At 40.0% G+C, this 72,089-nt stretch overlaps 1 protein-coding gene across 5 annotated transcripts; it reads left to right on the top strand.

The window, feature by feature from the left end:
• The first annotated feature begins 27,700 nt into the window (after window positions 1–27,700).
• On the top strand, window positions 27,701–48,755 carry MRPL50 (mitochondrial ribosomal protein L50). Of its 5 annotated transcripts, none has more exons than XR_006366311.1 (2): window positions 27,701–27,791; window positions 44,951–45,069. XR_006366311.1 is itself a non-coding variant. In XM_044084016.1 (2 exons), exons 1-2 carry the CDS (start codon window positions 27,878–27,880, stop codon window positions 45,525–45,527), a joined length of 690 nt encoding a protein of 229 aa, XP_043939951.1. In that variant the 5' UTR covers window positions 27,718–27,877; the 3' UTR covers window positions 45,528–46,911. The 5 variants fall into 5 exon arrangements, 3 of the variants coding, with proteins under 3 accessions (XP_043939951.1, XP_043939953.1, XP_043939952.1); XM_044084016.1 differs by having other exon boundaries at window positions 27,718–27,990; window positions 44,951–46,911; XM_044084018.1 differs by lacking the exon at window positions 27,701–27,791 and adding an exon at window positions 28,658–28,966 and having other exon boundaries at window positions 44,951–46,911.
• Window positions 48,756–72,089: the final 23,334 nt, after the last annotated feature.

Raw genomic sequence — 72,089 nt, 5'->3', positions numbered from 1 at the left:
CATAGGTTGCCCTGCTAGACAGGGATCCAGGGAAGTAAATATTGTGGGGACAAATATCTAGGGAATTGTTATGGCTAGGCTTGTGTAGGCCCTGGGGCCGATAGCCTAGTACCAACCTATGAACATTGGAAAATGTTTCACTGGCAAAGTCTCTTTATGGGCTTTATTATCAGAAGAATGAGAAGCAGAGTCACCTCCTGTTTGATGTTTCAATTTTTGTTTCACAAACTTTTGCCCTTCTGCCACAGTTTTGTCAGGATCAGCTTCTTCTACTGGTATGATTGCATCTTTATTAATACAGGTCTTGGCTGCTTTCTCATGGCCAAGTTTGGAACATACACATGATTTGCCTTTTCAATTAACAACTCCCACTGTGAAATATCAGTCTAGTTGCTTATTTATATTTCCATAAAAATAATATAGTCTGTTCCTTCCAGTTTTTCTGGTACAGCAGAAAATTTCAGGTTTTCTCTGATTGCTCTGTCTTCTAACTCTACCACTTTTTCAAACATCTCTTCTTGAGCAGTCTCTTACTCACAGTCTTTTCTTTATTTTGACCTGTGATTTTTGCAGTTTTTATCACTTCATCTGAATAACTGTTTAAAGATTCTTCCATTTTTTCCATACTTTTTGTTCTTTGAGTTGATACACAATTTTAATGTTTCATTTATTTTAATCAGCTTTGAGCACATTTGTTTTATTTCTTCCTCTATATTATTGGAAGCCATCTCTTGTACCAAATCTAGAACTTGAACTGCTTTTTAATGAATAGCTACAGGATTCTTCACAGTCAGTATTTTTCCTCACCTTTTGGAGTTTATTTTCTTTCAGGTTCTCTAAATTTCTTCTTTACTGGCATCCAGGAAGTGTACTTGCTAGACAGTAACTGAATTTTACTAAAAATGGCAGAATTACTAACCCTTATCTCTGAATTTAAGCTATTGATCAGTGTGCAATCATCTTGGAAATCCACATTTCAACCAGTTTTAAACTATTTATATTATATTTTATTATAGAAACAAGTATGCATACATAGAACCATCATTGTATTGTTTGCCATTTTACTGATATTTGTGTTTGGGTGAGTGGCATGATGGAGAGTGGGGATACAGAAACACATTTTCTTCTTGTCAGTTCATATATAATCTAGCATTATCTGTTTGAAATGCAAACCTATATGTTTATATTGTCATAGTATTAATGTAAGAAAAGAAGAACACACTGAATCGGCAAAAGACTTTAATAACACTGGTAAGCGCTTTCACAGGCAAATGCTGTCTCATCAGACCATACAATGTAAATACAATGAAAATAACAAAAACAGCATTCACATGCATACATTAATCAATTAACGAACTATTAAATTAGCTACCTAAACAAACCCCTTTGCTTCAGTCTCGGTTTCATGGAGACTTTATCATTCAAACCAAACTGTTTATCTGCTTGTAGGTGAAATATCCAAAATATTGTTACATTGTAGAGCTTTCATCAATTCCCACTCATCCAGAATGCAATTGGTATTACTATTAGAGCATGGGATACCCATGGCTACACCTAGCTTCTGGCAGTAATACTTCTATTGAAAAATAAATATATTATCTAAAATAGTTTCAATAAACCAACATATTAAGGCTATCATTCTATTACTATATTCACTATGTTTTATTTAAAAAATGTTGGTAAACTCCAACCCAAGCTGATTTGGGCTAACGGTGAATAAGGAACAAATATCCATAGTAACAAAAAGCACATTCTCTTTCAAAGGGTTTGCAGAAACATGATTAAATAAGTTCCCTAAAAATTGTTTTGTATCCCTTAATACTGTATGAATCTCATCAAGTACAACCCTAAGATGTTTCTCCATGAATAATGACATGGGTTATGTTAACCACTTCTGCCCAGACATAACAGGTCTGAATGGAGGGTTATTAATGTCCTTATGTACTTTAGATAAACAATGAAAGGTTGGAATTAGTGGTTCATCAACCATAAAAAATTATCACATTATTTAATAAACAAATCATAAAGGGAAGCATGTACTTGTTTAAAAGAAGTTATATCTTACCATAACATCCCATCTGTGTTGTAGATCTTTGTTCATTCATTACAGCTAGGACCTCGGTTCCATCCTCAAAATCGATATGGCCGTTTCTCAGCTCCCACAAGCCAAAAACTCTCAGCTAAGACCTATCCAAAAGACCCCTCTCCTAGTTACTCCAGATCAAGTTTGCCTGCCCTAGATAAAATATGTAGTAATAGAAAAGATAGGAGGCTTTGTCTGAGCAAATACCCTAACCAGGAGTCCAGGCAGGGGGAAGGAGGGCGGGAAATAATGAATGAACAAAGATCTACAACACAGATGGAACTTTATGGTAAGACATAACTTCTTTATCAGATGTTGTAAATCTTTCTTCTTTCATTACAGCTAGGACTGAGTCCCCAGCTACTTGAGTCTTGGGTGGCCCTAAGGAAGGATATTCCTGAGCAACATAGAACTAAAAGATGCTCATCCCCTGGAGGTCAAATCCAATTTGTAATGAAATGTAAAGGTATGAGGTCTTGCCCAAGTGGCTGCTGCACACATATCATCCATAGAGGCTCTGGAATGAAAAGCTACAGAAGTAGCCATAGATCTGGCAGAATGAGCTTTTATTCTGGAATGTAAGGATAGCTTATTCTGTTGGTAGATAAAGGTAATGACGTTTTTAAGTCAAGAGGATAAAGTCACTTTGGGAACAGGTTTACCCAATCTGGGTCCTGCAAAGGCCACAAACAATTGATCTGTTTTTCTGAAAGATTTAGTCCTGCCCAAATAACAATGAAGCTGCCGATGCACATCAAGGGTGTGCAAAAGATACTCCTCTCTATTACAATGCTGAGGGAAGAAAACCAGCTGGTCAATAGATTGGTTAATGGAAAAGCCAGAAATGACCTAGGGCAAGAAAGAAGGGTCAGTACAAAGGGACACCCTATCCATGTGGAAGATCAAGTAAGGACTCTGACACTCAAGGCCTGCAGCTCTGATACTCTTCTCACTGAGGTAAGTGCTGCTAGAAGTATGGTTTTCCATGACAAAAATTTCAAATCACATGAATCAAAGGGTTTGAAGGGAGAACCTGTGAGAGACTGAAGCAACAGAGTCAAGTCCCAAGGTTCTAAGGGAAGCTTGACTGGAGGTTTAACATGTAATACTCCCTTCAAAAAGGTCTTGCATAGCCCGTGTGACATAATTGAAGAATTATCAAGACCATTATGAAAAGTGGCGATAGTTGCTAAATGTACAGTGATCATTGAAGCTGAGGCTCCTGCATGTAAAAGAGTAGTCAAGCATTGTAGAATCTTTTGAATATGCATAGAGAAAGGGTCTAAGTTCTGGTCTTTGTGGCCCAAATAGAGAACCTAGTCCATTTACTAGAATAAACATTTCTAGTGGAAGGTTTGTGTGAGGTCAGAAGAATTTCACGAAGAGAAGATGGGATGTCTGGCAGCCTGGCAATCACTGGAGGTGGAGGAACCAAGCTGTGAGCTTGAGACTGTGCAGGTTCAGATGAATCAGTCCCTGAGGATGAGATAGGTCCTGGGAATGATCCAGAATCCACATGTTGTGAATCAGATGAGGCCATAGAAACGGGAACCAGACTTGACATGGCCAGTAGGGGGCAATGAGGATTACTTTGCTTCTCAACCTTTGAGCTTTCTGGAGAAATTTTGGAATGAGGGGAAATGGGGGAAAGGCACACAGAAGACCCGGGGGCCAACTGTGTGTTAGAGCATCCCTCGATGGTTCCCCCTGAGGGGGGATCAGGGTAAAATAGCTTCTGCATTTGTAGTTTAGAGGGGAAGCAAACAGGTCGCAGCAAGGCTTGCCCCAGCACTGGAAGATCTGATCTGCTGTTACAGGGTTGAGGGACCACTCATGAAGCATCAGGATATTCCTGCTCAGATTGTCCACAGTAAGGTTGGAACTCCCAGGAATGTGCATTGCTATAAGAAAGCAGTTGGAAACTATCACCCAGTGCCAAATCCTCATGGGTTCCTGACACAGGGGGTAAGACCTGGTTCAGCCTTGCTTGTTGATATACCAGACGACTGACATGTTGTCTGAATTGCAATGGCTCCCAAGGGAAGGGATGCATGGAACGCTTGCAACACTAAGAGAACTGCCCTCAGTTCTAGGACATTTATGTGCAAATTGGCCTCCATGGGGGACCAGGTGCCTTGGACAGTCTTTTCCCTGGAAGTGCCCCCCCCCCTAACAGTGAAGCGTTCATGGTCACCGTGGCCATGGGCTGGAGAACAAAAGTCGACACCAAAGATTCGTTTGTGGCTTCATCCACCATAGCATTTCTTCCTTGCAACGGTAAGTAAGGTGTATCATGTGGTTGAGTGGGTGTGTTAGCAATGACCATTGTGTGGAAAAGAGCCACTGCAGAATTCTCATGTGCAGTCTCGCCAGTGGTACTAATGTAATGGCAGCTGTCATGGAGCCCAAGAGTTGCAGTACAAGACATGCTGGTACATAGGTCTGAGGAAGAACGTCTTGGATTTGGTATCTTACTTTCAAAAGCCTGTGAGGGGGAAAGAAGCTTGACAGGATGTTGTGTTGAAGACCGCTCCAATAAATTCCAGTGTCTTCATTGGGGATATTTGAGATTTGTCTTTGTTGATTGTAATTCCCAAGTGGAGAGCGAGAGCTTGTGTAAGAGAGGCTGCAGACTAGAAGATCCCTGGTCGGAGCGGTAAGGAGCTAATCGTCTAGATAGGGAAACACCTGGAATTCTTGTAGTCGAAGATGAGCTACCACAACTGCCATACATTTGGTGAATACTCGGGGGGGCTGTTGAGAGACAGAGTGGCAGTGCCCTGAACTGGTAGTGATTGGCTCCCAGCCGGAAGCGGAGAAACCTCCGGGACCGGTGATCCATATTTATGTGGTAGTACAAGTCCTTGAGGTCTATAGAGCACATCCAGTTATCCCTCCCTAGGAAGAGAGAGCCTCCAAAAAAGGTGTCTTGAGTAAACCTTTTAAGATACGTTTATTATTATGTTCTGCTAGTGTACAATTACTAAAACTAGCACAAATGTCACAGTCAGCTCTAATTTGATCCAAGCCCAAACAGTAGACACAACAGACGTGTATCTGAGTTAGGCATCTTATGTCCACACTTGTCACACTGTTTAAATCCCAACTTAGCTTTGTCTGACATAGTAAGGCAACAAGGCTATCCTATAGAAAAAATAAGGGAGAAAACACCAATGATGTTATATTAAAAATACCACTAGTAGAAAGGAAAGGCTTGTCAAAGACAGGAGAGAGGGACAGTACCAGTAAAGGTAAAAAAAATTAAATTACCAAGGAAAAGGGTACAAAATAGGCTACAGGCGACAGTAAGACTAAACTTGACTAAAAATTAAATAATTTTGAAGAGAAACTGTCGTAAAATTAACAATTTTCTACTTAGCTTTGAGAGAGATGGCTAGCACGTCTGACTAGGAATGTGGCAAATGAGCTCTGGAGTAACTAGGAGGGGGTATTATGGGTAGGTCTCAGCTGAGAGTTTTTGGCTTGCGTGAGCTGAGAAATGGCCATATCGATTCTGAGGACAGAACTGAGCTCCTAGCTGTAATGAAAGAACAAAGATTTACAATAACAGGTTCATATTTTCTACATCACTCAAACATCATATACTTCAGGATCACAGAGCATGGTCAAAACTGTATTACTGTAAAACTCTAAATCCATTATGACCAATGCTCCTCTCTTATCTGCTGGCCTAATAGAAACAGTATTGTCATTACAAAGTATCCTCAAAGCTGACATTTCATTTTTAGTTAAATTATAAAATATATTTATCTTACCACACTCATGAGTGTTAAATAAATCATTCAAGTCTCTCTCACAAACTTTGCAAAACACTTCCAGTGTTTAATTCAAAGTGGGGCTAAAAGTACTTGACTTCTTAAACTTACTCACATGTCCTAAATCAGATGAATCTGAAAACAAAATACGTAGCATGATATTCTGGGCAAGCATCCTTATATCAACAGAAACATTCCCAAGCATAGATTCCACAGCGGGAATAAAAGATAGCCCTCTTTTTAATACAGAAAGTTCATCTTTAGATAAAGGATGATGAGAATATTGATGACTAAAGATTTAGCATCTTCCCCCACATCCATTTCAGTTTTGGCGCTTGTACGTTCTCTTGGTAGTTCATTCTCCTCTTGTGTCCTCTGCTGGTTGAACGACCTCATTCCAATGAAGCTTTATCTGGAATGGATAATGGCAAACTTGGAAAAACCAAACTCTGAGCAGCTGTAGAAGTATTCTTCCTCCAAACTACTGGAATTGTGTTATTCAATACATCATCAGTAGAGTGACAAAAGAGCTACTTCATTCACTAATAGCGACTCCTCGCTATCAGTCAATTTATTATTATTGTTAGCCAGAACAACAAGTGTAGAATCAATTCTGTCCTTAGATTGCACATTGGATGTACCAATACAACTCTTACACCATGAAAAGACACATTTGGCTTGGAAATCTGTGATATCTCATTACAGTTTCATATGTTTTAGTTGTTTGAGAAGTAATTCATATGCTGAAACATTGTTAACAACATCTTCTAATGCTCATGTAACCAATTCCTCTGGAAATATATTAAACAATTTACCTTGTTCCATTATGGAGTCGCTATGTGATATTTCAAATGGTCTAAAAATGTCAATGAGTAGTCACATAGTTTTAAATTTAAAGTGATTGAGAAAGTATATGATGATGATAGATTAGGGGATTTAAGGAACAAAATGGAGTGTAGGAAATTATTTTGAATACTTCACCTACAAGTAGATAAGCAGTTTGGTTTGAATGATAACGTCTTATTGAAACTGAAACTGAAGCAAATAGGGTTTATTTAGGTAGCTAACTGAATAATTTGTTATTTGATTAATTTGTGCATGTGATTGCTGTTTTGCTGCTATTGGATGTTTTGTTATTTTTACTGTATTTATATAGAAATATATTTTAATTATTGTATGGTTTGATGAAGCAGCATTTGCCTGCAAAAGCGCTTACTTATATCATTAAAGTCTTTTGCCAATTCAGCATGTTCTTCCTCTTTTCTTTGATTTTTTTTTATTGGAACATTACAGTAAGTGTCGCCTACTTGGTTTGGTGTTGTATAGTACTAATGTAGTCTACAAGTCAATTTCAATTATCTAAATTGGTACAAAAACATTTGTATGCATATTTAGAATTAAATAGTTTTATATTCATAGTGGTATTATTTTTCATTTGAAATATTTATGTGATTAAATTGTATTTTCCAGGTTAATAAGTGCTGGCTACTCTTTTGCTTACATCTGCAGTGTGGCACCTCTACCATACAGATTTCTACTATGTTGGGCTCAGTGCCAGTGAAGCCATACAGTCTGATAATCCCGTTTACAATGGTAATTAAAATTACTAACCTTAAATGTGAAATCAATTTTGTTCCAAGTGAAAAAGTTTCTACTGTAGTGCCTCTGTTACATACATATAATGCCAATATATTACTACAAGAAACCAATCTGAAAAATGATAAATAATAGGAATTGTATTAAATTCTTGAAAGGATGGAGGTGGTTGACTATTCCAAAAGAAGGATTAAGTGGGTGTGGCTATTTCACTTCATAAATGGTTTGGACAGTCTGAAATAAATGAAAAGAATAGTTGAGAAGGCCATTGGATTATAGATGAGATTATCACAGGTAGATACTTACTGTTATTTATTCATTTTCATTGACCCAAATATAGATAATATAAAATGACCACAATTTCTATGCATTGTGATTTAGAAATATGACATCAACATCAATTCTAAAGGGGACTGTAAGATAACAATAAATTCTGACATTAAATGTATCCCGGCAGAAAAACTGCCAATAGTCTGAGCTGGAAAATGTTTCCACAGAACTTTAACAGAACAAAATTCAGATATTCAGAAAACTTTACATTTAAACATGTCAGATGTTGCATTTACATCCAGGAAAACAGCATAGCAAGCAGATTAGCTGTAGGGTAAATCTCTAAAACACTAGCATCTATGGGAATAGATGTCTTCAGATGTTTAGTGTCATTGTCTGATCATAACAAAGTTACCATGGAACTGATGGACATAATACCTTTAACAGGGAAGCATACATGGAACTTTAGCCTTTTCTGTCAAAAGGACCTTTAGTTGTTAAAATAATTAGCATTGCTGATTATAAACTACTGGAGGACAACTTTATTGGGTAAGACTCAACTTTTCAAACTTTTTAAATGGGAATCTTGAAGACTGGTTCAACAAATATCAACAAATAATACTAAAATAATACAAAAGCAGAACTACAAGATGAGCGCTCCCATTTACAAAGAGAAGGAAATGCATAAAAAAAACTCAAATGATAAGTCAGTGCAACAAAATTTATGGCCAAATTAATTCAGTTTGAAAAGATGCAGAAGCACTAGGAAACAATTAAGGTATTTTATTGGTCACAGGGTATTGCCTTACATAAACTGCTAACCAAGTATCTCACTGAGGGGAATTGAGAAATGACTATCACATCTTTAAAGAATACATGAGATTAGGTAGAAAATAAGCTCTTCAAAGAAGAATATAAAAACATGACTAAATGTTATACACAAGATATTTTGTTACATCCATTCCTTTTCAACCTTAGTATATATTCATAAGGTTAAAGAGAAAGACAAGCTAAAACTTGCATCCGCATCACTAACTCTGAAATTGCTGTGGCTATTGATGTGTTGGCTGGGGGTAAGACACTGTGACTTGATGGGCTTACACCTGATTTTTGTAAACAGTTTAAAGGACTACTGTTGGAACCAATGCTAACATTATATTAAACTTCAGTAGATAAAAGAAGCATATCAAGTTCATCCATGGTTGTTAATATTATTTATTTTCTTTTGCATGAAACACAAACTGAATCCTGGCAAGTTTTATTCAACATACTCAATCCCACTTGAAATAAAAATATTTGCGAAAATAATATCCAGATAAATATTGAGCAGCACCCCTTTGTTAATATCATTAAGACAACAAGGCTTTGTAAAAGGGCACCTAGTGTAAACCTAATGTTAAATGGCTCTAGATGAACATGAAGTACTATGCTACAGCTTCCCCACTCCTTAAGTAGCACTTTTATTACATTTCAGAAAAAGCATTTGATTTGATTCACTGGTGTTTTGTAGTATATGTTGGGAAAATGTGAATTTGCCTTTTCACCTTTGTAAAGTCTTACACACCCACCCTTGGGCACAGGTTGTTTCAGTTAACAGATATATTCAATTATTTCTGAAATTACAATAGGGACTCACCAAAGATCCCTTTATCTCCTCGTTTATTAATTTCGGCTACTCTTTTCTTGATGGTACACAACCATTTGTCACATACTCTTGAGAATCAAGCTTCATTATTGTTTTCTGACATCTGTGTCATTTGGATGAGCAGTTAAGATTAATCTCAGTATTGGTCCTACTACCACTGAACATTTTCAGAGATATCTGGACCAATATATTAATAAGCATAAACCAAAAATATTTCCTCACAACACATGCAAATGTCCACTTAATAGAATTATATAATTAATGTAAAATGCTACAACAATGAAACTAATATTGTCTAAGATGGCTACTGAATGTACCTCCATAAGGATTAAGATACATTTTGGTATTCACAAAATTATTCACTTAAATATTCTTCCTTTGGTAATATCTTTGAAAGACCAAATTTATCACTGAAAAGTACAAAAGTTTCTCTTTTTAATTTAAAGCAAATAGTGAAAATGTCTGTCTTCTCCACAAATGCCTGATATTCATTACCAATATGTGGAAAAGTTCCAAAATGTATTTTCAGATTTAATTTGGTGTCATTGTATCCTATAAAAATGAAATCAAGAAATAAAGAAGGTCTATAACTACTCAAATAGTTCCCTGCATGCAAAGTTTTCTGCTATATATCATTGCATTAGGGCAAGATATCTGGCCAGATGGATATTTTAGTGAACTTCATCTTTTATTTATTTTAGGATGTCAAAAAACAACTTCATTAGACAACAATACATTTTAAGACAAATAGGTTGATGGTGTCCTTTCCATAAACATTGCATAATTAATGGATTTTTCAATGTTACGAAGAATTTGGAACTTAACATAATTTAACTTGCCAACTATGTGGGACAACTGAAATAGGAAGTATTTTGTGCAACTTCTTTACTAATGAGACTAGAACCATAATGCACCTCTATTATTGGAGGTGCTTTAAAATACAGACTAATAAGGTAGACTGTGCAGATTGTAATACCTTCAGTTCAGCTTTTCAATATAAGTATATCACAACTTTGAAATGCAATATATGGTGATTTAAAAATATCCCTAGTTGTCTCAACCAATAACCAACTAGACAGGAATGTAGACACACTGAAGCTTATTTTTCCTCTAAAATGAGTACATATAGATCTAGATTTATGTGCATATACTATTCAATTTGCCTACAGAATACTTGCTTAAATACATGTTAACTATTGTATGCGTGTGTTAAACAAACAACTTTCTGGCCACATTCCCCTACAAGTTTTTTTTGCAGGGTGGATGAAATCAAACAAATGCTGTAAATGTCAGCATAGTATTTTCAAATGGTCTGGTGCTACGACTGTATGCTGAAAGCATGGGATATTATTTTATAAATGCTAATTTCTGATTTCTGTGAATACTATCTTCATGTTCCTTTTTTAACAACTACAAAATCATGGTGGAGTTATGTTTCTGACAATTAGAAAGTACCAGGTTAACAAGGGATCAATAATATCCTATGACAGATATGGATCAATGTGGTTTTGTGGAGGGAAGGCAAACATTTGACAAAAATGAACAATGATGATCCAGAGGGAAGCAGAATGTAAGAAAATAATGTTGTTGTTGTTGTTGGGTCTTGATGCAGAGAAAACATTTGACAGATTAAGCTGGGATTTTATGAGTAGGGCAACAGAAGCATTTGCATTCCCTGACAAAATAATAAGGTTAATCAGGATGATATATGAGGGCTCTAAGGCAAAAATAATAGTAGAACAGTTCCTCTGTTATAAGCTGTGTCTGAACAGAGGAATCCATCAGGGAGTGTCCTCTTTCCAATTTGTTATTTGTGTTATACTTAGAGCCATTAGCAAAGAAAACAAGGGACTCAGAAATTCAATACACGTGCTATGGTAATCAAGTTGGCTTTATTTGCAGATAATATTATTTTGTACCTGATAAAACCAGAAAAGGACAACTTACTGGAACATTCTGATACAGTTTCAAGTTGTTTCGGGATATAAAATAAATGAAGATAAAACAAAGGCTGTAGCTGTAAACTACGTACCCACACATTAATTGGTTCAGCAATAGCCATATTTATGGGAACAAAATAAAATTAAGTATTTAGGAGTATGGGTTAAAACTCATTGTGTTATGGCAGCTAAAGATATGCGAGAAGAGACTAAAGAAACGATAATACAAAAACTGAAAAACTGGAAGCTTTTGTTTGTTTATGGATATGGATAGGAAAATACAAACAAAGAAAATGTTTTTCATCCCTTTAGTTTTATATATAGGTCAGGCACAATTTACCTGAGTTGAAGGGATGTTTTAGAGATGTATAGTTATGGCTCATATACATAACACAGGTAGAAAGCTATAATTCAAAGTGGAAATGGATGATGATGAAGCGGGGGGGGGGGTTCAAGAAATAAGGAGAGATTAGGATTTTGGGTACAGATCCTTAAGGAAAATAATAACAGGCATACAGAATATTATATTCATAAAGTAGCAGAAAGTATTCTAAGCACTAAGTCAACACAAGAATGGAGAAAGGAGATTCTTCCAATAGGGATGACTGCAATCTGGGATACACAGGATAGGCAAGAAGTGGTTGAAATTTACTGGAGAAAACTGGCAGAGAAACCAAGGTACTTAGAGTAAATAACTAGAGAGGGAAAGGTAATAGAATGGGAAATGGTCAGGAAGACATATGGGCTGTAAGCTAAAGACTGGCCTCCTGTCAGGGATTGATATCAGAGTATAGGCAAAGAGAAAGGGATCGGGAAATCCTATGTGAAAGACATGGCCTGGTAGAGTTTTTAGTTGAATCTAAAACAGAAACTGCTGTTAAAAAGGGATAATTAGTAGGACAAACAAAATAGTATGCATGATAACTATTGGAGTCAATCACAGCAGTTTAAAAAAACAATTGGGAAGAGAGACTGGACAAGCAATTCACAAGGAAACAATGGGAGGACATATGCATGCCTCTCAAATATGCAAACAAAAAAACTAACAGATTTAGGAATTTTATTTGGAAATGTTTGCATGTTTGCATAGGTACTTTTATACCCCAAGCAGAATCCAAAGATTTTTCATTGTGTAGATGCCAAATGTTAAAGGTATGATTGGGAAGAAAGAGGTAATGGGGAACATATGTTTTGGGTGTAATGACTTGGCAGACTTTAAGAATTCCCCATACAGTATTTTATCATAATCATTGGGTGAGCAAGTTGGTATAACTAAGGAAATTATTTTTTGAGCTGGGATACAGGATCTGAATTGTCTAAACACAATAAACCCTTATTAAGTTTAATTCTGGTGACTGCCCCAAAAAATTAACAGATAATTGAAGACAAAATTTAAACCAACTGTATTTGTACTAGTGAATGTTGTAAAAGTGATAAAAAAGTGAAAGTGGGATCCAACATTACAAGGATAGGAGCAAATGATATAGAAATACGTGGAAATTGTGGGAACACATGCAGAATAATGTTTTGGAGGAGAAGTGAGGCTTAAGGGAAGGCAGGAATTAAGCAAATAATGTAATGTTGGATCGATAATTGTAAAAAATACATGTGATGTATAATGTTTATAACTGTGAACTTAATATGGCTTTGTTTTCTTTTATATAAATACATGCCTGTCTGTCTTAAGTGATAATTCAATTAAGGTGTTAAAAAATAATATATATTACAGCAACAGAACTAGGTCGATTTCAATTCAAACCATTGGCACCAAAGAATACAATGACTGTTGGTGCATACTTAACTCTGGCTGGCTGTAATTGTATGTACATAAGAATATGCAATATGTAATGCTTCTGACACAGATCATGTTTGTTCAATGGTTCTAGTTTGTTGTTAGTTTTTTTTCTGTGTTATTGGTATTCTGGTTCTTGCTCAAAGTGTGCATTTGGTTAAAAAAGGCACTTTTTGCAGGGGTGCTGCACCTATAATATGGGGACCTAAAAAAAAAAAAAAAAAAATTTTTTACTGTACTTGTGTTTCTACCTACTTTTTTTTAACTTTTGCATCATCTTAAAATTACTCAATTGTATTTATTACTGCTTGGTGTAACTCATTCTAAGCCTTTTGGTTTAAACACTTGGGCTTCGGACCAGTTGTTTTGCACTGAGAGGGTTTGTGGTCTGCACTGTAGTGGCAGAACAGGTAGCTTACATCCTTCTAGGTTGGGAACTGCTGATTGAGGGCTCAGTGTCTGTTATTCTAAAAGTGAATTAATTCTGGTTTAAGCACTTGGGCTTTCAGGCCAGTTATTTTACATTAAGAGGGTTTGTGGTCTGCACTCTTGTGGGAGGAGAGGCTGGACTCTGCCCTTCTGAGCTGGGAATTTCTGGTTAAAGGCTTATAGTGCATGCATATCTGAACTGCTTCTTACTGAAGTTGGTGCACCTTGTTTGCTGTGGCATAGACTGGATTCGGGCCTGCTGGATCTAGCTTTGTTTGTGTAACTTGAGCACTAATCCAGGCATTTCTAAAGTATTTAATTGTATTTATTACTGCTTGGTAGTAACTTGATTAAAGTGTAGCTATCATTCTAAGTATTTTGGATTAAGCACTTGGGCTTCAGACCAGTTGTTTTACATTAGGAAGGTTTGTGGCATGCACTGTGGTGGCAGGACAGGTAGCTTTCATCCTTCTAAGTTGGGAACTGCTGATTGAGAGCCCAGTGTCTATTATTCTTAAAGTGTATTAGTTCTGGTTTAAGCACTTGGGCTTCAGGCCAGTTATTTTACATTAAGAAGGTTCGTGGTCTGCACTCTTGTGGGAGAAGAGGCTGGACTCTGCCCTTCTGAGCTGGAAATTTCTGGTTAAAGGTTTATAGTGCCTGAATATTTGAACTGTATCTTACTGAAATTGATACACCTTGTTTGCTGTAGCATAGACTAGATCCAGGCCTGCTGAATCTAGCTTTGTTTATATGCTTGTTGTTTGTTTGCTTGTTAATTCCCTGGAATGCTAATTCCACCTAATCTGTGACTTCTCAGTGCTTCTGTGGATCACTAGTGATATCTGCATTGCTTACTGTACTTATTTCCTTGTTTCACTTGAAAGAAAGTTACTGTTTGTCGTTTTTGCATTTAAGTTACCTGTAACACATTGCACTTAAGTTACCTGGCACTTGCTCACTAAAGCAATTATATAAGTCAGCACTAAAAATTAAAAGCACTACACCCTCACTCCCCACTGGCCCTTGTTTTCAATTATTAAGGAATTCCCAATATTATTCTAGCATGTCCAAAGGTCAGTTGTCAATCTCCTCTCCGGTCCAGCTGGTGAATCTGGGAATCTTGAGGCAATGTTACAACTGCCTCATGTACACAGACAACCCTCTCCTTCTCCCAACAAATTCCAACCCATGTGAGAGATGCAACCATATAGCCAAACTGGAGGCAAAGCTCTCTCAGCTCAGTACTGGCATAACCAGTCAGGAGGAGAAGGAAACCACACTCACTACAATTCCAGTCTCACAAAGACTTACCACGACAGCAAACCAAACACATAATCACACAAAAACATACTCGGAGGCTCTAAATAAAGATCTACCTAAGCAGCAGAGACCTCCAAAGCAGACACCCAAGCAACCGCTACCCCAAAACAAAACACGTGCAACACATATCTCACAAAGCCAGTGTGCCGAACAGTCACAGCCCTTAAGACTAAACAACACACCTGATACACTTGTAATAGGTGACTCTATCGTCAGGCACACTGACGTCCCGCTCACCAGGCTGAACAAGAAGAGGATCACGGTGAGCAGCCTGTCGGGCGCTAGGATCCGCCACATAACACAAGCACTCAGGTCACTCCAAGGCAAGTACAAATATGACTCAGTCATTGTCCATGCTGGTGTGAATGACCTGAGACATACCTCCCTGGACTACATGAAAAGAGACATAAAGGAGATCTCTGAGCATGTAGCCCAGGCCGGTATGACCCTGACCTTGAGTAGCATCTTACCCTCACCAAGAATGATGCCACAATATGAAGACAAGATGATCAATTTCAACAATTGGCTTAAGTACTGGTGTCATTCAAAGGGGATCCAATGCCTGTCAGCTTGGGATGATATGCTCGACAAGCCACGATGCTTCGCTAGGGATGGCTTGCACCTGTCACCCCTGGGCTTTCAGACATTGGCAAAGGCTCTTGCTACCCCCATAGTGCCTTTTTTTAGGCAAGGCTCAAAATACAAACCCACCTCCATAGGTATCACAAGGGATAAGAAACTAAGAGTAATGCTACTCAACGCCAGAAGTCTAAACCTCAAGATGCACGCACTCGAAACTCTCCTTAGCATGGAGAACATCGATATCTGTGCAGTAACAGAAACCTGGTTCAGGGCTCCCAAGAGCACCCCAGCACTACCAGGTTATACCTCATACCATGCTTTTCGTCCCCAAAACTTGGATCGAACTACAAAAGGAGGGGGAGTATCGATATTCATCAAAGATACCCACACCTCCAGGTTGGTGGCAAAGCACGAAGCATCAGAGACTATCCATGTGCAACTAACAGTGGGTAAAACTGCCTTCCAGTTTATAGCCTGCTACAGACCACCCTCCCAAACCCAAGAGCCCCACTCGGCCTTCCTGAGAACACTGGAAAATATGAAGGTCTCTCCAAACATCATTATATTGGGCGACTTCAACTACCCAAACATAGACTGAGAGCATTACTCTAGCTCCAACACCCTAGCCCAAAGATTCCTAGAATTTATAAACTCAAATGCTATGGAACAACTTGTTACCACTCCCACAAGAGGGGAAAACATACTGGACCTGATCATCACCAACATGGGGACTCTATGCTCCAGACCAGAAGTGCATCCCTCACTGGTAAGATCAGACCATAAACTAATCTCACTGGATATTCACATCCCGACCCCACCCCCTGCCCAGAAAACCAAAGTGAAAAACTTCTTTAAAGCAAATTTCACACTCCTCAAAACTGAGGTGGAATCCTTCAAAGCCCCCAGGCCTGTGGAAAATACAGCCCAGACCGCAGAATCCTTTATAAATGCATTCTATGAACACCTTCAGGAATGCATGGATCATGCGATCCCAAATAAAACCAAGACCCAATCCTCCAAAGGCAAACGTCCTGTCTGGTGGACCCCAGCCATAAACAAACTATGCAATAGAAGGAGGAAGCTACTAAATGATAGAGCAAAATCCCAAAAAGGGAAGGCATCACTGATCAGTATTAGCAAAAAACTATGGGCACTTATAAAATTGTCTAAGGCCAGCTTCGAGAGAAAAATTGCACAGGACACTAAGGATAATCACAAGGCTTTTTTTAGTTATGTTAGGAACCTGGGTGGTAATTCCCAGATATGCTCAGAATTAGTCCAAAATGACAAAAAATACACTGAACCCACAGACATTGCCAACATCCTAGCTGACAGGTTCAGCGCAAACTCCCCCCCCCTCCCCATCAAAAGGGCAAATATCTATCCCAGCAGAGTGCTGCCCCCCTGACATCTCAGATGCTCAGGTAAGAGCCGCCCTCTCCAAAGCAAAAAACAGCATCAATGGGACCAGACGATGCGTCCTACATGAACTCCAAGAAGAGCTAAACCTAAACATAAAACTACTGTTTAATCTCAGCCTTACTACAGGATATGTGCCCAAAGAGTGGCGTACAGCAACAGTGGTCCCTCTCCATAAAGGTGGTGCCTCAACGGATCCTAGAAACTATCGCCCCATAAGCCTGACTAGCTTGGTCTGCAAAGCTATGGAAAGGATCATCATGGACCTCATAAATAAAGATATTGAGGACCTACAGACACTGGATCCTACCCAGTTCGGCTTTGTTAAGGGCAGATCCTGCCTCTTAAACCTGGTTGATTTCTTTGAAACAGTCACCAAGGCCATTGACGAGGGGAAGGTGGTCCACACAGCATACCTGGACCTCGCAAAAGCCTTTGATACAATACCCAGTCGGGCATTATAGATAAGCTCACCAGCATAAATATAAACCCCTATGTCACTAGATGGATTGCAAACTGGCTCAAGGACAGAACCCACATGGTTAGAATTGCTGGAGCCATGTCAGACTCCAAACCAGTTACAAGTGGTGTCCCACAAGGCTCAGTCCTGGGACCTCTCTTGTTTGGTATATATTTCTCGGAGGTACAGGCCAACACGGAAGGACTGTGGTTGACCAAGTTCGCAGATGACTGCAAACTGGGTGCCATAATCGACTCTCCAGCCGACACAAGCATCCTCCAAAAGGGCCTCATAGAAACAGACAACTGGTGTCAGAGCCATGGCCTCAAGCTAAATGCCAAAAAGTGTATAGTCATCCCATTTGGCAAAAACAAAGTGACCACAAATTACCACATAGGTGGTAATCCATTAAGTACAGAAGAAGTAATTAGGGACCTGGGGACCCAAGTTGATAGCAATCTCTCATTTGACAACCACGTGGCCAAAGTGGTTAGAAAAACATTTTATATAGCCCACCTAATCATGAAGGGATTCACATCTAGATCAGTGGAGGTCATCGTGCCTCTTTACTCATCCCTCATCAGGCCCATAATTGAGTACAATGCCCCTTTTGGGATGTACCTTACCAGACACCTGCAGCAACTGGAATGACCCCAAAAGTACCTCACCAAGAGGATCAAAGGGCTCAAACAGATGCCATATGCTGCCCGGTTAAAGAAACTCCAGCTCCACTCAGTGGCATACCACCTGTTCAGAGGCGATCTGTGCCTGACGTATAAAGCCATGTCCAACCTGGAATTAATGGACATGCTGCACCTCAGAAAATCCAAATCCCATCGAGCTACGCGCTCGAGAGACTTGAACCTCAGCACTGAAATAAATAGGACATGCTGGAGGTACAGATTCATAACCCAGAGGCTCCCTTCACTCTGGAATAAAATCCCAGTCCAGGTTAGGCAGAGTCCCTCATTGACTCTATTCAAGAGGAATCTTGATGAGTGGATGGGAGATCGTAGGTTTACCCCGGGTATCACTTCTGTGTCATTGTTAGACAGAGGCACAGTATACTAACCTCAAAAAAGGACATAGCAAAATACATTTAAAATGGGTGGCGAAAGCCAAACACATTCTGGCTAGGCTTATAAATGCCCTAGGGCAGATAGCCTAGTATGAACCTATGAACCTAGCCTCCCCACCACTTTGTATAGTAACATTCTAAATCCAAGTTGCTGAACTGCTAAATGAAGGGCATACTTGTTTTTTATAGAGAATGGGATACCTGAGAAGGCTAGGAGTCATTTAACAGTAGCTAGAGTTGGCTCCCTTGTTTCCTATAGTATTTTGCTAAGTCTGCCCTTGGCATTTTTGGGGCTGCACCCCCACTCTCCCAACTAATACAACCATCGTCCACACTCACATTATTTCTGGGGAAGGGAAGCCAACTGAGGCAAGTTCTAATCTTCACAATCACTGGAAAACCTTGTATCTCTTTCATCTTTGAGGATACATCATAACTTCTCTGCTCAGAATTTCTGGAAAGCTTAATATAACTGGAAGAAGGGTCAAAATGTGGGTCACTATTTTAAATATTCCTCTAATTCCCTTTAAATTTAATGTAACAGTTTTTGAATCAAAATGCATGTCTAAACAATAAGCACTATGAAACTCCAGTGCTTAAAAACTCAATAAAGATTCAGCCAATTGAGTCTTTACTGGATAACACCTTAAACCTCTTGATAAATTCAGGTCAATAAAGTCAAATCCCACTAGTTAAAGAGGCACCACATTTCTGAAATTTTCTGACCTTAGCAGTACAATATAAATGAATTGTTTGCCAATACTTTGGAAACACATGACTTAAAACCCAGCTAATGCCCATAAACATTAATGTATGTGCAAAATATCCCAACAATATCCAAGCTAAGGGTAAAAAGGTTACTTAGGCAAAACATTCAGTAAAAACTGCAAGAAAGACTCAGCCAAGTTGAGTCTTCACTGTGTAACACTTTAAGTCTCCTGTACTGGAGTCCCATGGGATGTATGCAAATGACCTCTTAAGGACAAAATAGTGCTTCAGCTAAAATGTCCTAAACATGGCATGTCTACAACTAGGGGATCTGTCTTTATTGGACTGAATATATCCATAATAACTTAGAATGCAAAAAGTAAAACATTATGGGCATTCAGAAGCCATGTAGCTGCTCACCCTTCCATTGCCAACATGTTGAACACTGCCTCTCATAATGTGGAACAAATTAGCAAAATGTGGAAGATTTACTAACAACTTACTAGCAACTGCCAGCTGTGATATTGAGAAAAGATAAGTGTTTATTCTCATTTTTGTCTGCATTTTGACTTAATATCTCTGTAAGCTGTACAACTGTACTTATTCTTCTTCTTGTGTGTTATAGCTGTATATCTTAGTGTTGACCTCAGCTGTAGTGAAATCCTTTGTATGGAGGCCTTGTTTGTTTTCTTAGTGGCTGTAAGTTTTCAGAACTAGTTTCATCTGGCCAAAGTATTCCTGCATCTGTATTGTTTGGTTTCTGTCCTGTGTTGTAAATCAGATATACCTGTTGCTCAGGCTGCTGCAGAGATTGACCTACTGCCAGCTGTGTTATTGAGAAAAGATGTGTTTATTCTCATTTTCTGTCTGCATTTTGATTTAATATCTGTGTCATCTGTACAACTGTACTTATTCTTATTCTTGTGTGTTATAGCTGTATATCTTAGTGTTGACCTCAGCTGTAGTGAAATCCTTTGTCTGGAGGCCTTGTCTGTTTTCTTTGTGGCAGTATGTTTTCAGAACTAGTTTCATCTGGCCAAAGTATTCCTGCATCTGTATTGTTTGGTTTCTGCCCTGTGTTTTAAATCAGATATACCTGTTGCTCAGGCTGCTGCAGAGAGATTGACCTACTGCCAGCTGTGATATTGAGAAAAGATGTGTTTATTCTCATTTTTTGTCTGCATTTAGACTTAATATCTTTGTAATCTCTACAACTGTACTTATTCTTCTTCTTGTTTGTCCTCACCCACCCTCCCTGTTCTTGTTTTGGTGTTAGTGTTGGTGGCTCTGAAACTGCCCGCCCCTCCTGTAAGTCTGTATTTGAACACTCCTCCTGAGTCCATCTCATTTGCTCACTTAACCAAATACAGTGAGATCATATTCTGAGTCTAGTATTCACTCTACGTAATACAGAGAGAAGATTTGAGAAGGCAAAAGCACTTAGGTTCTTCCTCTCTCTCTCTCCTTTCACTTTACTAACATAAAAAATGCATCTGCTTTTACTGTATTTGTGTTTCCTCCTACTTTATTTTACTTTTGCCTATTCTTAAAAGCACTTAATTTTATTTATTCTGCTGCACTTATTGCTGCTTGGTAGTAGCCTGATTAAATTGTAACTGTTATTCAAGTTTTTTGGTTTAAACACTTGGGCTTCATATCGGTTGTTTTACATTAGGAAGGTTTGTGGTCTGCACTGTTGTGGCAGGACAGGTAGCTTTCATCCTTCTAAGCTGGGAATTGCTGATTGAAAGCTCAGTGTCTGCTATTCTAAAAGTGTATTAGTTCTGGTTTAAGCACTTGGACTTCAGGCCAGTTATTCTATTCTCAGCTGGGAATTTCTGGTCACATGCTTATTCTGCCTGCTTATTGAACTGTTTCTTTCTGAAATTGGTGCACCTTGTTGTTGTAGCATAGGACTAGATTCAGGCCTGCTGAATCTAGCTTTGTTTGTATAACTTGAGCACTGATCCAGGTCATCTTTTTTGGAGGTTTCCCTGCATCCTAGTAGTGGGAGTGTGCAGTTAGAACTTGTCTGATTGAAGACTGCTGGAACAGGGCTCAGTTTTGAGTTTTTTTCTGGTTAATTGGGTTTATTTAAATCAAATTGTTCATTTTCTATTGATTTATATATATATAAAAAATTGCACTTTATTCATCTGATTTTACTATATTTGTGTTTCTTTCTACTTTATTACTAGGGTCATTGACTACAACTCTGAACTGAGATATATAGCAATAAGCATCTTTTTATGTGCATTTAAAGTGTTTTTTTTTTATTGTATCTGCTTTATTTTCTGGAAAAAAAAATATATATATATATATATATATATATATATATATATATATATATATCTGCTTCCTGCCTTTCTAAGCTAGTATAGTCCAGTTTTCAGGTTAGTGCTGAATTCAGGGCTGTGTTACAAATTTCTGTGTTTGCCCATACCTTACTTAGATAGAAGGGAGTTTCTCTGTTCACCTGTGAGAGAGGGGAACTTTGAGCAGCCTGTCTGTCCCTGGAGAAGTAGTTTCAGCCCAGAAAGTAGCAGTTTATTGGCCATTTTGGGCTAATTTCTATCTCTTTCATTTCCCTGCTATAAAAACTGCCTGGTTTTGCATGCTGGGCAGCACCGGTTAGCTAGGGTATAACTATTCCCGGCTCCACAAAGTCTCCGCTTCAATTTTTCTCTTGGAACTAGACAATTTTTCAACTTAAGCACTCAAGCCATTCATTTCTCAGCCCGGCACTTGCTCAAAACTCATAGCAAGCACTTATAAACCCTAGCACTACAGAAGGACAAGGCTCTCTATTCGACCTCACCAGCCATTCAGTAAAACAGTTTACTGTACCTATCCAGGCATGTCCAAAGGGCAGTTTCAGGTGTACTCTCCAGTCCAACTAGTGAATCTGGGCATTTTGAGGCAATTCCACAGTAGTTCAGTGTATCTAACAAGATTTCAGGCATAAAAAGTCAGATTCTCTTGTAGATAAAACTCTTCTTTAATAAAACATCAAAATAATCACAGGATAAGTGCTTTCGCAACAATGCTTCATCAGATCCTACTACAAAAAAACAGGAAAAAGTAATTTGATATTTAAAGAACCTGTATCCAATCACAGGCATACTCATTAATGATGTAATGGTCTAGCTTTAAGTGCTGGTTTTAAAGGTATAGTATAATTAAGACCAGGAATTCTATGTGCCTGCAGAGCTGCTATTCAATTCATCTCCTTATATTCCACTCTGTTGTTCAAATCGCCTCCTCTAAGGTTAGTGTGGATTACTTTTTCCTGTTTTTTGTAGTAGGATCTGATGAACCATTGTTGCGAAAGCGCTTGTCCTGTGATTATTTTGGTGTTTTATTAAAAAAGAGTTTTATCTACAAGAGAATCTGACTTTTTATGCCTGAAACCTTGTTGGATACACTGAACTACTGTGGATTTGTGATTATTTTGGTTGCAGTGATTCCTTTGTTCATTGGACTGGTAATCTTGGTTGCCATTTTGAGGCAATGTTACAACTGCCTCATGTACAGAGACAACCGCCTCCTCCTCCCACCAAACACTAATACATGCAAGAGATGCAATTATACAGCCAAATTGGAGGCTAAGCTCTCTCAATCCAGGACTGGATCAGACAGTCAAGAGGAGAAGGGAAATACTGGCATCACACCATCAGTCTCATATAGACCCATTAAACCAGCACCGGCAAAAAAACACACGTAAATACACAAAAAACATACTTGGAGGCTCTAAATAAATATCTGCAAAAGCAACAGAGCCCTCCAAAGCAAACATCCAAGCAACCTCCACCCCCTCAACACAAACCATGAAACACATACTTCACAAAACCAGTGTGCCACACAATCACAGCCCTCAAGGCAAAATAACATACCCAACATACTAGTAATAGCTGACTCTATAGTCAGGCACATTGACGTCCCACTCACTAGGCTGAATAAGGAGAAGGTTACTGTTAGCTGCCTGTCGGGTGCCAGGATCCGCCACATAACACAAACACCCAGGTCACTCCAGAACAAGTACAAATATGACTCTGTCATTGTCCATGTTGCTGTGAATGACCTGAGCCATACCTCTCTGGACTATATGAAAAGAGCTATGGAAGAGCTCTCTGATCAGGTAGAGTAGGCCGGTATGACCCTGAGTAGCATCCTTCCTCACCAAGAATGATACCACGGTATAAAGAAAAAATTATTAGTTTCAACAACTGGCTAAGTTTCTAGTGTTATTCAAAGGGGATCCCGTGTCTGTCTGCCTGAGATGACATGTCGACAAGCCACGCTGCTTCGCTAGAGATGGCTTGCACCTGTCACCCTTAGGCTTTCAAATACTGGCCAAGGCTCTTGCCACCCCTATAGTGCCTTTTTTACGCTAGGCTCAAAAGACAAACCCACCACCGTAAATAACAGAAGTAACAAAAATCTGAGGGTAATACTACTCAATGCCAGAAGTCTAAACATCAAAATGCACACACTCAAGGCACTCCTCAGTATGGAGAAAACTGATATATGTCCAGTAACAGAAACCTGGTTTAAGGCTCCAGAGAGCACCCCAGCACTACCATACCATACATTTCGGCCGCAGAATCCGGACCAAAATACAAAAGGCAAGGGGGGTAACCATATTCATCAAGGATACCCACACCTCCATGTTAGTGGCACAGCACAATGCTTCAGAGATTATCCACGTGCAACTAACAATGGGCAAAACTGCAATTCAGATTGTAGCTTGCTACAGATCACCCACCATGTCCCAGGACCCCCATTCCACATTTCTGGAAACACTGGGTAACATAAAGGTCCTACCAAACACCCTAATATTGGGTGATTTCAACTACCCAAACATTAACTGGGAGAACTACTCAAGTACTAACTCCCTTGTCTAACATTTCCTAGAATTTATAAACTCAAATGCCCTGGAACAACTGGTGAACACTCCCACCAGAGGTGACAACATATTGTACCTGGTCATCACCAACATGGGCGACCGGTGTTCCACACTGGAGGTCAACCCCTCATTGGTTAGATCTGACCATAAACAAATCAATTTGGATATCCACATTCCACTCCCAACCTGGACAAGGAAACCACCGTGAAAAACTTTTCAAAAGCAAACTTCACATTACTTAAGATGGAGGTGGAAAGTTTCAAAGCCCCCATCGTAAAGGATAATGCCGTCCAAGCTGCAAAATCCTTTACTAATGCATTCTACGGGCACCTACAAGAATGCATGGATCGTGCTATCCCAAGCAAAACCAAGACTCACTCCTGCAAGAAAAGGAAACCAGTCTGGTGGACCCCCGCCATAAACAAGCTATACAATAGAAGGAGGAAACTAGTACAGAAAAGAGTAAAATCCCAAGAAGGGAAGACATCCCTGATCAGTATCAGCAAGAAACTACGATCCCTCATAAAATCGTCCAAGGTGAGCTTTGAAAAAAAACTTGCCAAGGACTCCAAAGATAACCACAAGACATTCTTTAGCTATGTCAAGAATCTAAGTGGCAATGCCCAAACCTGCTCAGAGTTAATACAGAATGGCACAAAATACACTGAACCAACCGATATTGCCAACATCCTGGCAGACAGGTTCAGTGCAAACTTCACCTCCCCTCTCATCCCCAAAAGGGCCCATAACCATACCAGAAGAATGTAGAGCCCCTGAAATCACAGACACTCAGGTTAAAATAGCCCTTTCAAAAAGTCAAAAACACAGCATCAATGGACCGGACGGTGTCCCAGGGTGCATCCTACATGATCTCAAAGATGAACTAACCCCTCACCTAAACACACTGTTCAAACTCAGCCTCTCCACAGGCTACGTACCCATAGAGTGGTGCACAGCAATGGTTATTCTGCTCCACAAAGGTGGAGCCACAACAGACCCCGAGAACTATTGCCCTATAAGCCTGACCAGCTTGGTCTGCAAGGCTATGGAACGCATCATCATGGAACTCATTAACAGAGACATTGGGAACCTCCAAACACTGGAACCTACCCAGTTTGACTTTGTTAAGGGCAGATCATGCCTCCTAAACCTGGTGGACTTCTTTGAGACAGTTTTAGGCTATAGATAAGGGAAAGGTGGTACACACAGCCTATCTATACCTCACAAAGGCCTTCAACACTATTCCCCATTCTGGTATTAAAGACAAGCTCACCAGCCTGAACATAAACCTGTGTCACAAGATGGGTTGCCAATTGGCTCACGGACAGAACCCACATGGTGAGAGTTGCGGAAGCTAGGTCTGACTCTAAACCGGTTACAAGTGGCGCTCCCCAGGGCTCAGCCCTAGGATCCCTCCTGCTCAGCATATATTTCTCAGAAGTACAGACAAGCACAGGAGGACTATGGCTGACCAAGTTCCAGTAGACTGCAAACTAGGGGCTATAATTGACTCATCGGCTGACACAGACATCCTCCAAAAGGGTCTCACTGAGACGGATATCTGGTGTCAAAATCATGGCCTCAAGCTAAATGCCAAAAAGTGCATAGTTATTCCCTTTGGAAATAACAAAGTACCTACAAACTACCACATAGGTGGTAGTCCCCTAAATATGGAAAACGTAATAAGGGATCTAGGGACCCAGGTAGATAGTAATCTCTCCTTTGATAATCACATTGCCAAAGTGGTTAGAAAATCCTTCTGTGTGGCCCACCTAATCACAAAAGGGTTTGCATCCAGATCAAAGAAATAATCAAAATCTACTAGAAGTACACAAACCGACTCATCCCCCAGGCAAAAACCTTCTTACCTTCAGCCTCGCTCACCTCTGGAACTCCCTACCTCCACTCATCCACACCACCTCTAACCACTCTGCCTTCAAAAAGTCTCTTCACCTACATCTAGCATCACAGTGGGAATGCTCTTGCTCCCACCCCACATAACTAACTCTACTTAATTCTCCTTCAATACCATATCCTACTTTCATAGCTATGATATTTGTTCTCTAATCAGTATTAATGTTTACATTTATTCTATTACTAGTAGGTTTCTTCTTAATGTATTAACTGTTATGACTGCTATTCTAAATTTGATTAGTTCTACTTTTATTCTGTTTACATAATATTAATACCTCTCTGTACCAAGATTGTTACTGTTAAATGTTGAAAATACCTTTTGTTATGGAGCTTTTCTCCCCAGGACTCCATTGAAAATGGGTTCTTTATGGCCCAATGGACTATCCTGGTAAACCAACGGCAATAAATAAATAAAAGAGGTCATTGTGCCCCTCTACTCATCACTCATCAGACCCATCTTAGAGTACAATGCCCCATTTGGAATGTACCTTACAAGACACCTGCAACTGTTGGAAAGACCACAGAAGTATCTCACCAAGAGGATCACTGGCCTCAAACAGATGCCCTATGCAGCTCGACTGAAGAAACTCCAGCTGTACTCGGTTGCATACCGCCTGCTCAGAGGTGATCTCTGCCTGACATACAAGGCCATGTCCAACCCAGACTTGATGGACATGTTCCACCTAATGAAAACCTTATCCCCTCAAACCACACGCTCTAGGGATCTAAACCTCACCACAATAAATAGGACGTGCTGGAGGGATAGATTCCTGTCCCAAAGACTTCCCATGCTTTGGAACAAGATTCCAATCTACATTAGGCAGAGCTCCTTGCTAGCACTCTTCAATAGAAACCTTGACGAGTGGATGGGAAACAGAAAGTTTACCCCAGGGATCACTTAGTGGCTTTGCTGGACAGAGGCACAGGGAACTAATCTAAGGGGGCATGCCTTCGGGCAGATAGCCTAGTACCTACCTATGAACTATACCTCTCAACAGATCAGATTGTTTGCAGAACGTCCAGATTTTTGCCCTGTATTTTGTATGTGCTCATCATAAAATGTGGGGTTTTCTGACAAGTCATTAAGGTTTGAAGTCACTAAATGACAGACATTTGAATTTCAGATTTCATATTCTTCAGAAAACGCATATGAATGCCAAACCTGTTAGTTATACCTTCCTAATCTATGACTTTGGGTTTGTTTTCCTCAATTACTTTTGTCTTTGTCCAGAATTCTTGTACTAGGAGCTTGAGAGGTATGAATAGCAACTTCATTTAAGACGTTCTTACGATTTATTAATTACAGTGGATATTAAAAAAAGTTCTTAGCACTTCAGGCGTGGTAAACAAGCCCATTCAATGTGTGACAGCATTGAACGTGGACTTTTCAATTGACATTTGTTGCACATAATGAGATACACTTCACAGGTACCTTTTGCAGTGACAAATGCTTGCTTCAAATTTGTAATATTCATTATGGTGTAATACACTGGCGCACTTCATGTTATTTTATTTACTCTCGCCTTAACAGTATCTGTGCGTATTGACTGAAACGTGTACCACTCAGATCAACAAAGATAATCTCGTTAGACTTTTAAATACAGTACAGACAAGCCATACCAATCAAATCGCAAACCCAACACTGGGGGTCAGCACCGTTTAATCCTTCGTTATACTACCACTATTTTAAGAGGAAAAAATAAAACAAACAGCACTGACTCCAACGTCCAAAATTCTAGACACTTTTCATTACCGTTTCCCTCGGCGAGTGCCGTCATAAGGCTGCGCCTAATCCCACCTCCCTCTCACATGTCACCTTGGGTAGTCCGAGGAAACAATAACGTCTAACGCACATGTAACATATTTAACGGTGAGCGGCGTATGTTCTTTGTAGAACTATTAGTCCCATGATTTATCTTAAACGATTAAGACTCGTACGCAACATTGACGATTTGTATGATGGCGGGTGTATGCATGTATAGTAAAAGGGTGGCAGTATTTCTGTGGAAGACACATGTTCCTCTTTCAGCCTGTTATAGCACGTCAGGGGGCTTTCTTAGTCGTTTCAGGTATGTTTGCAAAAGTGCGCTGATGATGCTGGTTAATTGGTGAATTTATACTGTTTAGTTGTTATAAATTGGTGTCTGCAAGAGAGTGGGAATAATTTGCTTACGTTGAGGGAGTTAATTTTGGTATCTTGATCCTAAGTGAAGGTGAATATTTTTTTTTTATTTGGGAGTGCACTTGGAGGTAATCTACCAGTGTAGTACCTCGCAGGATGCGCAGTAGCAAACCCCGCTCCTTACACAGTCACGCCACATTCGTATTAATTAGCTGTTAGACCGTTATCTGAAAGAAGAAGCAGGAAGCAGTACCCAAGGGGAAATGAAATGCTGTATTTTAAGATCGTGCTTGATTGTAGAAAGAATGGTACTGGTGTTATATTAAATTTGAGGTTTCTGTTTACAACATTTCTTTGGTTTAAAGCAAGAAGCAACTACATTAGCCTTTTCCATCACATGGGTTTAGTTGTACCATCACATGGGTTTAGTTGTATGAACTATTTAGCTTATCCCAAACTTACACGACTTGTGAAAATTTTGTTTTGGTTGAGCCCTCTTTCACATTCTTGCTGGTCAGGGCTGTCTTCTTCCTAACAGGCTGCTGTCACAGTGGGCAAGCTCAGAAGAGGGTAATGGTGTTGCTTTTTATTATCCCCATCAGAAGAATCACAAGGAATGGTCAGTAAGATGAAACTCACATAAGTCTCTTATGCCTATTGACTGAATTCGGAGCTGTAGATACTAGTTATGTTTCAGCGCATCTCTGGCCGTTTGTTAGCACAGCAGGAATCTCAAAGAAGACAGAGTGCATCAGCAGAATCACGTGTCACTTGCCGGTAGGAAAGAGAGCCAACCAGAACAGGGAACAGTGGAAATTAGCAGAACCTTGTCATTGTTAAATTAGCATACCTTGTCAGTCAGATGTGCGATGACCTGCCAATCAATGTGGACACGCCCTAACCTGCACAGAACTGTACATGAGGTACTACACTGATAGATTACTTTTATTTTATTTTTTTTATTTTACATTTGTTAACCGGGCTAGTCTGGCTGGATACATTGTCCATTTTCAGCAGAGGCCCGAGGAGAAAAGCTCCATTAACAGACTAGTAAATTACAATAAAAAGAACAATAATTAAAATCACACTCAACACAGAACCAATCATACATACAAGCAAATAAAGGACAAAGTTGTTATTGGTGTAGTGAAATGCAGAAGTATTATAACAAGAAAAAAACAAAGGAGAGGCAACATTATTTAGTAGTAATTGAATATAATACGACTGACTCGTAAGGGAGAAGAATTGAAATAGGCTGGCAGATAGAGAGTCAAATGAACTGTACACTATTTACAATTTGGGATAGAACAACTTTTGCCAGAGCACTTTTGCCATTACCCTCTTGGACAGGATCTTTGGTGATGAAGGAAAATGTATAAACTGTCTGTTTACTGGTCAGTCTGGTCTCGGCTGTGGACTTTAGCTTTGGTTAGACAGTAAAACTGGAAGACAGAAGTTTGTTCTTTCCGATGGTAGCTGAGCCTCCCAGTCTGTGGGTGTCAGTGGCTGAACAGGTAGCATACCCGCCTTTTATACTAGAAAAACTGAAGGCTATTGGTACTTTTGCCACACCGGGTACTTTGATTAATTTCTCAATACTGACTCTGCACCTCTCAGAGTGTGCAGTTCTTTGGTCCCTTCTGCCTGTGTTGGTGGCTGTAAAAAGATTCCTTGACACTTACTCAGAAAGAGAAGTGGAAGTTCCCCAATGGCCTGAACTAATTTCTTGTAGTCAATACAAATACTCTGGTCTGTCTTGAAAAGATGATAGTAACCTAGTGGGAGTAATCTGGTGAACAAAGAGTAGGTGTAAGTAGATAAATAAGATTGTGTTCTTTATTTCTTGTTAATGTATCGTTTGGGGTGTCTATTGACTTTACTCTGTATTTTAGAAAGGTGGCTTTTAATTGTGTATTGTAGAAACATTCATTGCATTATGTATTTATACTGCTTAACCACCGTATATTAACATGGTTATTTTCTCCTAGGGTGTCTCCTTTAAATGGACTGTATTTAACAGCTTATAGCAAATGTGCATTTGTAAAGCATACGCACCATCAACTCGATTGAGTGATATACATAGACATACAGGGGGATTCCGTAAAGCCTACATGGTCGTTTTTCACTGTGTCCGCATTGCGGCATGATGCACACACAGCTGCGGAAGGTTTTAGATTCAGTAAGCGCCATGTAGAGGTGCACACCCTTACACAAACCAGGCACATAAGCAGCTGAATTGCATGCTGATCAACCAATCCAACATGGTAGAGCTATTCAATAAGCTGTAAAGCATCCATGTAGACTCCAGGCTGGTTTGTCCTGCATGTTCCAAAACTTTTGGAATACAGCCACGGAAAGGAGTCTACACGGACAGAACTATGTCAACTGCTGTGTTTATCAGGTAAGTCTTGAACCTGGATTGTGTTGTGTAATAATAGGAATGAGTGGCATATCTTTGTTTCACACTAATAAATCAGCATTTTGTGCCATAACAATACCTCGCCTTTGCCCCCCCCCACAAAAGAGCAGTCTTGCCTTGTTGCCATAACAGTGATGCAACTATGTCACCCCCCCCCAAAAGAACTTGAAAATTATGCAATTTGCTAACAAACTCTCTTTGAAATGCTAAAGGTTCTGTCAAAGAAAGTGTCCCTGAAACATTTGAACATACTTATCACACAGCATTCCATTATGATATGGCTTGGCAAACATGTCTGACAAATGCATACAGATAAAAGTGTAAAAGCCTATGCTTTATAATATTTCTTAATTACATTCCAGTGTATATGTAGCTGTCCAAATGGAAGCATACATTCTGAAGTGCAGTAATTATCTGTACAGCTAAATCTTGAAGAAATAGCTTTATTTGCAGCCTTTCCAACATAAAAAAGTGTCCCCACAATCAGGTTTGCCTAGCTACATGGTTGCCTTTCTGTGGTGTGTAGGTTCAGGGTTGTTAGCACGGTGAATATGCGAATGAGATGTGATCTCATTATAATTGCTGAATCCCCAAAAGTTGGATCTGTGTAGGAGATGTAAACATAGTGCAGGCACACAAGTGTGACTGACTAGTGTTTGGGAGAAGGAAAACACAGCAGCACTGCAGGCTGCCTTACTTCCATGGAGTGTGTCAGGTTAGATCTACAAAGTGTTAGATGTAAGCTTAGAAATGTAAGTAAGCAGCACACAAGTCACAGGTTGTGTTCCTTAACATCCAACCTGCCCTTCATTTGTTGGCAACTGTATGTGATATTATTTCGACTTAATATCCTCACACTTTTTATGGCCAATGATATGGCGTGGCTTACACACTGCATGTCTCATATTAGTGCTTGGGTAAATGAAGAATGGCCAGCAAATGCACAAATGTAGGACAGAGCTGTATATTTGCAAGCAGTAATCATGACAGGTTGTGTGATCACAAGGTGCGTTACATTCAAAACTAATACATGTACAAGTATCACTTTTATGGTTTGATATCACTGTAGATGCTGTTGCAGTTGGTCGTGTGCATATTGAGTTAAGTTCTTTGCCGAAAAGCTGTTTGTGTGGCAAAGAGGGATAAGGCACCCATCCTGTATTCTGAAAGTGCATTGGAGTTAGAGTTCAAATCCAGGCTTGTGTAGAAACATTTTTTAGTGTGTATGCCATAGATTGCTTTCCCTCATTTCAATGACCTCTCCCTTTTCTTTCTTTTTTTTATGATGTTATTGGCCAGTGTTTGCACGATGCACCACTTAGTGCAAACAAGGGAAATGGAGAAAAATGAATGTTAGGTTTGGTTGTGCTTAACTGTTTTGCACAAAGTGCAGCAGTGTGCGATGCACCTCTTAGCGCAATCTTGTTATGTGGTAGATGTGGCAGGTATTTCTGAAGAAGGTTTCAGATTATGGTACCAAGATGGGTTGTCTAGGAGTCCAAGATTGTTATTGGACTCCTAGTGAAACACCACAGTGCCAGGGTATTGCAGGGGAACTCTTCTGGCTCCCAGTGTAAGGCGGAACTTGGGATAGTTTGGCCCAGGCTGTATCCAGTGCCACTGTTATCCCACACACTGGTGATCAGTGTAGGCTTCACTATAATCTACGGCGGAGGTAGAGGGATACCCTCAACACTTGGATTGAGGAATTTAGGGTTGCAGGCATCCCACATATACTTGTAAAACTTAAAAATTGAATATAGGCAAGACTGCTATTCATAATGGTATTCTATTTTTTTTTTCCACAACTGCCATGGACCGGGAGGTCATTATAAGAACCCGTTCGGCTAGATTGGCGAGGATGAGGGAAGCATGTATGCAGCAAAAGAGAAGTGTTATTGTAGCATTAAAAGTTAAAGATAGCTTTTTTTGGTATGAAAATGCATATTTCAACTGTAAAAGCAAGTATGCATGCATTAGTCTGTAGCACAGAGTACAATATTACACTTTAATAAGAGGTTGTGGGTTCAGATACCACACTTCCAACTGTACATTCCGGTTAATTCAGTTGTGTGTAAATTAAGGGTTTGAAGTAAAAGCACTGTATCAGTGGCACATGTGCCCTACTGTAAAATGTAATCTGTATAATTGGAACACTCATGTATGCAATATATGCACATGCCAAAAAGTATTTGCTGCAATCTGTAGTATAGTGTTTAGAAGCTGGTAGTCTTAAAGTAAAATAAATGTATTAGGAGGTGGTAGTCTTAAGAGTAATAGTTGAGATAGTAGAGTCAATTAATTGTATTAATGCATTGTATGTCACATAGGAAGGTACTAATATTATCTCTCTTTTTTTTTTTTTTGGTCTGTCACCACAACCATATGTCTCTCTTTTTTTTATTATGTGTTGTCAAAAATGTGTCCATGTTATTCATGTGTACCACATCACAAAATGCTCCACAGCACAGGAGGGTAGGCCTTCCCCACAGGATCCAACTGCCCCCCTCCACTGGCTCTGGCAACGTTGCCCAGCACATCTGGTGGCCAACGTAGCAGCACCATCTCTGCTGATTCTGCACTGCCTGCCCCCTCAGGTAGTCCTGCCCCAGTAGCTAGTCCAGTGGTTCCCTCTGGGAGCAGTGCCAAAGGCTGCCAATTTATCACCTGCACTGAATTGCCAGGGGTGGTGTGTATGGTTGTGTACCTCACATTTGGTGCAATCCTACGCTGGCTGGACAGGCTGATGTCCCTCATTTTACATAGTACCAGGAGGAGGAGGAGACGTCTAGCACTCTTGCCAGAGGTGGAGTGAGGTGACAGTGGTGACAGTCCAGTGGGTGAGGACTCTATTCTCACTGTCACCCATCTTGATGACTGTGGGTTCTGGATGTCTCCACCCTCACCTCAAGCATGGTTTCCCTGACCTTTTGTGTCCATATCCTTTCCTGCCTCTTCTTTTGTCTTTTTGTCTGCAATAGTTTCTTCACCTATCCAACTTACCTGACCCAGACATAAATATGTCCCTTCCCCAACAGCCCTCTCTCTCTCTCTCAATGGGCACCTGTCCCACAAAAAAAAAAATCGTCCCATACATAGCTCTCCATTTCACACGTGTCTTGACACACTTCATTTGGTTCAATTTCTGTACAACATGATTGCGTTTGCATTATGTTCATCATTGTCTCTGGAGATGACAGTCCAAATTCAGTTAATATTTTGCACGTGTTCAGTTTATACTGTTAATGAAATGGATAGCTATGCTTCTTCCCTACATTCCTCCTGCATATTCCTGTCCTGCTTTCCCTTTGTTCTTCCCCTAGCTTGCTCCCCATTTCACCACTGTTCTTTCTTTACCATTTTTTTTTCTTTAATGCATTATAGCGTGGTGGTGCACACCGAGCACCAACAAGCAGCAGTGGTAATGCAAAACTAGTTAAAAGTGTTGGATATAGCTGTTTTCGAACCTGGTACCATATCTCCCCAAAAAGGAATGTATCCCTGCATTAACTGTATTAAGATGTGTTGCCACAGATTCAGTAAAGTAGTAGGTATATTTCAGAGATTCAATACTAACTGTCAGACTTTAACCATATGGCTTGCATTTGCACATTACTTAGCAGTGTGCAAACGTGTATTTTGCATGTGTATGCACTTTGTTAACCCTTGTGCAAACCCTCTGCTCGCTGTGCTATGGAAATATATGTATTATGCTGTATTACTGCTGTTTACTGTCCCTTTCCTTTGTATGACATGAAATTACATGTGGAAACATTACAAACTGAGGACCGTTTCTAACTATATGTCATATATTTACAGCAATTCCATATGTTGGCACCTTCCAAGCACTACAACCCTTAGTCACACTACAAATTGTAATATGTGTGTGTTCTGCATGTTACCAGACTGATGTGCATTGCACAACTACAACTATTGACCCACATACCTAAAAAGACTTATATGCAAGGCTAGTGCAGGAATCAGCATGGATCATATTCACAGGGACATAGGTGACCGTCAGCACACTTGACCCCTACCCACTTTGGTTTTGTCAAGGGTAGGTCTTGCTTATTGACCCTTGTGGACTTCTTGGATACTGACCCCAATGACCTGGATGAGTGATAACAAGACATACTATCTAAGTTGAGTTATCCAAGGCCTTTGACATCCCCCATTCTTATCTTATAGTGAAGATCTCCCATCTGGGAGTTAGGCCATATAGTACTAGATGGATAGCCAACTGTCTCAATGACAGAACACATACTGTCAAAGTTGGAGAGTGCACCTCCACCGCTAACCCACTCACCACTGGAATACCACAAGAATCAGTGCTGATCAGTGCTGGGCCCTCAATTGTTTGGAACAGTAGATGGCCTGTGGTTTACCAAGTTTGCAGATGACTGTTAACTGGATTCACTCATATAGAGTCTCCCAGTGATGGTAACATACTACAGTAGGGGCTGACACACATAAGTATGGGTGCCAAACTCACGGATTGAACCTTAAACCTATACAGTGACTCATTGTCCCTGTGACATCCCTCCTGGGCCAGGAATCAGAGAGGCTGAATCCTCACCACTGCCACCGGTGAGAGACGTTCACGTGGAACAAATACAGATGCGCACACAGTATTTCCAGATGCAGCTCTCTGCATCGAGCACAATTTCACTTGAGCCCACAGGGAACGTAGTCCGCGGGCTGGGTTTTTTTCTGTCTCTCCATCTGTAGAGTTGAGTCCTCAACTGAGTGTCAGAGCCAAATTCTCCACCACTCTCTCTCTCTGAAAACAATGCTCTGTGTCTGTGTCCTACTGCCACACACTCTTTGAGATTTGATTTACACTTACACACACACACACACACACACACACACACACACACACACACACACACACACACACACACACACACCTAGGAAAGGCTGACACAGATTTACTCGCTCTGCTACACTTTACTCAGACTATAAGGTAGTTGTTGCCACCAGACACTCCCAAGCCAGCTACTCCGGCTCTTACAAGGGTACCTAGTTGTACTGAGTGAAATTAATACTAATACAAATGTAGTGTTTCACCAATGCAGTAAGGCTTCCAGGAGCAACCACAGCATCACCAAATAAATACAAGTACACTCAAAGTTTAAAATATTCTGTAAAGGACCACACTGAAAAGTTTAAATATATTTAATGTTTTTGTTTGTCTTTCGGCTTTTCCTGGTTAGGTTTCCCAGTTAGGGGTCGCCACAATGGAACTCCGGTCCGCTAGTGATTGGCAGATTTTCATGAGCGCCAAGGTGCCAGCTTGACGTCCAACCTTCAGTGAAGCCACGCCCATTTATGCATGTCTTTCGAACGCCACCCAACCGAGGGGAGGACATGCAGACTCCACACAGACGGCACTCCCTGCACTCCAGCCGAGAATCGAATGGGAGAACCTCTTGCTGTGAGGCATCAATGTTACCGCTGCACCACTGCGGCATTTTAAATATATTTAATAATAATAAACAATAAGAGAACATGAAAATACTAAGTATATTTAATAATAAACAATAAAAAAATGAAAATACTAAATGTCTATAGTAAACACGAGTTTCAGTCACAGGAAATATTAAAATAATAAACAATAAGAGAACATGAAAATACTAAGTATATTTAATAATAAACAATAAAAAAATGAAAATACTAAATGTCTATTTACAGTAAACACGAGTTTCAGGAACACAGATGAATAGATTCACACAGATACAGAAAAACAGTGCTTAACTAATCTCACTATATTTTCCTGACTGATCTAAAGAATTATTGTTCTTTGATTACTTACTGAAGCAAAGCAAGATGAAGTGGGTGAGGGAGATCCTTCTTTGTCAGGTAACAAAAACAAACTGCACTGAGTCTTTTGTCTCATCTAGTATTAAAACATCATTTCAGTGCTGGATTACTGAATGACATCACATACATCTGGTCATCTGACTTCTGGTCCCCTTACCTACCTCCTAAACTGAGCCAGAATCTCATACATATGTGTTACATACACACACAGCATTTCTAAGATGTGTTAGTGTCTGTAAGTCATAAAAACTTTTCAACACTTCCACCCTTTCAGGTTAGCAATTAGTTCACTGCTAAGGACAATACAGCAGGATTCCTAGTCATTGTTTTCACAGACATTTTGTCTCTGGCTGCAATCAGAACTGTAAGATAAAATCTTTATGGCCTAAATTAAGTAATTTACTTTCAGAATATTTTTCTAAAAGTTAGCTGGGGCTGAGCTTTAACCTCTTTTCTTCCAGTATTTTCTTTTTCAATATATATATTTAATTAGTTACAATAGTACAGTTTGACATGCGTGCATATTTCTTTTCTGTCGACCAGAACACACTGTTGGTACATTTTTAACACAAACAGCTTTACAAATGCATTTTCAACACAGGCATCTGTACAAATCAGTTTGATATACAAATTACATATAATTCTTTACAGAACTCCAGCTAACTGTGCTGGTATATGTTGCACATCCACTGCCCTACTTTTTCTGGCATAGCTGGCAGTACCTCACATAATCACAGTCACCTTTGTCCATCAAATATCCCTGCTAATTATGGTATACATAGCACCCCCTAAGCTCAGACACAGTGTTGTGAGACTTGGGAACTCATGTTGATAGCAATCTACACTTTCAGCACTATGTGGCCATAGTGGTGACACTCGCACTGTGCATTATGCACATCATATATATGGACATCACATCCAAGACGAGGGTAGTCATACCTCTGTCGTACTCTATACTTATCACACCAGTAATGGAGTACAATGCTCATATCTGTCTGTACCTCACCAGACAGATGCAGTAATTGGAGAAAATACAGAGTTGTGTCTGGGAGACTCATAGGCCTTCAGACATGACATACATGGAAAGACTGGCGTAGCTGTCACTGTACTGGGTGTCATGCAAGCTGCTGAGAGGTGATCTATGGCTGCCCTGCAGAGCAGTCTCAGACCTTGCCCTTCTGGAAATGATGGACATCTACAGTTCATATAGGGCAAAAATAATTTGCCCCAGGGTTCTCTAGCCAGTGACATAAACAGAACATGCTGGGGAGACAGGTATATCACACAACAATTCACAGTCCTCTGTAATAGCCTCCCAATGCATGTGAAGCAGTGCTCCTCATTGACCCTGTTCAAGCTCAACCTTGAGTACTGGTTGGGTGATTGTAAAGTCACCTCTGTGCTGGCACCTATGTCCCTCAGGGACAGGGACAGTTGGTACTGCTCACAAACTCACTCTGCTAAAAAGGACCATCCAGCTATGCTCAATAAGGGTACTTGTGTTTCTGCACAGCTAGGCTTCTAAACACCCTAGTGTTGTTAGGCTGGTAGCCTCATATGAACCTGTGAAGCTATGTACCTATGCAAGCCTCCCAACCTGTTGTCCCCACATGGCCTGCTGATGTTATCTACTATGTTAATCTGCACCCTTGTGTAAATCAAATTTATGCCATGGTGCTTGTGTAACGTACAGTGTTCTGTTGCCTGTGTAGTTAGGTAGGTGTTCTGTTCTCACTGCAGTCAACTGGTGTGTGTGTGTGTGTGTGTGTGTGTGTGTGTGTGTGTGTGTGTGTGTGTGTGTGTGTGTGTGTGTGTGTGTGTGTGTGTGTGTGTGTGTAAAATCTCATGCTTGACATTACAGAGAGAATTTTACACCAACATGTAGGGATACTGTTTTCTTCTCAGCAGACACCGCCAGTGTCATCAGCTATATCAGATGTTTGGATATGCAGTACTCCCACCAGGGTAGGATTAGAGACTGGCCTGGAGGCCAGGCAGAAGTCATCTCATCCTATGCAATAAAGATTGCAGTGACATGGCTTTTGTAGGCCCTGTATTACCTTTCTGAGGAAGCCCTGTTGGTCTCCAGCTGCTACATGTGTCTGGTGAGGTACATGTAACAGACAGCATTATACTCTATTGGTGTAATGATGAGGTTTGACTACAGTGCTGTCATACAATCCTAAGATCTCAATATGATGGTGTGATTTATGATTTGCACAACATAGGCTTTCAGTAGTAATGTGGACACTTGGAGGTCAAAGTTCAGATTGCTATCTACATGTGTTCCAAGTGCTTGCATCAGTGGATTTTGCATAGCAGGACTTTTGTCAGTGCTGTGAATAACATGGAATTCCACTTTTCAGATGAACAGCATTATAAGTACACAGTTCTGCATTTATTTGTAGATCGTGTGCCTTTCCATCTGGTTGTGTGTGTTAGCTCCTCCTGTACTTTATCACCATTGGTGGACTCTGTGATTTCTGATTCTTGCATTTTGCGTGCAAACTTAATAAGCCAAAGGCCATATACTTTCGCCTGAACTGTCGAGAAATAGAGTTCAAATAGTGAAGGCCAAGTACAGCTCTCTGGGATTTGCCAATGGTGACAGCTCTGCTGGTACAGGTTGATTTATCAACTTTCACATTATGTGTTCTGTTAGTGAGCCAGTTGATTATCCATTAACTGACATAAGGGTGATCCCCAGCTTGGAGGTTTTCTCAATGATACCTGCATGGGAAAATTGTGTCAAAACTGTAGCAAGATCACAGTAGGCAGTTTGTACTGTCTTACCTTCATCCAGGCCTGTCACATGGAATCAGTAGGCTCTGACAACATCACATATCATCTGTGGTGTGACTCAGCAGATACACCGTCCTGATATGGTTGAGTACACAGTTCAACACACCCTCCACACGACTTATGTTCCTATACAAGGGTGTACATCAGCATGCATTCACCTACACTGGGAGATAGCACCTGATGCATGTATAGAGACATCCTGACACTCCTTGACTGTAAGGTAACCAACATGTCATCATTGACCTCTTCTGCATGTGCAGTAGTAATATTGCAGGTGTGTGCAAGAGTCCTCTGTGAGTTAATGCTACATCAAGTCCATTACATCTGATGTCCTCAAAGTGGTCATCAAGGGCATGCATGATGAGAGCAGTGTCATCTTGTGGAACTTGACCAGGTCGGGGCATTTGACACAAATCCACACTGAGGTATTCAGTCAACAGTTGTATGTGGCCATAAACAGGTATGTCACCATATTGTAGACCAGTGAGTGACATACATTCCATTTCACTATGTTGAAATTTGTGATTTGACCTATGTATTGGGTACATTGATGAGGTTGGTATATCTGGGGTGTCTACTAGACCCTTTCCTGTCCATTAGCAAGTGATGGACATCACAAATGACATACACATGCTGTGTCGAAACAGCTGCTTGAAGGACTACAGATTGTGGGACAATCATTGACACCAGCTGTGATATTAGTATAATGCACACAATATGAATACATACCAAAAATGGCTGCTACTGCCATGACAACACCTGTAGTGACAAACATGGAGGGATTTGTTGAATTAGGAAACAAACACCCCACCCAAGTACAATGTGGACATCACACCCTGTAACCAGGTCAGTAGGTATGTTGATCCATGTCCTGTGGTAGATGGCAAATGGTACTTCTACCAGCATATAGTCATAGTGCTGACTACTTCCTTGAATGTAACAGAAATACTGGGTATGTGAGGTCATGTGCATCAGAGGCCTTAATATCTCCATGGTTCCCAGCCTTCCTCACACTAATCATTGTGGTACAGTGCACCCTTCTTCATGTACCTCGCTACACATCTTCCAGTGATGTGTAACTGAAGCATACCACCTTTTTCACAGTGTGCTGTCACACAGCTTATTGGTAACAGCTACATATTCTTTCTGTGGAATGTACATGACTGTCTGATGGTGCGGAACACCATTGAAGTTGTTACACCAGACGCATGTTTGCTACCTGTTCAGCTTATGCACACACTACATACGTTGGTGTTTGACAACATTAATGGCATGTATGTCATTTGTGACAGTGTGGATAGTGCCATATGTATCTGCCATGCACACAAGGCATCCAGCCTATCTTGTCCATATTGTTGCATACAGGTATAGCAGTGTCCCTACTAATACCTCCTGCAGAAATTACAGTGCCAGGAGAGTGTGCATGACTATCCTCAGAGTGTGGATGTATCATAGTAGGTGTTCAAGTGTGTGTTTGTAGGCTCAAGTCTCATCACTCCACATCACATATGTTATGTCAGAGGCATGTGATTAGTGGTGGTGGTATTGTGATATTGTCCATGATTGTGGTTGGTTCTTATTATGTTTTCCATGATCTTTTACCTGTGGCTACCTGGCTGGAGACCTGTGCTGAGAGTACACTCGTATTTGGACATATTAGTTTGCACAGCTACACAATATGCACCCTACCCCAATTTTGTATTAGATCACTGATAGATATCCTCTGCATTATTTATGTAAAGATGCTTATCTCACACAGGCATCCTCCCCATTGTTATGCCACCTTGTGTCACCGTCACAGACAACACATTTTCACAGTCCGTACTGTATGGATATGTGATTTGTGTTGCTGCCACAACCATCTTCCACTGACATGCCCTCCTCTGCCATACATGAGGGAATTTTACTTGTCCTCTTTATCTGTGTTCATTTCTATAATTCATCTGTGTGTCCCTATTCAGTATACACACTTCCCCTTAGTGATCATTTTACTTGGCAGTCCATGTCCTGTTACAGACCGTTAACAGAATGCCAGGAATGGGATGTCTCACTACTCTGCACTGTAGGTACCCTTGTAGTGTGTTTGGACCATATAGTTCATATTCATACCTCTCAACTGTCCAGATATTCCTAGAATGTCCAGATGTTTTCTTTATCAAATATATGGCTTTCTGCCATATCACTGGGATGATCTCTGATCTGATGTGACTCAATATTGCATACATTTGAGTGCATACCTCTCAACTGTTCAGATTTGTGCAAATGTCCAGTTTTTGTCTCATATTTGTAATCTTTTCCTCATAACATGTTTTTCTGGCAAATTGTTGGAATGTCATTGCTAAGTGAAGTCAGAAACTGATGACTGACATTCACGTTTCAAACTTCATGCTCTTCAGATTGTTCACACTAATGCAAAACCTGGAAGTTCAATGTTAAGCATCTGTCCCTATATTTGGGCCTTTGTCCCCCCATTATGTATGCCTTTGTCCCCCTATCTTGCTCAAAGGGACAAACAAGTATGTTTGAGTTTCATTCTACCACATGTCTATGGGACATCTATGGCAAATATGTCCCTATTTCTGGTTAGATGTCCCCGTTTTATGTTGACCTTTGTGGAGATAGCTGTGAATCTGTTAGTACAACTTATCTGTGAAGCCCTGGTGTTCATTGTGGCATTCCATTCAAATCTGCGGACTGTAGGTGCTCTGTTTTACATGGAATTGATATTTGCATTTGCTTACACAGTTTTGTGGCTGGCAGCAGTTGCCAGCCACGAAAACTGGCTTAGGCTTGCCATGTCTCATTAATAGGATTGCGTGCTACCGCCCTCCGCGCACCATCTCGCTAACATGTAAACTCCCGTGTAGGCTCTCTGCGAAACCTGCGCAGAGTTTGAATCCCAGGGATAATGTAAATAGTAATAAGCTTACTTCATACTGACGCAGAATGCAAGGTTGTGTGACACACACGCGCACACATCAAAATATCAATATTTCACTTAAAGATGCAAGTGCCTTAATAGCTATACTTTTATATGTGAACTCCTGATCTTATGTTAAAAGAAAAAAATTGTGTGTGTGTTGCAGTAGATTCAAATGTATTCTGAACCAAAACAATTCAGCTTAATTTGAAAACAATGCATAATCCTATGTCTGATATCTATGTACTATGTTTGGTGACTTTGCCAAATTTGCAAAATATATACAAAATTTATACAGTATATTTGTTTAACCTTCATTGGCAAGGTTACATGGTCTTCCCTTCGTATTGTTTCTAAAATGTTGACCAACAATTTGTTGAACCACTTGACTGACTCACCCTACAGTAGAAACATTACCTGAATGTGTTGTATATCAAGTGCACCCTTCACATGATTTAAGTGTGACATCTGTGTTTGAAACGTGTAATACCCCCAAACTATTTGACCAGATGGAAGTTACTATGTGCGTAGAGGAATGGTTTGTGTACTGCAGTATGGCAGATGAGCCAAATTTCATGATGTTGGCATATTTCTGTGACACACACTAGTACCAGGCAGAATAAGCATACATGTCCATTAAACCTTCAATTTTAGAGTTGCCTTAGGAAATCTTACCATTATGAGGAAACTTTTTGCCATACCTTTCAGGAAATGAGCATACAAGACATATTGTAGTAATATGCAGGTAATTCATACCTACAAAGGAACCAGCAGTCCTAGATGGCTGTACTACCACATACAACAACAGTGGCCTTTGACTGAAATTGCATGGACAAGCTCACTTTGTTTGAGACACACCATTAGAGATGGTTGTAACTGCCATGTATAACAGTAGCAGTTTTTGACTGAAATACAGGGACATACAGGAGGCAGCTGTACCCACTGGGTCTGTGTCATATCATCGAATGGCCACACTGTCGATTGTCATCTCATTTACAATGCAGCTAATCAAATCCCTACACTCCTTGCTCGTTATATATACCAACTCCTAGATCGCACTACATTGGGGAAGAGGGCAAATTTCTTGATCTCTACCTTAATGCGAACTCAGAACAGTTTGATGGTCTGCATTGTCGATGAAATTATACAATGAATATCTAGTCAAACAATTCAGAGAACAGATAATGTCTACCAAAGCCTAATTTGAGGTAATTCTTGCCTTTTAGGACAAAGGCAACCACAGTGTATTCTTTAGCTGTGTCCAGAACCTCAAGGGCAATATGCAGTTGTCTGCAGAGTTCATTGTTAATGGAGCCACCTACACTGAGCCAGAAAAGATAAAGCAAACCTACTGGCAGACACATTCAGCTCTTAAACTTCGTCCCTCCTACCCCCAGCTTAATTACAGACCCGTACGTTTAACATGCAAAGCCATGGAAAGAACTATCATGGAAGTGATCAATAATGACATAAAAAAAAATTCCTGTCACTAGACCCAACACAGTTTGATTTCATCAAAGGCAGTTCATGCCCATTCATCCTGGGAGACTGCTTTATGAAGGTCACCAAAGTGATGAATGAGGCCAGAACAGGTTACACTGTCTACCTTGACCTGACCAAAGCATTTGACTCTACCCCACTTTGGCATTGTTGGCAGACTCTAGGTTATGTATAAACCCTTAATGTCACCCAGTGGATTGCCAGCTGGCTCACAGACAGGACTCAGGAAGCTAGAATTGTGGGGTCTACCTCTACAAAGAGGCCAGTTGTAAGTGGAGACCCTCAGGAATCGGTCCTGGGACCACTCCTTTTGGGAATTTATTTCTATGAAGTCAAAGCCAGTGTCTGAGGCATCTGGCTGACTAAATTTGCAGACAAGTGCAAATTAGGAGTAGTCATAGAATCCCCCACTAACACTAATGTTCTCCAGGAAGGGATGATACAGACAAATTACTGGTATCGGAGCCATGGACTAAATATAAATGCCAAGAAATGCTTAATAGTATCCTTCAGGAAGTCCGCCACTCCTGGTTATTGACAACACACCTGTAAGAGTTTTCCTAGTAGGCAGGGACTTGGTGACATACGCAGACAGTAATCTAGCCTTCAGCCATCATGAGTTTATGGTGGTGAGGAAATCATTCTGTGTTGTGCAGCTTATTAACAAAGGTATGTCATCTAGGTCCAAGGAGGTCATTGTTCCCCTCCTCCTTGATTACAGTACTCGCTTTTGTTCCCTTTTGTAGGCACATACAACAATTGGAATGTCCATGGAGGTTCGTCATGAAAACAAATACAGGGCTTTAATAACCTGTCCTATGCAGCTCTATCTCCTACAGGCTGTTAAGGGAATGTCTAGATGAGCTGTTCCTCTGAAGTTAATTCTGTTTTCATGTTAAGAGTGAAAATGGCCATTGTTGAGGTCACTGTGCAGTCTGTTTGGGAGATCCCCCTTGCTGATTGTTATTGGTCCTTGGAATTGTTATAAATATTTAGGAGAGTTTGGGTGATGTAGGGGAACTTACCCCTGCAAAAAAGGATCTCAAATGGTTATAGCAGATCAGAATATGATTAAACTTGGTGAAAGTTTGTAAATGGGCAAACAACATGGGTATTGATTTTAAAGCATAAATTATTAAGAGTTGCATAGACCAGAAAGCCCTCTCACAGCAGCAGTTAGTAATGCTGGTGGCTTGGTTTTCCTGTTTTATTTATGGACTTGTTGCTGTGCATTATATAATTAATTGAAGTGGCATATAAATAATCCCTGTGCTTTCCTTTTAGTTTATTGTGTACTTCACTTTGCCATAGGATACAAAAGTTATGTTTGAGATAGGGTAATGGTAGGCTTATCTCTGTTACAGATGATTTTAAAAAAAGACCTGAAGTAGTAAGACATTAATCTTTTGTTTGTGTGTTTTTATTTCCCCCTTAACGTTTTAGGAAGAAGAAGGATGAAGAGGACATAGTTGTAGTTTCTGGACAGCTGGAGCTCACACCTAGCCAGCCTGTACCTTTTGAGTATGAGAAACCTCCAGCACGGAGTAAACGATACACCCCTCCAGACAATGTAGAGAATCGAGTGGAATACCATTTCAGACACATTGTTGGAACTTCTCTGCCAAAAGACTGGCTGGAAGTCAAACTTGAAGACCAAGCACAGAAGTTTATCATTCTGGCTAACTTATCCCATGAGCTTCAGCATTCTGTTCCCAACTCTAGACTTCACCTTATGAAGACTCCTCGTGACATACTTGATTTCTATAAGACTCCTGTCAAAGATACATCAAAGTTTGATGACCTGGCCTCACTAGATCTACCATCAAATCTCCGTATCCGTTGGGGTTATGAGGAAACTATTATGGAAAGTGTGTCTCTTCTGTCTGTCTTTGGCATTCATCATATTAGGCTTCCAAGGTCACTGTGGCCAGGATGTGAGATTCAGTACCCATCCATTCATTTTGAATGGATCCTCTCTCTGCACTGTGAGAATGAATCAACGTCTGTAGTCATTGTGTAATGAATGTGACTTGGGTCTTGAAAAAATATAAATGAATTTGGGGTTAGGGATAATTTGTTCACTATTTTTTTTTATTAAGTATCTTGAGTTGGTTGACTGTTTATGCTGCCACTTGTGCCGCCATATTACAACAATGGTTTCTTTTTAAGACTTCATTTGGTATTGTCATTTACAGTTTGGAAACCGTTGTGGAGGAAGAAGCAAGACCCAGCTCTTTTCAGATTTTCTTTCCTTTTTCATAGTATAAGATCTTTAAAATTGGTTGAATGTATTGAAGTAACTACATGACTAGCTTTCTTTTTAGCCATGGTATCCAGTGTTTTTTTCTTTTCAACTTTTTTTTTTATAATGGAAACAGTCAAACAGATGTACATGCTTGTACAATGTTGTCTTCCATCTCTGAGTGCCCTGCGGTGCCATTTTGACTTAGGGTCACAACATGATGTGAAATCTCCCTTCATCGTAGGGAATGAAACATGAAGTCTGTAATATGTTGTACTGTTGGTAATCACCTGTTAACCAATGTTTTGCCTGACCATAAAGGTCATCATAGATGTTCTTGTCGTTTTGCCACTGTAGTATAGACTGATGTTCTCATGTTCATATGAACTCATTGTTTAGTGACTGAGACCATGGAAGAAGCGGCCAGGGGAAAAAGGGGAGGGTGAGTACTGGCAACCATTTCAGGGGAAGGGTTGGACCATGCCAAGCCACAGATGTTTGGTCTGCATGGAAGAATCATAGAGGAGGAGTGACCATGCTAGAAAATGCATCTCATTGTAACCCGGTGTAGTATGTGTTACAGAAGCATCCACCTGCATTGGGCCTAGAGTAACAGACATGGCGTTGCACTTGCTGGCCTACATGGGTATGGCAACAGGAGCATAATAGATGAGGGCTTTATGGTGATGGAAAGAGTAGGGGGCCAAAGATGCATTAAAATGTTCTATTCCTTTGTAGTCCTTACCATGTGGCAACCTCATTTTCTTCTTAAATGAAACTATATTTCATAACCGTTTGCTCAACCACCATTATCACTGCCACACATATTTTTATCTTTTGCTCCTCCCAGCAGATATTACACTTGTGTTAGTATTCACAAGAGTCACTTCTTATTTTTCTTGATATCAGGCAGTGATGCAATGTTGCCAAATAAGTTTTTAGGGTAGTGCAGACAGTGTGAAAACATAATGTGCTACCTGCAGGTTTATTTGTAGCTGTTTATTTGCAGCTGTTTTGGGTAGAATCTGTGTATTATGACTGTATGTATCACTTGCTTCTCTTTGACATCAAAATCTCACACATTTTGGCTGTGTTTGTTTTGAATTCTTTTCTTTCGGCGGAATACTAGTATTAAATTACTGTACATAAGTCATGCATTTCAGACTTTTGTCACTTAACTTTCTTGACTGACTGTTCCTGTAACATCCATCCATCCATACAGACACACAATCCATAAGCAAGAAGACAATGACTACAACTATGAAGATGACGACAATGATTATTATGATTATTTTTGGGGTGTATCTTTGTTACAAAGAGGGATGAAAGACTGAGTATGACTTAGACAACCCTTGTTTGACTAGAGGCTCGGTCTCTAGAATAGTCAGACTGGGGAGAATGTAAGGGAGTGGCTTACAACAGATTGCCCAACTTTGGGGAAGGAAAATGGTGGTCCCTGTTGGGCAAACTGCTCTCACAAAAACGGAGAGTTACACAGTAACATTGGTTGCATGCCTTGAAGATATGGCTTGGTGTTCAAGTCAAGGAGGGTAGCACTTGCAGTTCTGTGCAAGACCACATGTATGCCCAGGGAATATATAGAGTGTCCTTTTAGTGATGTGGTTGCTCCTGTCAGCCACTGGAATGTTGGGAATAAGGGGCCAAACCACAAAACCTCTGATGGTTGTTTGTATGATGGCTTCCGAAAGAGGAGTGCTGATTGTAGGCAGACAACAGAGGAGAAACACAATTTAAAAAAAAAGGCACCCCCCCTTAAAATACAGTATGCTTGGATGGCAGTACTTGACACACAAGATATATACCTGCCTGTTCCTTAGTATCCTACCTTAAGTGAAATTAAAGATCTGGAGTTTAGTTCAGCTTAATTATTTTATCCATGCACACTTTTGTTTTGAGCCACATGGCCCAGTTTGGGGGATAGTCTTGCTGTAATGTCTTTGCATCGTCACCCAATGTCAGAAGCAGAAACTTTTTCCTCGCTCAGCAGGATGTTCCTGGGATGCTGTCATCTAGAAGTGATCCCCTGGTCTCATGTACACTTTCCCCATTTCAAATTATTCCCAAAATTTTTGGAAAAGGCCAGGCTACAAAAGGCCAAAGCTACTCTAAAAGTTCCTTTTTGGTCCTGACAGGTGTGGTTCTCTTGCTATGTCCTCATATTCTGGGCAGGCCTGTATATCTCTGGTCAGCCATGTTTTAGGCCTAATTGCATGGTTTCTGCACTTCCTGCTTCGGCCAAGGACCCTTACTCATTTTGGTCCAAATTCTCACCTCTGCTTACAGATAAATGTTTTTTGTGGCCTTGTGAAAGTAAGTCAACTCTCTTAGGGCATACATCTTTCAATGAGTTCTTAGGCATTTGGGCTGAATGCTTTCTTCACCTTTTGGATCTGGGGTTTAAAGTATGCTTTTCCACTTCTTCAGTGAAATATGAATAAATACTGGCACTATGACAAATAAATGCAGCATGGTAGCTCAGTGGGTTAAAATTTCTTGCCTCACGGCCTCAGGGTTTGAGGTTTAATCCTGGATTTTAGTTATTGTCTACATGTAGCTTGCATTTTCTGTGTGATCTTTAGTTTCCTTATACCCCACCAAAAGTATATATTTTTTGTCATTTTTTTTTTACATTGTAAGTATATATTGCATTTACTGTTATCCTTTTGACTGGAGTCATGGTTGAAAAAGAGTCGATGACCAGTTCAGTTATGAATAAAGTAAAAACAAATGAATACACTAAACTAAAATAACACACAGAAGATGGGAGGACTGTTGTGGTTCACGTCTCTGTTAGAGTTTTCCTGTCATGCGTCAATACATGCTCCCTGTCTTTTTAAATTTTCTATTGTGAGAGTAGCTTATAGCCAAGCTTCAACTCTCAATCTTACTGCTTTTTCTGCATGCAGAACAGATTCCAAAATGTTTGCCTTTAATTCAAATATTCCAGCAGCCTGAGTTTGGAATTAAACTGTTTAGTTGCCGAAAGTCAAAGTTATTCATTTTTGTAGGTAGTGCTCTAATCAAATTTGAATAATTTTTTCTTTGTTAATTGTCAGTGGTTGCTTCATTCATGAGTTACTCAGTTAATCCAGTGCAAGGTTAGAAGGGAGCAGGAGCCTATCCCAAAACTTTATGAGCACAAGGCATAGAACCTTGTCCTGAATGGGTGCCATTGTTTTTACCTCGTGGTCCTGCAGAGTGGTCCTAGCTACAGAGAACTCAGAAAAGTGACTACTTTCTGGATTTAAGTATCTTTGCTGTTTTTTTTTTTACTTGAAATACCTTCTCTAGCTTACCCTAAACAAGCTTAAACTGTTTTTTAGCTGTTTGCTGCATTATTTAATATCTGCACTTAAAGTTACATTTTAGTCGAATTTGATTGAAAGATTGTTTGTTTGCTTGTTTAATTTAACTGTTGAGGCTGCCCACTAAAGTGTGCTAGCCTGTGTAACTGATTTATTACTCTTTCTGCATTTTCTGTGTGTTTCTATCTAAAAACAAAAAAAAAACAAAAATATAATCCTTGTTTTCCCGCCTCTCCTCAACTAGTTTAGACCAGTTTACAGGCATTGCTGTATTCTGGGCTGTGGTGTAATTCCTGTGTTGTCCATTACCTTACTTGGATAGAAGGAAGTTTCTTTGCTCACCAGTGGGAGTGGGGAGCCTTGAGCAGCCTACCTGTCCCTGTAAGAAGTGACCTCAGCACAAGAGCTGTAGTAATTGGTTGTTTTGGACCATTTCTAGCTCTTTTGAAGTTCCCAGTTTAAAATCCGCATTTGCGCGGCTTTGCGCATAGCGCAGCGCCGGTTAAAGTTGGTTAAACTTCTTCTGGCTCCGCCAAGTCTGGTCTTCAAATTTTCCCTTAAGGAAGCTCTACTCTTAGTATAATCAGACTACTCGCTATATTATAAGCCTAGCACTTGTTCTCAAAACTTCTCTACTAAGTAAGCACTCTTGTACTAAGTAAGCACTACATCCACCTACCACTCCTGTGAATATCCACTTCCCTTAAAGGCACAGCACTCCCTTATACTGTTCTAGCATGTCGAGTGGTAGATTACTGGCGCCCTCTCCAGTTCAGCTGGTTAATCTGGGTATCTTGAGACAATGCTACAATTTTCTCATGTACACAGACAACCCTCTCCTCCCAACAAACACAAACACAAATACATGTGAGAGATGCAACTATATAGCCAAACTGGAGGCTGAACTCTCTCAACTCAGGGCTGGCATGACCAGACAGGAGGAGATGGTAACCACACACACAACAAACCCAGTCCCACATAGACCTACCACAACTGCAAACCAAACACATAAAAACACAAAGACATACTCGGAGGCTCTAATAAAAAACTTACCAAAACAACAGAGGCTCCCAAAGCAGACATCCAAAAATCCACCACCTCAAAACAAAACACATGCAACACATACTAAAATAAATCAGTGTGTCAATCAATCACAGCCCTTAAGGCCAAACACCATGCCTGATATACTAGTAATAGGTGACTCTATAGTCAGACACACTGATGTCCCGCTTACCAGGCTGAACAAGGAGAGGGTGACTGTGAGCTGCCTTTCGGGAGCTAGGATCCGCCACATAACACACGCACGCAGGTCACTCCAAAGCAAGTACAAATATGACTCCGTCATTATCCATGCTGGCGTGAATGACCTGAGACATACCTCCCTGGACTACATGAAAAGAGATATAGAGGAGCTCTCTTATTATGTAGCCCAGGCTGGTATGACCCTGACCCTGAGCAGCATCTTGCCCTCGCCAAGAATGATGCCACAATACAAAGACAAGATGATCAGCTTTAATAATTGGCTCAAGTACTGGTGTCATTCTAAGGGGATCCAATGTCTGTCTGCCTGGGATGACATGTTGGACAAGCCACACTGCTTCGCAAGGAACGGCTTGCACCTGTCACCACTGGGCTTCCGGATATTGGCTAAGGCTCTTGCCACCCCCATAGTGCCATTTTTAGGCAAGGCTCAAAAGACAAACCCACCTCCTTAGAAAACAAAAATGGAAAAAAACTAAGGGTAATGCTACTCAACGCCAGAAGTCTAAATCTCAAGATGCAGGCACTCTATGCACTCCTCAGTATGGAGAACATCGACGTCTGTGCAGTAACTGAAACCTGGTTCAAGGCTCCTGAGAGCAACCCAGCACTACCAGGCTATACCTCGTATCATGCTTTTCGGCCCCAAAACCCAGGCCGTACCACAAAGGGAGGGGGAGTGTCCATATTCATTAAGGACACCCACACCTCCAGGTTAGTAGCAACACATGAAGCATTGGAGACCATACAGGTGCAACTAACCATAGGCAAAGCTGCTATACAACCGGTAGCATGTTACAGACCACCCTCCCAATCTCAGGAACCCCACTCAGCCTTCATGAAGACATTGGAGGATATGAATGTATCACAAAATACCATCGTACTGGGAGACTTCAACTACCCTAACATAGATTGGGTACATTATTCTAGCCCTAACACCCTAGCCCAAAGGTTCCTGGAATTCATAAATTCAAATGCACTGGAACAACTAATCACCTCTCCCACTAGGGGAGATAATATACTAGACCTGATCATCACAAACATGGGGACAAAATGCTCCACACCGGAAGTATACCCCTCACTAGTGAGATCTGACCACAAACTAATCACCCTGGATATACACATCCCACCTCCACCCCCAGCACAAAAGACCACAGTGAAAAACTTCTCAAAAGCAGACTTCACTATTCTTAAGACTGAGATGGTATCCTTTAAGCCCACTGGGCCAGTGGATACCACATCCCACAATGCTGAATTCTTCACAAATGCTTTCTATGGACATCTCCAAGAATGCATGGATCATGCAATCCCAAATAAATGCAAGTCCCTCTCCACCAAAGGCAAGCTTCCTGTCTGGTGGACCTCAGCCATTAACAAATTGTATAACAAAAGAAGGAAGCTACTGCACGACAGAGCAAAATCCCATAAAGGGAAGACATCTCTGATCAACACTAGCAGAAAACTTCGTTCTCTCATAAAAACATCCAAGGCCAACTTTGAGAGAAAAAACGCTAAGGGCACTAAAGATAACCACAAAGCCTTCTTCAGCTATGTTAGAAACCTGGGCGGAAACCCTCAGATATGCTCAGAGTTAGTTCACAGCAACAAAAAATACACTGAACCCACAGATATTGCCAACATTCTGGCTGACAGGTTCAGTGCAAATTTCTCCCCTCCCTCACCCCCAAAAGAAGAAATACTTATCCCAACTGAATGTAATCTCCCTGTCATCTCAGATGTCCAAGTGAGAGCCACCCTCAGCAAAGCTAAAAACACAGCATCAATGGGACCTGACGGTATCCCGGGTTGCGTGCTACGTGAACTCCAAGAGGAGCTAAACCCGCACATAAAAATGCTATTTAACCTTACTACAGGATATGTACCTGAACACTGGCGTACAGCAACAGTGGTCCCACTCCACAAAGGGGGTACCTCTACAGACCCTAGGAACTACCGCCACATAAGCTTAACCAGCCTGGTCTGCAAAGCTATGGAAAGAATCATTATGGAACTCATAAACAGAGACACTGGGGACCTACAGACATTTGACCCCACCCAGTTCGGCTTTGTAAAGGGCAGATCCTGCCTTTTGAACCTGGTTGACTTTTTCGAAACAGTCACTAGAGCCATTGACGAGGGCAAAGCAGTCCATACAGCCTACCTGGACTTGGCTAAGGCCTTCAGCACAATACCCCACTCAGGCATCATAGATAAGCTCAACAGCTTAAACGTAAACCCTTATGTCACTAGATGGGTTGCAAACTGGCTAAAGGACAGAACCCATAAAGTTAAAATCGCTGGAGCAATGTCAGACTCAAAGCCAGTCACAAGTGGTGTCCCACAGGGATCTGTCCTGGGACCCCTCTTGTTCGGCATTTATTTCTCAGATGTTAAAGCAAACATGAGAGGGTTGTGGCTGACAAAGTTCGCAGATGACTGCAAACTAGGCGCCATAGTCGATACACCAGCGGACACATACATCCTACAAAAAGGCCACACAGAAACGGACAACTGGTGCCGGAGTCATGGCCTTAAACTAAATGTCAAAAAATGTATAGTCATCCCCTTTGGGAAAAACAAAGTACCCACAAATTATCACATAGACAGCAACCCACTGAGTACAGAAAAAGTAATCAGAGACCTAGGGACCCAAGTCGACAGCGACCTCTCATTTGACACCCACGTTGCCAAAGTGGTTAGAAAAACATTCTACCTTGCACACCTTATCATGAAGGGATTCACATCCAGATCCAAGGATGTCATTGTACCCCTATACTCCTCCCTCATCAGACCCATGATTGAGTACAATGCCCCATTTGGTATGTACCTCACCCGGCATTTGCAACAGCTGGAGAGACCACAAAAGTACCTCACCAAGAGGATCAAGGGTCTCCAACATATGTCTTATTCTGCCAGACCAAAGATACTCCAGCTCTATTCAGTAGCATACCGCCTGCTCAGAGGTGATCTGTGCCTCTCGTACAAGGCCATGTCCAATCAGGAACTGATGGACATGCTCCACCTCAAAAAATCCAAATCCATCAGAACCATGAGAGCTAAAGACTTAAACCTCGGCACAAGTATGAATAAGACATGCTGGAGGGATAGATTCATAACCCAGAGGCTTCCCATGCTCTGGAACAAGATCCCAGTTCATGTTAGGCAGAGCCCCTCACTGACTCTCTTCAAGAGAAATCTTCATGAGTGGATGGGAGATCGTAAGTTTACCCCAGGGGTCACATCTGTGTCACTACTAGACAGGGGCACAGTAAACTAATTCTTTTATATAAGGGGACCTTCACTGTGTCACTACTAGACAGAGGCACAGTATTCTAAATCTATTCTGTGCATTTTTGTACCATTTCATGGGGTGGCGAAAGCCACATCACTATGGCTAGGCTTACAAATGCCCCAGGGCAGATAGCCTAGTACTAAACTATGTATACTTGCACTTTCACTGCACATACATCTACAGGAAATTTTGAGAAATGCCAGTTTACTTACAGCATGTCCTTATGATATGGAAGGAAACTGTAGCACCTGACAAAAGTCTCATGGGTAAATGGAGAATGAGCATTCTGTGTAGAGGGCAACCTAGATAAGAAATTAACTGAAGAATCAAATGCTGTGAGGCAAAACACTTTCTACTGTGCCAACCTCTTTTCCATATTTATATGCATGCACACTCAAGAGAGTGTTTGGTGGGGTGTAAGGTGCATTTGTCAAATGAAAAGTGGTGTTAGATTTAAAAAAAATTTTTTTTTTCTTTACCTCAATGACAATTAGGCTTTCCTCTGTCTGCTTGCTGCATTAGCCCATTAATTTCCTCGTAGGAGGAGGAACTGAGCAGCAAAGAGCTGCCCCCTGTACAAGACTGAGGTTTTGTACATTAAGGTTGTAGCATAGCGTGCCCAGTACTGCTCCAGTGTTTTGTATGCAATGGGTATCTGAGAGTTTCATTCACCTCTGCAAGTAAAGTAAGCTCCCAGGACTGTCCTTCACTATCAAAACTGGTATTCCCATGGGAGATTTGGTTTTGTTTCTATGGGATATTTGATTTCCACTGGGTGATTCAATAATTAGTCTGAGTCGCAACATGTACTCCACATTCTTCCCCTAAGATAGTCAAGCTGACAAAGCTACATCATGTCGTTCTTCCTGGGTCTATGTTGTAAAGTCGAATACTTGCCTTATCGAATCCCTAAACGTCGACCGATCCTTATCGAACCTCAAAAACATCGAATGTCCAGAAGAGCTAAACCGGAAACCGGAGTTTATAATATAGACCCATTCTTCCCATGTCAGCTCCAGCAGTTGCCCAAGCCAGTAACTGAGCTTGAGTCACATGGGCCATCGATTCCAGCTGTCTGTGCCAGCAGAACTGGCCGGAATAGTCAAAATGTTATATTTGCCCATTCTCTAGTGTTTTACGATGATTTACCTCTGTCAGTTGCCCAAAGCTGCCATTTTTGCTGGTTTTGTTGGATCTTTATGCCTTTCATGTATCGCCTGTATTAGAACATTACTTTTTTTCAGTTCTGAAGTAGACTCTGCATCAACACTCATTATCACTGTCAAAATACTGCATTGTTAATGACAATGGGACTTGAATTCATGAACATGCAACTACATACTGTTAACAGTTGCACCATCAGCGATGCAAGTCACTGTGAACTCTAGACTGTGGGTGGCACACCCGTTGTCCACATAATGTCTGTCATGCCTCTATCCTTTAATTGAAATGAACAGCTTTTCAGAATGAGATGTAAGCAGACCAGTGAATAGTAATAAAACTTTACTTGGCCATTTGAATTAGCTGTATGCCTTCTGACTTCAGGTGAGTATTTACTCAGATTTCAGCCTTGCTTTATTATTACTGATGCTGATTAGTGGCAGTAGGGAGACTTGTGAAAAATTCGTACCAGAACAGATACCCCTTTTCTGACCCTTAAATGCTGTCCTGGAGGCACACCCATCTACTTTTCTTACTGCCAGTGAACTTGTTTTTCCTGCAGTATTTGGTGCATTCCCAACATTTGATAATCAGTTCTTTTCTTTAGGTCGTGAACCCCCCCCCAGAAAAAAACTTTTGGTGGTCTTAAAACTACAGCTTTTGCATTTGTTTCAGTCTTGCCTCAGATCACCAGCTTTGCACATGTATTTTGCTATGTGTTTAATTCAGCAAAAGATGAACATGCTTGCAAAGTCATCTTGAACTTCAAGAAAGAGGAAAGTCCGAATATCTACAAAGACTTTTCTTCCTGTTTGTCTTAAAAATAAAAATGAATGAAAAGCACATGAGGAAAAACCTGTTATCATGAGGGTGTCCTCAGTTCTGATGCCGCTCTCATGATTTAGAGATAGATCTTTTCATTGTATTCTAGACAGAAGAGGAGCAAATTATTCCATTATTCAGGGAATGTCAAGCTGCAGGTATGAGAATTGAACCGCTGTACCCAGCTGTAATTTCATCGTGTTTAGATGCCTCTGTGGAAGGAGGACCCTTGCTTCACAGGTGTGTTTGAATCTTTGATCATAGCCAAGGGACCCACGCTCAAGACTTTTTATTTTTGTTTGTTGCATTGTAATACTCCGATACTGAACTGTTGCTCTAATTCTATATTAAATTGCAAACAGTTTGCCTGTAGAGGCTGAATCATGGCTGAAAAGGGTTAACTGACTGGTCCCTTACAAACTGCAGTAAAATTAAACAAAAGGCTGTGATTAAGGAAGTATGCATAAAACTAGCTGGTGAGGTGATATTTCAACCCTTTGAAACTTTTTCACTCACCAGATTTAATTTCTCCAAGTCTTTTGGATTTATAATACGATGACAGGAATGGACCCCATTCCTAGTGAAAGTAAAGTTCATGAAATTAGCATTGTTTCAGTCTTTGGTGTTAGCCAAAAGTTCTTTTTGCAGCACCCACAATGTGCCCAGAACTGACTCCTGCAATTCATACAGAGTTACATGTGGTGGTAGCATATCAAAATATGACTGTAAATTATTTTTTAGGAGACCCATTTCTCCTGCTACTATTTGAACTGTCAGGGTATCCTTCTTACAGATTGCCTTCATTTCTCCATGCAAATCCTGGTATTGACTGTGCCTCTTGTATGTAAGACACTGTAATCACTGGGTGTGACAGTTTCAGTGATTAATGCTACTTTTATCTTCTTTTCATGGGTTACTATATCTGGTTTTCTTGCATCTCTTTTTTGAACTGTTGGTAATGGGTGATCCCATGTGATATAAACCATCATTTTCTATGCTTTGTGGCTGATATTTCAAATGCTTCTCAGCTGCTTCAGTACTGTAATGTTTGTGTAATCCCCCCTTGCAACAGTCTTACAATGTTACTATGCCTTTCAGTACACAAGTCCTCTGCCATTAGTGTGTTGCACCCAGCAACACAATGTGCAACTGTTTCACAATAGCCTTTGTCTGTTTCTCCAACATGTTCAGTAGTCTTTGTAAACTAATGTGTTATGTAGTACTATCCTGGGCTGCCAATATTAACCTTTCTTCTTTTGGTTTAAATTCATGTCTCCTTAACCATTCCTATGTTATTTTCACTCTCCTGTTATGCCTGTTTGGTAATGATGCAGCTTTCTTATGCTGATGTGGAGGAAAAATCCAGCAAGTATGTCATTGCTGAATTCTGTCTATGGGATGTGCAAAAAAAAAGTCAATAAGTCACTGTGGGCAGCTTTGGAGTTGCTATATCTAGGTGATGTTTTGACCTCTTTAGAGGTAATATTTTTTCTCAGTAAATGAGCATCACAGAAAAAAAGAAGTATCCAGTTTTCTAGGTCTGTTATTTAACTGTCTACAAAGTTAGCAGGGTGAACCAAGTCTCTCTCTGGTCTTCATGAAGAGACTAAAGAGGAGTCGAGTTTCAGTCCTCTATGCAAGCCACCATGTAATTGGAAACAGAAGAGTTCAAGCAGCAATGCATTGGAAAGATGAGGAAGGGAATTGATAAACTCCTCATAGATAAATACTTAAGTAAAAATGAACACTTCTTTTATCTCCCTTTTTTTATAAACAAACTGACAATACTGAGAATCCATGTTTGCCTAAGCATTGAGCTTTCCAAGACGTCGTCTTGAGAGTCAGATGTGCATTGAGATTCACTGTTATATTCAGATAACCCAATATATTGACCACCCTCAAATGGGTGGCATTTCTGTTCTTTCTTTTGTTGAATTTGACATCAAAGATATAGAGAATCTGACAATAGTTGTGTTATGATTTTATGAACAGTCAAAGGTCCTTTACTGGCATTTTATTCTTTAGGTAGCAAATTTTTTATGTTCATAAGTATGCCTGAATGTAAAGGCTCTTGTAATCTTTGCACAGATCAAATGGTCTGAAAGTACTAAAGTTGGCATTTTGAGCTGATTGTCATCTAATGAGCAGACAAATACTGTCAATTTTACTACATGGTTAAAAAAAAACTTACTGCATTACTGAAGTGTTTCTGATATTTGATTTAGTGTTTCCCTTTGCTTTTCCAAATGTTTACTGCTTTCAATCTCGGCCTCTGTACATATTTTCTATCAAGCAAATGGAGAACAGCTGCAGTCATTCCTTTTCATAAAGGAGGACCTTCCACAGGCCCTTAAATCTGACCAGCCTCATTTGCAAAGCCATGGAAAGATTTGGAGCTAATCAGTGAGGACATAGGTAACCCCCAAACACTGGACCCATCTCTGTTTGGATTTGTCAAGAGCAGGTCATGCTTATCCTGCTGGACTTTTTAAAATGTCATCAAAGCAGTGGATGAAGGCAAAATAGTACACCCTGCATGCCTCAACCTGCCCATCACTTTTGACACAATTCCCCACTCAGGCATAGTAGAAAAAATAAATAAGCCCCTATCTCACACAGTGGATTTCCAACTGGCTCAGAGATAGGAGATAGAAAATCAAAATAGGGGGAATTGTCTCCATAAAGAGACCAGTCACCAGTAGAGCCCACCATGGTTCTGGACTGGTACTTCTCCTGTTTGGCTTCTACTTTTCTGAAGTAAAAGCCAATACTAAAGGGATCTGGCTGGCTAAATTTGCAGATGATTGCAAGCTAGGAGCAGTTATTGAATCCCCAAATGACTTGGCTATCTTGCAGGAAGGTTTATCCCAAATAAATAACTGGTGCCAAAATGCTGGAGTGAAACTAAATGTTAAAAAATGCATTATTGTATCCTTTGGAAAGTCATCTACTGCAGGGAACTACCATATTAACAGTACACTCATAAGAGTTGACCCAGTTGTTCAGAAATTGGGAACTTGTGTAGACATTGACCTAATGTTTGACCAGCATATGCCCACTGTTGTAAGAAAGTCCTCCTATATTACACAATCTAGGGATGTCACTGTCACTCAACTCAGACTTCATTAGGCAATCAAGTATAATGTCACCTTTGGCACGTATCTGTCCAGACACATGCAACAACTGGGACACCCACAGAAATACCTTACTAAAAGGGTACAAGGCCTACATAACATGTCCTACATGGACTGACTCAAAGCCCTGTTACTATACTGTGTATCCTACAGACCAGTAAGAGGTACCTGTTGCTGGCATACAAGACATCCTCTGCCCCAGTACTGATGAATTTATTGCATGTCAGCAAGTCAGATGGCATCAGAAATGATCTGTCTTGGAATTTATACATCCCCTGCAACATCAAGAGAATGGTGTGGAGGGGCAGGTATATTTCACAGAGGATACCACATAAAACAAAGGTTATCCTTGTAAATATTCAAGTGCAATTTGGATCTGTGGATGGGAAACAGAAATTTTACCCCAGGACTGACCTCTGTACTATTAATGGAATGAGGCTGCTTCTAAATACTTTACCTCTTCCATGGGTCCCCTCAAATTATCTATGGCATGATCCCAGTGATTTGCATTAGGGATAATGCAGAATTATCAATCAAGGGAATGGGTAAGGCCAATCTCTAAGCATATGTCTAATATACGTTCTGTGCTATAGCCAAAGTCCCACCAGACAAAAATACAAAATCCAAAAGCAAGAATGGTAGGACACTGCTGTAGTTTCTTCCTCCTTTATTAAAACACACAAATAACCAAGGATGAGCGCTTTCGAGTGGTAAAGCGCTCATCCTTGGTTATTTGTGTGTTTTAATAAAGGAGGAAGAAACTACAGCAGTGTCCTACCATTCTTGCTTTTGGACAATCTCTAAGCATATGGGATAAGTTAATTTGAACACAAAAAGGAAAACTGGCTAGACTTAAAATGACTTGCAAGTGCAGCTGACATAATACTTGGTTATGTTACTCCTTTGGAGGAGGTAGAGCTGCCCACCTTTACTTCCTAGGTTGTATTTTTGAACCAGCTTGTTATCCAACAAGTTACATAGGGGGTTAACGTTTTGCTGAGAGAATTTATCCACCATGCCCGAGTGTGGGATATTGTTAAATGCTTCATCAAGGTACAGATAGACAGTGTGCAGTGATTTGCCCTCATCCACTACCACAGTGACTTTTTCAAAGAAACTGATGAGGTTAAGTAGGTAGCACCTGTCCTTGATGTATCCAAAATGAGGTGGGTCAAGAGTCTGTAGGTTCCTCTATACCCCTATTTATTAGTTCTATAGTGATCCTTTCCATATGCTTACAAATGAGATTGGTCAGACATATGGGTCTATACCCAGGTCCAGTGAAGCCCTACCTTTGTGCAATGGACCAACTGTTGCTGTCCTCCATCTGTCTGGCACAAAGCCTCTTTGGAGGCTAATATTTAATAGTCTCTGTAGAAGGTCTGACAAATCATCTTTCAGGCTAACCAGTAGGAAGCGTGGTGAATAGTCTGGCCCTGTAGAAAGTGTTCTTGGCCTTGGGTAGTGCCTCAAGAACTTGACATTGGGGATTTTAGATTAAGGTGTAGATACTGGTCTTGGATCTGAATAATGGAGGGGGAGAGGTGAAGTTAGAGGTGAATTTGTTGAACTATAGATTGGCTATGTCCTCTGGATCTGTGTATGTTATATCTTTTACTTTTAGCTCTGCACAGTGCTGAGCATTGTTTCTGAAATTTCTAACATAGTTAAAGATGGCTTTGTGGTCATCTTCATGTGGTGTAACTATCTGTACCTCATATCTAGCTTTGGTTGATTTGACCAGGATTAGGACTTCATAGTTTAGGTTAGTAAGAATGCTTCTGGCTTATTGAGATTTATATTTATTTTTGCATGCAATTTGAATTTGCTTCTTTTATCATAGAGCCTATTTACATTATGGTACAACCATAGGAGTTACTTTTGAGGGGAATATGCATCTGTGCAACTATTTACATGTGCATACAATTTGGCAGTAAAAGATTCTGTTTATGCATTTAGGTTATTGAAGTGGAGGGGGCTTTTGAATTTGGCCAGGCCACTATTCAAATTTAGTAGATTAGTGTTCACCAAGTCCATGAATACAGGGATATTGGGGGATATTTCTGGCTTGATGTGGTTGACCAATATGACCAAGGAGGAGGTTACAGTTGGTGGAGATCCATTAGTAAGAGCCAAGTCAAGGATTTTATAGCCTTTGGTTGAGTATGGGTTAATTGGTACAGACATCTGAAACCAACAATGAGTATAGTGCAAACCACTCAAAAAGACTCCGGTACCACCAATAAGCGAAACAGTTCTAGTAGACACCACGATAATTCTTTTAGTCCACAAGTTTAATCCACATAACGCCAGGACATACAATACATACGACAGAAAATAATGATGAAAACAAAACTCTAAACTGTCATAGCATCCACGAACTAGCAAAATGCCAAAAGCAGTTTAGCGCTTTCAACCATATAATACTGGTCTTCCTCAGAACTGCTAGTAAGAGCGTTCAATCCGTTTAAAACAACTTTTTGGCACCAAATGATATATCACTTCTTAAAGGCGCTACACCTAACCTCTCTCAAAAAATACATTGAATAAATAAAAAAATATATAAACAGTGACAAGTAAGATTTAAACTCTTTAAAACCTAATGAAGTACACCAAAATCCGATAAAGCATGATATAACCTGCTTGCTTAGCACACATAATAATGTGGAAGTTAAATTAATTCACTCCATATGACTTATAGAAAGACATGTTTAAATGTATTTAAGTAATAGTCATATCAATATAGATTTAAATAAACGTGGAAGTATTAATATTTGTAGTATATGAATATAATATTAAAATATTGCACAAGGTAATAAATACATAAAAACTCCACTTATTGATTGTAACACATGAAAAGTATGAATAAATAAATCAATTGATACTATATACAAAAATTCCTAGAAAGATAACTAGATGATTGATAGTATACATCTGATAGATGTATTTCATACGGTCAATACAACCAAAGTATGAATATACAATTAATGATAATGAATGTAATATACGTAATCATATATCATACAAAATAGTATTAATTGAAATATATAAAAACTAATCATAAAACATATATAGTCAATAAATAAGTGTATTTACATGTATATAAATGTATTTACTTATGTAAAAACTATTCTAAAAAATACTAACAAATGTATGATAGAAATAGAATGTACGTGTAAAAACTTATAAAAACTTATATCCACATATGAATTCCTAGTTGTCTATTGAAAGAAAATACAAAACATCTGGTGAATATCTTACTACCAATGTATAATTTAAAATAATAAGCTTTTGATAGATATACTACTTATCTATCTTATCGACTATATATGTTTTATGATTAGTTTTTATATATTTCAATTAATACTATTTTGTATGATATATGATTACGTATATTACATTCATTATCATTAATTGTATATTCATACTTTGGTTGTATTGACCGTATGAAATACATCTATCAGATGTATACTATCAATCATCTAGTTATCTTTCTAGGAATTTTTGTATATAGTATCAATTGATTTATTTATTCATACTTTTCATGTGTTACAATCAATAAGTGGAGTTTTTATGTATTTATTACCTTGTGCAATATTTTAATATTATATTCATATACTACAAATATTAATACTTCCACGTTTATTTAAATCTATATTGATATGACTTACTTAAATACATTTAAACATGTCTTTCTATAAGTCATATGGAGTGAATTAATTTAACTTCCACATTATTATGTGTGCTAAGCAAGCAGGTTATATCATGCTTTATCGGATTTTGGTGTACTTCATTAGGTTTTAAAGTGTTTAAATGTAACTCATCTTACTTGTCACTGTTTATATATTTTTTTATTTATTCAATGTATTTTTTGAGAGAGGTTAGGTGTAGCGCCTTTAAGAAGTGATATATCATTTGGCGCCAAAAAGTTGTTTTAAACGGATTGAACGCTCTTACTAGCAGTTCTGAGGAAGACCAGTATTATATGGTTGAAAGCGCTAAACTGCTTTTGGCGTTTTGCTAGTTCGTGGATGCTATGACAGTTTAGAGTTTTGTTTTCATCATTATTTTCTGTCGTATGTATTGTATGTCCTGGCGTTATGTGGATTAAACTTGTGGACTAAAAGAATTATCGTGGTGTCTACTAGAACTGTTTCGCTTATTGGTGGTACCGGAGTCTTTTTGAGTTAATTGGTACAGATAATTTGTATTAATCAAGTCCAGAAATCTCTGAGCATACATGTTTGAGGAAGTAAGTCTCCCAATTTATGGAGAAATAGTTGAAGTCTCATATGGTAATGGTGTTTTGCTAATGCGTATAGTCCCCATACCAGTTAGGTTGGAGGTATGCACTGATGGGGACATAGAGGTGATCTTGCAGTTCTATGACATGATGTGGGGGGTTTGCTTATAGTAAGTTGGACATGGAGGAGTTCTAGGGAGGCATCTTGTCTATCAAGTGGGTCAGTGAGATATTTAAGACTATGGAGATAACTACAACTTTTGTGCATTTGCCTAAGGCAGTGAGCTTGTAAACTCAGTAGGTTTTTAAGTCCTGTACTGGTGGAGTACTTTCACTGGTGTTGAACCAAGTCTCTGTGATGATGCATATATCAGTGTTTTCTGGGATAATTAGTACCTGCTGTGTGGATTTGTTTTAAATGCTCCTAGCATTGAGCAGCAATAATGCCATACAGATTCTTTTATGCTGAAGCTTTAGGAAACTGACATTGCGTAAAGAAGGCACTATGGGATGTACAAAGTTTTGGTGGAAAGTACTGATTTGTATATGCAAATGAGCTGATGAAGAGGTGTTTCCTCATTGTGGCTTATATGTCTCTGAATTACAAAGCATCATGCCATGGCAACAGAACCTCTATCACGAGCTGTACAACTGTGCCTGTTAATTAATCCCAGGGTATGTCTGTTTTATTTTATCTATTTGTCTTGAGACTACTTAGTGAACCATTTGGTGTTTTGAACACTAAGATAAATATTTGTAACATAACCATAAAGAAATGTAAATTGCTTCAAAAATGTAGCAACATACAGGATTAATTGAAGATTTTAGAGAAACCCCTAATGGAGAAAGAAATGTATTTTTTTCTCTCTCTATAAAAACGTACAGGAAGATGCAGATAATGTAAAGATTTGGAATAGCAAGTTTTGCAATTCAAATAGAACTGTGTGTAACACTCAGCATTTCAACTTTAATGTTTTATACAGGGAAAAAGCCCCTGATCTGCATTAGGATACTTGTACTATTAAAATCAGCTCCTAACTTATCTGCATTAGGATACTTGTGCTTTCATAATTGTTAAAATCAGCTTCTAAATTACCACTGCAAAGCAAATAAGGGCTTCAGAAGTTTAAGGAAAAAATTGGTATGTTAGTCAGGAAAAGCTGACTCTATTTGGAGATAATATTTTATATATGACAAAACCAGAAAGGGACATTACAGGAACATTTTAGGACAGTTCCAGATACAAAATTAATGAAGCTAAAACAAATGCAATAATGGTAAATTATGTACTCACACAAGAATTGGTCCAACGATATCCATATTTATGGGTGCGGCAAAGGTAAATACTGCCAGCCCAGCTAGCTGGAATTTTATAAATAATTGTTGTGAATATTAATATGATTTATGTAGGAATAACAAAAGGAAGTATTGCCAGCCCCGCTAGCTGGAATTGTGTAAATAATTCAATGTCATTTGTGAACGGTGATGTAATTTATACAGAAGTTTATGTAAAGTACTGAGCTAAAATGTAACCACAAGATGCCCTATTGGAATAGAACAAAATATACCTGCACTGCTGTGACTGTTTAGGTGTATATGTTTTATAGAAACTGGAAATTAGGAAGTTAATTTGAAAAAAAACATCAGAGAAAATAGTTAATATTAAATTGTTTTATTATTGCATCCTAAAAGTTAGTTTCAGTGCAGCAAGGAGACAGGATGTCTAGAACTAGGGTGGCTTCTGCATTGTTTGTAAGAACATTTCCTTGTGGCACATGTAAACAGTGTAACTACATAAAATCTACAAATTCTTTTACCATTAGAGATAAGAAATTTTACATTAACTACAGATTTAATTGTGAGTCCAAGTCTTTAGTGTATTTAGCGACTTGTGACTGTTGCCCAGCCTTCTATGTAGGAAAGACTGACCGAAAACTACGGGAAAGACTTTATGAGCATACATATGCCATAAGGAAGAACAAAGATGATAATGCTTTGGCTAAACATATAGGAACCTACCCTGGGCACAGTTTCCATTTTTTTAGCCATCAACTATATTCCTTTCGATATCAGAGGCGGTCCCTTTTCTTTAAAACTAGAGGTTCGAGAGTTGGAGTGACAACTAACTTTAGATGCGTTTTCTGCACCTGGACTCAATGAAAACTGTAATATAACTTGCGTGTTGAAACTGAGAAGCACACAGAGTTAGATCTTCCAACTATGAAAAAAGAAGTTACTATTTTTAATCGAAGTTAAATTAATAATATTTTGAGATTTATATAGTAGAGGGATATGTAATATGAGACGGAATACTATAATTTTCTCAACTAACTACTGGGTTCATTAGAACAGATGGTAACCTATGCGATCTGTCCCTTAACATTGTGATAAGAAGTCATAAAGGAATTTTCATCTATATTAAACTATCTAACCATACTACAAAAATTTATGATTAATATTAAACAAACACTGTGTTTGATGGTTTTAATAAGTAAAGGCTTATGCTTTTACTATTTTTTAAAAAGTTTTTAATTAATTTAAAAAGTATTTTATAGAACACAATTAAAAATATAGCTGTAGCACTTTAACTGTCAAATGCGAAGATATTTTATTTCAGTATGATGCTACTGTGATGTTTTAGGTTCTATTTCGGCGCCATTTATTATTTAAAAGTTTGGCGTATTTTGCAAACTGGTTTTCTGATGAAGTTACTGTTAAACAGTAACGAAAATGTTTGTGGATTTAAAAATAAACTTACGTTCAGCATATTTACTGCGACTGCTTGGACTGTTCTGTCTACTTGTTTCATTTTTCATCAGTTTGGTTTTTGTGTTTTCGAGTGTTAGGAATGTTATACAGCTGTAGAGAAGGGATTTCTAGCTATAGTGTGGGCACTACAGAAACGTCAGCCTTATTAGTATGCAAGAAAGTTCACTGTATTTACAGACCACAATCCCTTAACATGGCTGTATCAATCCAGCCAGAAAAATGCCAAGTTACTAAGGTGGAGCCTAGGATTGCAGGCATATGATATGACAGTGCAGCACCGCAGTGGGGTTAGTAGTGCCAAAGCAGATGGGGTCTCAAGATAGGGAATGGGGTGAGTTATTCTCGGATAGTTAACCCTCTCATGCAGAGTTTCTCAAAGATCACTTGAAAAACTAGCTTGAGTTTTTTGGGGGGAAGAAATGTGAGAAAGGGAACTACTGCCAGCCCAGCTAGCTGGAATTTTGTAAATAATTATATGTCATTTGTGAATATTGATACAACAGCATTCTCTATTGGAATAGGTCAGGAATGTACCTGCACTCTTGTGACTATTTCAATGTATATATTTAATGGAAACTGGAATATAGGAGGTTAACTTGAAAAAATAGTTGAAATTAAATTGTTTTATTATTGTGTCCTAAAAGTTAGTTTCAATGCAGCAAGGAGACAATGTCTAGATCTAGGGTGCTTTCTGCATTGTTTAAGTGTTTTATTGTTTTATGTCTCTTAGTAGTTGCAAACATCTGAAGGCTATGTATTTTCACAGAGAGATGCTAAATTGTATTAGTTTCTGGCAAAGGGGGTTTAAGCTTGAGGAACTTAAGTCAGGTGACAAAAAGTGATGTCATCCAAGCTAACCCAGCAGTAATATTTGATATTAATTTAAGAACTCTCCAAGAAAGAGAGAGAGGACATTTTGTATTTTGTCTTTGACCTTACAAGAACATCCACTCATCACTTTCTGCACTTGCCTTGCTGTAAGTAGGTTTTTAGGGCATAGTAACTCTTGTATATTCAGATAGGAATATAGTAAAGGTTAGTTTAGATGTTTTCTGTATTTATTTGAGCTTGTCCTGCAATGTTGTTTTAAATATTTCCTGTGATTTTGAACTCTGAAGTCATTGTGAATACATATTTAGTATTGTCTTGTTCTTTTATTTATTATTATTAAATATATTTAAACTTTAAAATTATGGCTGGTGTGTTTAGAGATATTTAAGCTGTTAGAGTACTTGCATGTCTGTATGGTGACACTGTGCAGGCCACTCCTAAATAGCCTTGCTCTTGGTCAGACTGTCATTTGGATTGATAGTAACATTACACAGTAGGATTGAAACCCTTTGCTAAGGACCTTAAAGTTGCTGATGAGAGTTGGCTGGTTGCAGTGAAGACTACCTTACAGTCTGGGCAGAAGGAGGCATAGCTAGTAAACCTTTGCCAGCCTTTCTCAGGTGTGTGCGTGTTTGTATATAAATTAGACGTCAAAGTGTGTGCGTCAGCTACTTGGACAGGGACATGAAGCACTGGTTGGACATAGAGGGTGCTGGAGGTTTTGACTTGGCCACTCAGCTGAGATCTCAACCCTATAGCTGTGCCAGTGGGGAGTCTTAATTGGGATCTGGAGAAAGAGGAAGAAACCAGCCCCAGACTGTCATCTCTGTGCTCATAAGGAAAATTGCCCTTTACTGTTTGTGTGTACTTGTCATCCTCCCAAGTGTACGTCCCCCACTGGGATTGTGGCTCCTTGATTTCTGGGACAGTGCAGGGGCATCACAATGGGGACATGATAAATGAAGGGTTTAGGAGAATAGACTAGACATGACTCTGTGGAAAGAACTAACCAGTAGATGATGCAAAAATTGAGAAACTGGAAGCTTTGTTTTATGGATATAGATACTAATATATAAGCCATTAAAATGTTTTTAGTCCCTTTAGTCTTATACACAGGTCAGGCGTGTTTTTATTAACTAGATGAGAAGCTGTGGATAGCAGTTAAAGAACTGAAGGATTTTGTCTGGGAAGGGAAGACAGCAAGGGTCAAGAGGGATAAGCTGATTCTTCCAATAGAGCAAGGTGGACTAGGATTAACCAATTTGAGGGGGTACTTTAGAGCAACACATTTAAGGGTATTATACATAGCACAAGCAGAAAACTAAAAATTCAAAGTGGGAAATGATGCTGATACAGGGAAGAAGCTCAAGAAACAAGGAGGGATTTTGGATGCAGACTCTTGAGAACAACAGAAATCATACAGAGTCTTATATTCATAAAATAGCAGAGAGTATTCTCAGAACCAAACCAGCACAAGAATGAAGAAAAGAGATTTTGCCAATAGGGATGGCTGTGGTCAGGGATACAGATAATAAGCAAGAAAGGGCTAGAAGTTATTGGAGAGAACTGGCAAAGGAACCAAGGAACTGGGTGGAAATAACTAAAAAGGGAAATGTAATAGAACGGGAAGAGTCCAAGAATTTATTTGGACTACAGGTTACATAGGTTCATAGGTTCATAGGTTCATACTAGGCTATCTGCCCGAGGGCATTTACAAGCCTAGCCCATAGTTTTGTGGCTTACGCCACCCCTTTAGTATGGGGAACTATACCCATTATTTTGCTGTGCCTCTGTTGAGCAGTGACACTGAGGTAATCCCTGGGGTATATCTGCGATCTCCCATCCATTGGTCAAGATTTATCTTGAACAAGGCCAGCGAGGTGCTCTGCCTCACATATACCGGGATTTTATTCCACAGCATAGGGAGTCTTTGGGTGATGAATCTATCCCTCCAGCACGTCCTATTAATAGCCGTGTCGAGGTTTAAGTCTCCCGCCCTTGTGACTCTGACAGATCTAGATTTTTTGAGGTGAAGCATATTCATCAAATCTGGGTTTGACATGGCCTTGTATGTTAGGCAAAGGTCACCTCTGAGCAACTGAATAGAGCTGGAGTTCTTTCAGTCGGGCAGCATAGGACAGATGTTTGAGACCCTTTATCCTTTTGGTGAGGAACTTTTGTGGCCTCTCCAGCTGCTGCAAGTGTCGGGTCAGATACATTCCGAATGGGGCATTGTACTCAATCATTGGTCTGATGAGTGATGAGTATAGGGAGACTATGACCTCCCTTGATCTAGATGAGAATCCCTTCATGATAAGGTGGGCAATGTAGAAGGTCTTCCTAACTACTTTAGCTACATGGGTGTCGAATGACAGACTACTATCAACCTGGGTCCCCAGGTCCCTGATAACTTCTTCTGTGCTCAGTGGATTGCCACCTATTTGGTAGCTAGGGGTAACCTTGTTTTTCCGAAGGGTATGACTATGCATTTTTGGCATTTAACTTTAGGCCATGGCTCTGGCACCAGTTATCCGCTTCTGTGAGACCCTTCTGAAGGATATCTGTGTCAGATGTGTTTTCTACTATGGCACCCAGTTTGCAGTCATCTGCAAACTTTGTCAGCCATTACCCTCCTGTGTTTGCTTGTACTGGAAAAGTAGATGCCAAACAAGAGTGGGCCCAGGACTGAGCCCTGTGGTACACCACTTGTGACAGGCTTTGAGTCTGACATGGCGCCAGCAACTCTGACCCTGTGGGTTCTGTCACTCAGCCAGTTTGCAACCCATCTTGTGATGTATGGGTTAACATTTAAGCTGATGAGTTTTTCAATGATACCCGAGTGGGGTATTGTATCAAGGCCTTCGCCAGATCGAGGTAGGCTGTATGGACTGCCTTTCCCTCATCAATGGCTTTGGTGACTGTTTCAAAAGTCAACCAAGTTTAGAAGGCATGATCTGCCTTTGACAAAGCCAAACTGGGATGGATCCAAAGTCTGCAAATTCCCTATGTCTTTATTTATGAGGTCCATTATGATCCTCTCCATGGCTTTGCAGATAAGGCTTGTCAAGCTAATGGGCCGGTAATTTCCAGGGTCGGTGGAGGCACCGCCTTTGTGAAGTGGGACCACAGTTGCAGTGCGCCACTCCTGGATCCAGAGGTAAGACTATGATTAAACAGCTGTCCTAGCTGTGGGTTTAATTCCTCGTTGAGTTCGTGGAGCACACAGCCGGGGACACCATCAGGTCCCATGGATGCTGTGTTTTTGCTTTGGAGAGAGCAGTTCTCACTTGGGCGTTGGAGATGTTTGGGGGCTGCAATCGCTTGGTATAGATATCTCTCCTTTGGGGAGGGGAGAAGTTTGCACTGAACCTGTCAGCCAGTATGTTGGCAATGTCTGTAGGATCAGTAATCTTCACATCATTTTGAACTAGTTCTGAGCATATCTGGGAGTTTCCTCCCAGGTTTCTAACATAGCTAAAGAAGGCCTTATGATTGTCTTTTGAGTCTTTAGCTATTTTTCTCTCAAAATTTGCTTTGGATGATTTTATGAGAGCTCTTAGTTTTTACTTATAGTGATCAAGGGTGTCTTACCTTTTAAGGATTTTGCTCTATCTTGTAGTAGCTTCCTCCTTTTGTTGTAGAGTTTGTTTATGGCTGGGGTCCACCAGACTGGACGCTTGCCTTTGGTACAAAGAGTCTTTGTTTTGCTTGGGATTGCCTTATCCATGCAGTCCTGCAGGTGCTGGTAGAAGGCATTTGTAAGTGATTCAGCGGCTTGAGTACTGTTTTCTGCCGGCTCGGGGCCTTAAAGGAGACCACACTAGTCTTTAGAAGTGTGAAGTCGGCTAGAAGTTCTTTACTGTGGTCTTTTTATTTCAGGTGGGTGGGATGAGGACCTCCAGCGAGATTAGTTTGTGATCTGATCTCACCAGTGAGGGGTATACTTCGGTGTTGAACATTGTGCTCCCATGTTCGTGATGATGAGATCAAGTATGTTTTCTCCTCTTGTGGGGATGGTGACTAGTTGTTCCATGGCATTTGAGTTTATGAATTCCAGGAACTTTTGGGCTAGGGTGTTCGGGCTTGAGTAGTGTTCCCAGTCTATATTAGGGTAATTGAAGTCACCTAGTATGATGGTGTTTGGTGATACATTTATCCTCTAGTGTTTTCAGGAAGGCCATGTGAGGTTCCTGAGTTTGTGAGGGTGGCCTGTAACATGCTACAATTTGTAGAGCAGTCTTGCCTATGGTTAATTGCACCTGGATGGTCTCCGATGCATCGTGCGTTGCCACCAGTCTTGAGGTGTGGGTGTCTTTGATGAATATGGATACCCCACCTCCTTTCTTGGTATTGTCCGGATTTTGGGGCGGAACGCATGATAAGAGGTAAAACCTGATAGTGCTGGGGTGCTCTCAGGAGCCTTGAACCAGGTTTCTGTCACTGCACAGACATCGATGTTCTCCATACTGAGAAGGGCCTCGTGCATTTTGAGATTTAGACTTCTGGCATTGAGCAGCATTACCCTTAGTTTTTTCCTTTTTGTGTTCTAGGGTGGTAGGTTTAGAATTTGAGCCTTGCCTAAAAAGGCACTATGGGGTGGCAAGAGCCTTTGCCAACATCCGGAATCCCAGGGTGACAGGTGCAAGCCGCAGCGTGGCTTGTCCAGCATGTCATCCCAGGCAGACAGACATTGGATCCCCTTTGAATGACACCAGAGTTTAAGCCAATTGTTAAAGCTGATCATCTTATCTCTGTATTGTGGCATCATTCTTGGTGAAGGTAGGATACTGCTCAAGGTCAGAGTCATACCTGCCTGGGCTACATAATCAGAGAGCTCCTCAATGTCTCTTTTCATGTAGTCCAAGGAGTCAGGTCGTTTACACCAGCGTGGACAATGACTGAGTCGTATTTGTACCTGCTGTTGAGAGACCTGAGTGCTTGCGTTATGTGGCGGATTCTAGCGCCCGACAGGCAGCTTACTGTGACCTTCTCCTTACTCAGTCTGGTGAGCGGGACGTCAGTGTGTCTGACTATGGAGTCACCAATGACAGATTGACTTCCCTATCAAGGACTGATATTAGAATATAGGCAAAGAGAAAGAAACAGGGATTCTGAATGCAAGACCAGCACTGGTAAAGTTTTTAATAGAATCTAGAATAGAAGCTGCCATTAAAAAAGGAATAATTAGTAAAGCATATAAAATATTGCATGATAATTACAAATATCAATCAGAGGAGCTTAGAAAGGATTGGGAAGCGAGATTGGATAAACAATTCGTAAAGAGACAATGGGGGGATATATGTATATCTCCCAAATATGCAACAAAGTCTAGAAGATTTGGGATCTTTGCCTGAAAGTGCTTACATAGGTATTTTTATACCCCAAGTAGACTCCAAAGAATTTTTCCTCAGGGGGATAGCAAATGTTGGAGGTGTGACGGGCAAGAAAGAGGTGGCTGGGAACATATTTTTGGGAGTGTAATGAGCTGGCATACTTTAGGGA

The sequence above is a fragment of the Protopterus annectens genome, chromosome 9.part0, assembly GCF_019279795.1.
Source record: "Protopterus annectens isolate FY-2018-M chromosome 9.part0, PAN1.0, whole genome shotgun sequence".
Taxonomy (NCBI): domain Eukaryota; kingdom Metazoa; phylum Chordata; order Ceratodontiformes; family Protopteridae; genus Protopterus; species Protopterus annectens.
Note: the sequence above shows the minus strand (reverse complement) of the source record. Positions and strands in the feature narration are given on the sequence as shown.

What these genes read in the sequence shown, in the direction of transcription:
- MRPL50 (XM_044084016.1), top strand. Translation starts at nt 27,878, where the DNA reads ATGATGGCGGGTGTATGCATGTATAGTAAAAGGGTGGCAGTATTTCTG. An exon ending in GGCTTTCTTAGTCGTTTCAG is followed by an intron (nt 27,991 to 44,950) that starts GTATGTTTGCAA and finishes TTAACGTTTTAG; the next exon opens with GAAGAAGAAGGATGAAGAGG.